Source organism: Mustelus asterias, unplaced genomic scaffold (assembly GCF_964213995.1).
Source record: "Mustelus asterias unplaced genomic scaffold, sMusAst1.hap1.1 HAP1_SCAFFOLD_2146, whole genome shotgun sequence".
In the NCBI taxonomy this organism is placed as follows: Eukaryota; Metazoa; Chordata; class Chondrichthyes; order Carcharhiniformes; family Triakidae; genus Mustelus; species Mustelus asterias.
The window spans coordinates 1-63,683 of record NW_027592091.1 but is presented as its reverse complement, the minus strand read 5'-3'; the positions used below and the strand labels follow the sequence as shown (position 1 = coordinate 63,683).

Here is a 63,683-nt window from a genome sequence, read left to right as displayed (position 1 = left end):
AAGAATGGGGAGAGTGAGGAAAGTGGGAATTGCAGAATGGTGCGTGTGAGCGTGCAGGGCAGGTGGGGAGTTGGTTGGTCAAAAGTGTGTGTACTTGGTTTTGGTTTACTTGCGTAGTTTGCTGTGGTGATGGCATTGGATGTGAGAGTGAATGAAAGGGGCAGCAGAGGGAGTGAGTGTGGAGGCAGGAGAGAGGCATCGGGTTTCTCTGCATTGATGGAACGGCAAAATAGTTTGTTTGCTGCGATTGAAGGTGTGGAGAAAAGGATGCGTCTCGCTGTATTGGTCAGGCGGCACTGCTGTTACTATTCACAGGTGCTATCCCACTGTCGAAGAGCACAGGGGATTTGACCTGCTCCGTTCCCGACCTGGGCCGGTTCACCCCTCCTTAGCACATCTGGTGCTCCCAGAGTCCTCTTGGAACACCATGCGGATACTGATCTTAGTGTGGACACCCGATCGGCACAGAGAACAACAGCCCAGAACTCCCGACCTCAAGCAATCCAGCAGCCTCAGCCTCCCAGCAGCGGGATTACAGGTGCGCGCCACAACACCCGGCAAACGCAATCCTTGATTCAGCCGCCTTCAGTTCAAACAGCAGCAAGAGCTCGAATGCAGACATCACTGCAAATATAATAGGCTGCTTCACTGACTCAACTGACCATAATTTGAGGAAGCTTCAACTTTGTGTGCTCAAGTTAGTCTAATTGACATCTTAAAATTCATTTGTGCGAATTTTTGTTTGTATTCATGGAACCTGTGTGAATATGTTCACTCAGTCCCGCCCTCAGCCCAGGTATCAGTGCCGTTGAAAATAAGGAGCCGTTTTCCCTGTTGGAATGGCACGCAGCAGCTCGGCTGTCTGCCCCTGAAATACGCGCGTTTACTGCGCGCATCACAACAGAGTGGAACAGAGACCTTTCCTTTTCCAGATCTCTGAATGTGACGCAGTGTTTTGCCAAGTGGAAGCTATGATACCAGAAGACCATGAGACATAGAACATAGATAAACTACAGCACAAACAAGCCCTTCGGCCCACAAGTTGCGCCGGTCATGTCCCTACCTACCTCGGCCTATATATAGGCTTACCTATAACCCTCAATCCTATTAAGTCCCATGTACTCATCCAGGAGTCTCTTAAAAGACCCTATCGAGTTTGCCTCCACCACCATTGACGGCAGCCGATTCCACTCACCCACCACCCTCCGAGTGAAAAACTTACCTCTAACATCTCCCCTGTACCTACACTCCAGCACCTTAAACCTGTGTCCTCTTGTAGCAGCCATTTCAGCCCTGGGAAAAAGCCTCTGAGAATCCACCCGATCCATACCTCTCAACATCTTGTACAGCTCTATCACGTCACCTCTCATCCTTCGTCTCTCCAAGGAGAAAAGACCGAGCTCCCTCAACCTATCCTCATAAGGCATGCCACCCAATCCAGGCAACATCCTTGTAAATCTTCTCTGCACTCTTTCAATAATTTCCACATCCTTCCTGTAATGAGGCGACCAGAACGGAGCACAATACTCTACGTGGCGTCTGACGAGGGTCTTATAAAGCTGCATCATTATCTCCCGACTCCTAAACTCAATCCCTCGATTGATGAAGGCCAGCACACCATACGCCTTCTTAACCACCTCCTCTACCTGTGAGGCCGATTTAAGAGTCCTATGCACCTGGACCCCAAGGTCCTTCTGATCCTCTGCACTGCTTACCCTTGATATTATACTCCTTCATCCCATTTGACCTGCCAAAATGTACCACTACACATTTATCCGGGTTCCAAAATGTCCCACTACACATTTATCCGGGTTATCTGTGTTGTTTAAGTTTTTATGTAAACTTTTATCGTGCCTGTATAATATTTCACTCCTTTGTTTAGGTTCCTTCACAATTGAATTTCATAATGGACACCTCACTGTGAAGAGGTCAGTCAGAATTATCAGCAAGGATTAATCAGCACTTTCTAATTGGAGATGTTAATCAGTGGAATCTCTCACACACAGATTTGCAGAAAAGATTAATTAATTTAGGACTGAAGTAAAGTTCGTAATTTTATTGTTAACTTTATGAACAGGTTCTTGTTGAGGATTCTTGAATTAAGGAGAAAGATCACAGAAGGTGCTTTTAAAAAGGAACATTGCAGCTCTGAAAATCAGTGACATCTCCAGAATATTAAACTCCAACCACGGTGGCACAGTGGTTAGCACTGCTACCTCTTATTACCAGCGATCCGGGTTCGATTCTGGGCTTGGGTCATTGTGTGGAGTTTGCATGTTCTCCCCGTGCTTTGTAGATTTCTTCCAGGTGCCCCTGTTCCCTCCCACAGTCTGAAAGATGTGCTAGTTAGGTGCATTAACCCGAACAGGCACCGGAGTTTGGTGATTAGGGGCATTTCTCAGTAAGTTCATTGCAGTGTTAATGAAGCCTTGCTTGTGACTAATAATTTTTTTTAAAAAAAACTTTAAAGTTATAGGGATGATAACATCAGCAGAAACAAACCAGATATTGTCAGACTATCAATCCAGGCTGTGATTAAAAGCAGAATCCAATCCTTGCAGTCTATTATGAATTTGCTGGTGTCTCAGCTTGTGAATGCTTTTCCACACAAGGAGCAGGGTGAAAGGCCTCTCCCCAGAGGAGTGCGTCGGTGAGTCAGGAGGTTGGATGACTGCTTGAAACTCTTTCCACAGGTACTGCAGCTGAATGGATTCTCCTGAGTGTGAGTGCGGTGGTGGGACTGGAGGGTGAATAACCGAGCGAATCCCTTCCCACACACCGAGCAGGTGAATGGTCTCTCCCCGGTGTGAAGTTAGTTGCTGATGTCTCACCAGATCAAATGACTGGGAGAATTTCTTCCCACACATGGAGCAGCTGAACGGTCTCTCCCCGGTGTGAGTGCGTTGGTGAGCAGTCAGGGTGGATGACTGTCCAAAACTCTTTCCACAGGAGGTGCAGCTGAATGGTTTCTCCTCAATGTGAATTTGCTTGTGTGTCCAAAGGCCAGATGACCGAGTGAATCTCTCACTGCACACAGAGCAGGTGAACGGCTTCTTCCCAGTGTGAATCCGCTGGTGTGTAGCGAGGTGCTATATTTAAATGCCCGCAGTGTCCGGAACAAGATAGATGAGCTTGTGGCCCAGATTGTGACTGGCAGGTATGATGTGGTAGGCATCACAGAGACGTGGTTGCAGGGGGTTCAGGACTGGCAGTTAAACATCCAGGGATTCACAACCTATCGAAAAGACAGAGGGGTGGGTAGAGGGGGCGGGGTTGCCTTGTTAATTAGAAATGAAATTAAATCAATAGCACTAAACGACATAGGGTCAGACGATGTGGAGTCTGTGTGGGTAGAGTTGAGGAACCACAAAGGCAAAAAAACCATAATGGGAGTTATGTACAGGCCTCCTGACAGTGGTCAGGACCAGGGGCACAAAATGCACCACGAAATAGAAAGGGCATGTCAGAAAGGCAAGGTCACAGTGATCATGGGGGATTTCAATATGCAGGTGGACTGGGTAAATAATGTTGCCAGTGGACCCAAAGAAAGGGAATTCATTGAATGTTTACAGGATGGCTTTTTGGAACAGCTTGTGATGGAGCCCACGAGGGAACAGGCTATTCTGGACTTAGTGTTATGTAATGAGCCAGACGTGATAAAAGATCTTAAAGTAAGGGAACACTTAGGAAGCAGTGATCATAATATGGTAGAATTCAGTCTGCAATTTGAAAGAAGGAAGGCAGAATCAGATGTGAAGGTTCTACAGTTAAATAAAGGTAATTACAGGCGCATGAGGGAGGAACTGACAAAAATCGACTGGAAGCAGAGCCTAATGGGAAAGACAGTAGAACAGCAATGGCAGGAGTTTCTGGGAGTAATTGAGGACACAGTGCAGAGGTTCATCCCAAACAAAAGAAAGGTTATCAGAGGGGGGATTAGGCAGCCATGGCTGACAAAGGAAGTCAGGGAATGCATCAAGGCAAAAGAGAGAGCCTATAATGTGGCAAAGAGTAGTGGGAAGTCAGAAGATTGGGAAGGCTATAAAAACAAACAGAGGATAACAAAGAGAGAAATAAGGAAGGAGAGGATCAAATATGAAGGTAGGCTAGCCAGTAACATTAGGAATGATAGTAAAAGTTTCTTTAAATACATTAAAAACAAACGGGAGGCAAAAGTAGACATTGGGCCGCTCCAAAATGACGCTGGTAATCTAGTGATGGGAGACAAGGAAATAGCTGAGGAACTTAATAAGTACTTTGCGTCAGTCTTCACAGTAGAAGACATGAGTAATATCCCAACAATTCAGGAAAGTCAGGGGGCAGAGTTGAATATGGTTGCCATCACAAAGGAGAAAGTGCTAGAGAAACTAAAAGGTCTGAAAATTGATAAATCTCCGGGCCCAGATGGGCTACATCCTAGAGTTCTAAAGGAGATAGCTGAAGAAATAGTGGAGGCGTTAGTTATGATCTTTCAAAAGTCACTGGAGTCAGGGAAAGTCCCAGAGGATTGGAAAATCGCTGTTGTAACCCCACTGTTCAAGAAGGGAACAAGAAAAAAGATGGAAAATTATAGGCCAATTAGCCTAACCTCAGTTGTTGGCAAAATTCTAGAATCCATCGTTAAGGATGAGATTTCTAAATTCTTGGAAGTGCAGGGTCGGATTAAGACAAGTCAGCATGGATTTAGTAAGGGGAGGTCGTGCCTGACAAACCTGTTAGAGTTCTTTGAAGAGATAACAAATAGGTTAGACCAAGGAGAGCCAATGGATGTTATCTATCTTGACTTCCAAAAGGCCTTTGACAAGGTGCCTCACGGGAGACTGCTGAGTAAAATAAGGGCCCATGGTATTCGAGGCAAGGTACTAACATGGATTGACGATTGGCTGTCAGACAGAAGGCAGAGAGTTGGGATAAAAGGTTCTTTCTCAGAATGGCAACCGGTGACAAGTGGTGTCCCGCAGGGTTCAGTGTTGGGGCCACAGCTGTTCTCTTTATATATTAACGATCTAGATGACGGGACTGGGAGCATTCTGGCCAAGTTTGCCGATGATACAAAGATAGGTGGAGGGGCAGGTAGTATTGAGGAGGTGGGGAGGCTGCAGAAAGATTTAGACAGTTTAGGAGAGTGGTCCAAGAAGTGGCTGATGAAATTCAACGTGGGCAAGTGCGAGGTCGTACACTTTGGAAAAAAGAATAGAGGCATGGACTATTTTCTAAACGGTGACAAAATTCATAATGCTAAAGTGCAAAGGGACTTGGGAGTCCTAGTCCAGGATTCTCTAAAGGTAAACTTGCAGGTTGAGTCCGTAATTAAGAAAGCAAATGTAATGTTGTCATTTATCTCAAGAGGCTTGGAATACAAAAGCAGGGATGTACTTCTGAGGCTTTATAAAGCACTGGTTAGGCCCCATTTGGAGTACTGTGAGCAATTTTGGGCCCCACACCTCAGGAAGGACATACTGGCACTGGAGCGGGTCCAGCGGAGATTCACACGGATGATCCCAGGAATGGTAGGCCTGACATACGATGAACGTCTGAGGATCGTGGGATTATATTCATTGGAGTTTAGGAGGTTGAGGGGAGATCTGATAGAAACTTACAAGATAATGAACGGCTTAGATAGGATGGACGTAGGGAAGTTGTTTCCATTAACAGGGGAGACTAGGACGCGGGGGCACAGCCTTAGAATAAAAGGGAGTCACTTTAGAACAGAGATGAGGAGAAATTTCTTCAGCCAGAGAGTGGTGGGTCTGTGGAATTCATTGCCACAGAGGGCTGTGGAGGCCGAGACGTTGAGCGTCTTCAAGACAGAAATTGATAAATTCTTGATTTCTCGAGGAATTAAGGGCTATGGGGAGAGAGCGGGTAAATGGAGTTGAAATCAACCATGATTGAATGGTGGAGTGGACTCGATGGGCCGAATGGCCTTACTTCCGCTCCTATGTCTTATGGTCTTATGGTCTTATGTGCTGTTGAACCTCTTCCCACAGTGAGTGCAGCTGAAGGGCCTCTCCTCAATGTGAATTCTCTGGTGTAACATCAGGTAGGTTGTCTTGGTAAATCCCTTCCCACACACACAACAGAGGAATGGTTTCTCCCCAGTGTGAATGTGTCGATGGATTTCCAGCTGGAATGAAGATTTGAATCCTTTACCACAGGCCCCACATTTCCAAGGTTTCTCCATGGTGCCAGTGTCCTTGTGTCTCTCCAGGTTAGAGGATCAGTTGAAGTCTCGTCCACACATAGAACAGGAGGTGCAGCTGAATGGCCTCTCCCCAGTGTGAACTCGCTGATGACTCACTAGACTGGATGACTGAGTGAATCCCTGTCCACAGACTGAACAGGTGAAAGGCCTCTCCCCAGTGTGAATTCGCTGGTGTTCTTCAAGGCTGTGTGAATACCTGAACCTCTTTTCACAGGACGTGCAGCTGAACGGCTTCTCCTCAGAGTGAATTCGCTGGTGTGTCACCAGGTTGGAGGACTTTGTGAATCCCTTCCCACACGGAGCAGGTGAATGGCCTCTCCCCAGTGTGAACCCGCTGATGTTGACTGAGATCGGATGAAGACTTGAAACTTTTTCCACAGTGAGTGCAGCTGAACAACTACTCCTCAGTGTGAATGCACTGGTGTAACATGAGGCCGGTTGGCTGAGTAAATCCCTTTCCACACACACAACAGGTGAATGGCCGCTCGCCAGTGTGAATGCGTCGGTGATTGTCCAACAGGGATGGGTAATTGAATCCTTTCCCACAATCCTCACATTTCCAAGGTTTCTCCATGGTGCCGGTGTCCTTGTGTCTCTCCAGGTTGGATGATTAGTTGAAGCCTTGTCCACACACAGAACACGTGTATGGTTTCTCCTCGCTGTGAATGCTGCAATGTTTTATTAGGCTGTGCAACTGATTGAAGTTTTCTGCAGTCCGTTCACTGGAACACTCTCGGGGGTGTGTGTGTGTGTCGGTGCTTTTCCAGTCACACTGAAGTTTAAAATCTTTCCCTCAGACAGAACAAACGAACAATTCTCATTTAATCCTCAAAGGTGATGATATTCAGGTCCTGGTGAACCAGCTGACTGTCAGATGAAATTTGGCATGAATTTTGGTTTCCCATCTGTAATCCTCTTAATATTCTGTAAAAGGAGTTCACAAAAGTCATCACTGACAGTCCATTTTGAACAGACAATTCCAGTTTCTCCTGAACATTTTTTCCTCTCTCGTTCCCCCAAATCTGTAAATCTCGTCACACACACTCTCCCTCCTCCCCGGGCTGAAATCCAAAGTAAGAGTTTTAACAACACCAGGAAATTTCCACTCCATCTTACGAAGGAGCAGCGCTCCGAAAGCTAATGGCATTTGCCACCAAATAAACCTGTTGGATTTTAACGTGGTGTTGTTAAAACTCTTACTGTGTTTACCCCAGTCCAACGCCGGCATCTCCACATCCTGAAATCCAAACCCATCTCCCCATTTCTTTCCTCCACTCCCAGTTTTCTCCCTCCCTCTCCTCTGTCTGGGTTCAGTTCTCCAGCTCCTGTCTGCAGACTGACAATAAAACCAATGGGTCTTATTGGGGGTGTTGGGGCCTCCAGCGGGTGTTTGTGAATCCTCCCCGCCCACCTCACAATGCCCCGGGGTGATTGACGGCAGGTCCGGACCAATAAAACAGGGAGCGGTTGGTCCTCCAACCAATCGGAGGGGGGGGGGGGGGGGGGGGGGGGGGGTGGCGGCGGGAGGCCCGAGGCTTTCTCAGTGCGCATGCTCCGGGCCGCACAGGATCCCGATGGAGGGAATCTGGGCCTGTTCTGGGGAAAAGCCCGAGCTGATTTCCCCGGTTCACAACCCGCTCCCGAGCTTTGTATTCGGGGCTTGGGGCCTGACATCCACCGGCCGGCTCCATCCCCCCCCTCATTCCCCACCTGCCGGCTCCATCCCCCCCTCATTCCCCACCCGCCGGCTCCATCCCCCCCTCATTCCCCACCCGCCGGCTCCATCCCCCCCTCATTCCCCACCCGCCGGCTCCGTCCCCCCCCGCATTCCCCACCCGCCGGCTCCGTCCCTCCCTCATTCCCCACCCGCCGGCTCCATCCCCCCCTCATTCCCCACCCGCTGGCTCCATCCCCCCCTCATTCCCCACCCGCCGGCTCCATCCCCCCCTCATTCCCCACCCGCCGGCTCCATCCCCTCCCTCATTCCCCACCCGCCGGCTCCATCCCCCCCTCATTCCCCACCCGCCGGCTCCATCCCTCCCTCATCCCCACCCGCCGGCTCCATCCCTCCCTCATTCCCCACCCGCCGGCTCCATCCCCCCCATTCCCCACTCACCGGCTCCATCCCCCCCTCATTCCCCACCCGCCGGCTCCATCCCCCCCTCATTCCCCACCCGCCGGCTCCATCCCCCCCTCATTCCCCACCCGCCGGCTCCATCCCCCCCTCTTCCCCCACCGCCGGCTCCATCCCCCCCTCTTCCCCCACCGCCGGCTCCATCCCACCCTCATTCCCCACCCACCGGATCCATCCAAAGAACAAAGAACAATACAGCACAGGAACAGGCCCTTTGGCCCTCCAAGCCCATGCCGCTCCCTGGTCCAAACTAGACCATTCTTTTGTATCCCTCCATTCCCACCCACCGGCTCCGTCCCTCCCTCATTCCCCACCCGCCGGCTCCATCCCCCCCTCATTCCCCACCCGCCGGTTTCTGATGCAATGAGAATTTCCAGCGCCTCAATCCTGAGCTCCCAGCGGCACTGCGCATGCTCCACATCACAATGCCTGGGCAGTGATTGACGGTAACTCTGGACCAATAGGATGAGGGGGCGGAGCTGGAGGACCGAGCGGGAGCAGCTGGTCCTCCGAACAGTGGTTACCGCTGCTGCCTCATGGCGCCAGGGACCCGGCTTCAATTCTGGCCTCGGGTGTGGAGTTTGCATGTTCTCCCCGAATTTAACGTGGGTTTCCTCCGGTTTCCTCCCACAGCTCAAACATGTACGGATTTCATGGATTGACCATGATGAATATGTGGGGTTGCGGAGATAGGACAGAGGAAACGGCCTGGGTGAATGCTGGTTCGGCGAGTCGGTGCAGACCAGATGGGCTGAAGGGCCTCTTTCTCCACTGTCGGGATTCTATGGTTCAATCGGAGTGAATGAGGGAAATATCTGAGCCCAGATTGGCGGAGACTCTGCATCATTTTGAAAGCTGCTTTCTTTCAAACTCCACGAGAAAAATGGACCTTTTTGTTTGTGGCTTTAAGCAGATGATGGGAAAGGAAGGGATCTGGGAAGTAGCAGACACTTTATGTTGCTTTGGGAGAGTGGGACCTGTGTTGATGTCATGTTTCACACAACACACAGTCAGCTTGTGGTTTCAGCCTGAAGACAAATCTCCTAATTGAATAATTGAAATCAGTCAATGGAATTTTCAGGAAATTGTCTGCTTGGAGAGGAAGATTTATGTTACAGTAAATGAAAAGCAGAACAGACTGACACCTAAACACAGAGATCCACAAACACTCTCTCCCTCTGTCTCACATAGAAGCATCCTTTCCTCACATACAGATACAGGCACATGCACGCAGCTATATTCCTCAATACTCACACACGCTCACGTATACACCAACTCCCACACATAAACACACAGGGGATACTTCATGTCCTTTTGGGCAGACAACACCTGCCAACCTGACTAATTTTGGAGTTAAAGTGTTCATGTAAGGGCCAAAAATTGCAAGGGATTCAAGGAAAAAATGATGCTCCAAAGATGATGTTGTTTTGACCATTCAATTCCACCTCTTTTTTTGAACCTTAAATCTATACTGAACCACGCTTGGTACAGAGACAACAGCAAAACATTAACATTGAGTGATCATTGCCACCTATGCAGTGTATAGACTGAGGTGATCAATCATATATTTGCTGTCAGGCATGGAAATGTTTGTCTGAAAAATGTAATGCCAGTGTGGTGGAAATCTGAGAAGTGATACATATCTCGATATATTTGGATACATGTTTGGATTTTGATCTCTGGAAATTGGGGAGTATTTGTGCAGAATTGTCCCTCATGAAATTAAATGAGTGTGGTAAAGTCCATGATGAGATGGACATGCAGAAGAGCAGAAGAAATGGACTTGAAGTCAAATGATCATTTCTCACAACTACAAGATTTATTGCAGTGATTAGTCAAGGCTCCTCCAATTGCACCTTCCAATCTTGTGAACTCTGAACCTAAAAGATCATGGGCAGCAGGTGTGTATGAACTCCACCGCCTTCATGTTCCCCTCCAAATTGCACACCATCCTGACTTGGAATTATATTGCTATTATATTGCATTGCATCATTGTCACTGCATTGAAATCGTGGATCACCTCCCAAAGAGAAGTGGGGTGTGTACTGACACCATATGGACTGCAGCTGATCAAGAAGTTGGCTCACCACCATTTTGGAGTGTGGCTTTTGCCAGCCACACCCACATATCATTAAGTAAAAATCCATGTGTGCTAATCTTAACACCTTGTGAAGTAAACCTCAAAATTTCAAAATACCCCACTCATTGAGGGAAATATGCAAAGCTAATGTGTAGAAAGTAGCTGCATCTTGCTTGTTTCTGTACAGGATTTAGATTTCACTATTTCCACAGCCTTCAGTAAAATCAATGGCATAAAATCAATTTCCGAAATAATTGAGATTCTAAGGGCAGCACAGTGGTTAGCACTACTGCCTCACAGCGCCAGTGACCCAGCTTTGATTCCTGGCTTGGGGCACTGTCTTTGCAGAATATGCCTGTTCTGCCAGTGTCTGTGTGTGTTTTCCTTCTTGGTGCTCTGGTTTCCTGCCACAGTCCAAAGACGTGCTGGTTGGGTGCATTGGCCATGCTAAATTCTCCCTCAGCGTACCTGAACAGATGCTGGAGTGTGGCGATGAGGGGATTTTCACAGGAACTTCATTGCAGTGTTAATGTAAGCCCAGTTGTGACACTAATAAATAAAATAAATTGTGTTATGAGCCCCATTTGGAGATAGTATGCAATATATAATTTAATTCTGGGATAATTGCAGTCACTAACTTTCCTCTTGTAATTTTGGCAGATCATAGATGCTAAATCCTGTCACACTAATGGCCTAGTTATTGAAGGAAATTCTGAGACAGGCTACAAGGAGACAGAGCATAATGTTGTTGTGACACTGTGATCCAATATTCTCCTAGCATTGATCATAGCTGCTCCAATGTGTTAGAACATTGCACTTTATCTAACAGTCACCGTTCACATTGTACATCTTCATAATTAATTGCACTATTCCTGATATTCATGTGCTACTGAGATACCAGTGAATTCACAGGTGACTGTAGGAGAGGGTTTCTGCTCTTATTTCTACCTTCAGGTGACTTTTGATTTCTGAACAATTCCAATTTCCTTCTCTGAATTGAGATAATGGTCTGTGCAATCAGGTCTCTATATGATATGTATCCTAGTTTTATTATTGGCCCTTCAGCCCCAGCTTGCACGCGATAACAACAAAGAAATCACGACAAACCATTTGTTCTATTCAATGGCGGGGTATTTACCCAGCGTCCCAAGCGACGAGGAATGCCTCCTATCCAGGCAATCACGACCGCGCAGGCGCAGTAGTGACCGTGTTCTGAGCATGCGCAGAGGGAGTGCTGGGGAGTCGAAGTTGTTGTTTCTTGTCTCCGCGGCGGGTAAGGAAGCGGCGTGTCTGAGGGAGCGATGGGCGCAAAGGGAGGGCGGTAAGGTTTCATGAACACTTCGTGAATTCAAACCCCAAACACGAAGATCCTGGGCCAGTCCCGGGTTTGTCCAGAGCCATTCTGCTTCTGCAGAGACAAGCATGGATAAACGGCCGCCATCTTTAATGGGGCGATGCGCAGTAATGCGCATGCGCGGTGCTCCCTGTCAGCAGGAGGAGAGAAGGTTGTGATTTTCATTGAATCCCAACAGCGCAGAAAGAGGCCATTCGGCCCATCGAGTCTGCACCGACCACAATCCCACCCAGGCCCCATCCCCTTAACCCCATGCATTTACCCTAGCTAGTCCCCCTGACATAAAGGGGCAATTTAACATGGCCAATCCACCTAACCTGTGGGAGGAAACAGGAGCACCCGGAGGAAACCCATACAGACAGGAGGAGAATGTACAAACTCCACACTGACAGTGACCCAAGCCGGGAATCGAATCCATGTCCCTGCTGCTGTGAGGCAGCAGTGCCTGCCACCATCCCACCCCCTCATTTCGAGGTTAGTGCTTTGTGCAGATCCAGACTGAGTGGCAGGTTCCTTTCCCTGAAGGGCATTAATGTAGTGGTTGGGATTTTACACAAATCCAGCTGCTTTCATGGTCACATTTTCCTTTGTGCTGTCCCCATAAATTACCAGATTTATTCAGCTCAATTTCACAACCTGCCTTTGTGTTTTTGTGGGTTATCTCTCACTCCCTTGTTTCTGTTTTAAATCAATTTCACAGGTTTTAGGAGGACTTGCAGTCAGGAAATTCAAACCATACATCACATCCGGATTTGGCAGTCGCACAACTTATCACAACGTGAATATCATTGGATTTTGAACATGGAAGAAAAAAGCACCATTCACAGTGGAGAGAAACCGTACGTGTGTTCTGTGTGTGGACGAGGCTTCAACCAATCATCTGACCTGTTGAGACACAAGCGCAGTCACACCAGGAAGAAACCGTGGAAATGTGAGGATTGTGGGAAGGGATTCAGATCCCCATCTCACCTTGAAAAGCATTGCCGCTGTCACACTGGGGAGAAGCCATTCACCTGCTCTGACTGTGGGAAGGGATTCATTCAGTTAACCAACCTGCAAAGACACCAGCGAGTTCACAGTGGGGAGAGGCCAATGACCTCCTCTGAGTGTGCAATGAAACGCCAACAAGTTCACACCGGGGAGAAGCCATTCATCTGCTCCGAGTGTGGGAAGAGATTCTCAAGGTCCTCTAACCTGCTGATGCACCAGCGAGTTCACACTGAAGAGAAACCTTTTAAATGCTCAGACTGTGGGAAGTGCTATAAAAGTTCTGGGGAACTTTTGTCCCATCAACGTGTTCACACCGATGCGAGACCATTCAGGTGCTCTCACTGCGGGAGTGGGTTCAAGACATCCTCTGCCCTAACTAAACACCAACGCACTCACACTGATGAGAGACCTTTCAGATGCTCTCAGTGTGGCATTGCATTCAGGCAAATGAGTAACCTGTCTGAACACCAGCGCACTCACACTGGGGAGAGGCCATTCACTTGCTCTCAGTGTGGGAAGGGATTCGCTCATTCATCTACCCTGCAGAGACACCAGCGAGTTCACACTCACGAGAAACCTTACATCTGCTCCAAATGTGGAAGACGATTCACTCAGTTATCGACCCTGCTGAAACACCAGCAAGTTCACACTACTGAGAGACCATTTAAATGTCCAGACTGTGGGAAGAGCTATAAAAGTTCTGGGGAACTGATGCGCCATCAACGTGTTCACACTGATGAGAGACCGTTCAGGTGTTCTCACTGTGAGACTGGGTTCAAGACATCATCTGCCCTCACTTCACACCAGCGCACCCACACTGAGGAGAGACCGTTTAAATGCCCAGACTGTGGGAAATGCTATAAAAGTTCAGGGGAACTGGTACGTCATCAACGTGTTCACACTGGGGAGAGACCTTTTAAATGCCCAGACTGTAGGAAACGTTTTAAAAGTTCCAGTAATCTGGTGTCCCATCAACGCATTCACACTCGGGAGAGACCGTTCAGGTGCTCTGACTGTGGGACTAGGTTCAGAGAATTATCTCATCTCACTGTGCACCGGCGCACTCACACTGGGGAGAGGCCATTCACCTGCTCTGTGTGTGGGAAGGGATTTGCTTCTTCATCCAATCTGCTGACACACCAGCGAGTTCATAAATGACGACAGTGATTGGATTTTGCCATTATTTACATCCAGAAATGAAGCATGTTGATTGGGCTCTGTTTCTGCTGATGTTCATAAACTCCATCTCAGCTGAGTTAGTATTCCAGATAAATGTTAAATCAATCAGATTTGTGTTGAATCCTTTTAATATCTCGAACATAGGTCAATTCCTACTGAAGGTCTCTCCCTCACCCTTGTCTCCTCCATCCTCACCTCCAGCAACAAGCGAGGAGCTCATGGAGCTTCTTTGTCATTAAGCTTGAGACAATCTGATCAGCTGTTTCTGCTGCTTCCCTCCCTTCTACAAGGCCACCGGGCCAAACTGTCTTTACCGTGGTCAATCCACCCGACCTGCTCATCTTTGGACTGTGGGAAACCGGAGCACCCGAAGGAAACCCACGCAGACATGGGAGAATGGACAAATTCGACAAAGACAGTCCCCTGAGGTCGGAATTGAACCCTGGTCGCTGGTGCTGTGAGGCAGCAGTGCTAACCACTGTGCCACCGTGCTGCCTACCTCATCTACTGACACCTCAATGAGTTCATGTGTCTTCAGGAGCTGCATTCTGCAGTTATTGCTGCTGTTAATCACATTCAAGACAAAATGTGTGGGATATTCCTGAGGTGTGTAAGAAATGTATCCCAACCACTCTCTTCCATGGTTCAGAACTCCTCAACACGGGCGGCACTGTGGCACAGTGGTTGGAATGCTGCCTCACAGCGCCAGGGACCTGGGTTCAATTTCCAGCTTGGGTCACTGTCTGTGTGGAGTTTGCACATTATCCCCGTGTCTACGTGGGTTTCCTCCGGGTGCTCCGGTTTCCTCCCACAGTCCAAAGATGTGAGGGTTAGGTGAATTGGCCATGCTAAATTGCCCCTTAGTGTCGGGGCACTAGCTAAGATAAATTCATGGCGTTATGGGGATAGGGCCTGGGTGGGATTGTGGTCAGTGCAGATTCGATGGACCGAATGGCCTCCTTCTGCATTGTAGTATTCTAAGACATGGAACAAAGATTCCTTTACAACTGTGTTTAGAGTTGGGAAGAACAGCGGTGAATGCTGGCAGTGTGCTGTTAAATCAAAGATTGGTTTAAATCTGGGATCTGTTCCTGAAAAAGCAGGTTTAAATTTGCAGACTGAAAATGACTGGTCAACATTTTGTGAAGATTATTTTTAATTCATTGCTTGTGGCCTATCCCTAACTGCCCTTGAACTGAGCAGCTTGCTTGCTGGACCATTCCAGAGTTAACCACATCGTGTGGACCTGGAGTCACATGAAAGACTTACAGATGCTGCCAGACCTGCTGAGATTTTCCAGCATCCTCTGGCCTTATTCTGGAGTCATATAAATTCCTTCCCTCAAGGGCATCAGTGAACATCGGTGAACCAAATGGGTTTGAACAGCAATGGGTTCATGGTCATCGCTAGACCTTTAATTACAGATTTTTATTGACTTCAGATTTCACCATTTGCTGTGGTGTGATTGGAAGCTGGCTCCCCAGTGCATTACCCTCGGACTCTGGGCTCCCAGCCCAGTGACAATACCACCACACCATCAGATTGAGAGCATTTGTGTGACAGTCCTGAGTCTACAACTTTCAGACCGGTGTTAATATGTTTAAAATAAACCGTTTTAAAATAAATCAATTCAAGTCTACATTACATACTAGTTGAAGGAATTCACAGGAGCCTGGGGGCAATTATACAACAGACATGAGGAGCTGCAGTGTGTTTGCAGGAATGCCCTGTTTTATTGATGTGTGTGTGTTCTGACACCAGGATAACTAAAAATACACAAACCTGGAACATTCCCTGACTCCATTCCCAACAGTTTCTCTGGGATTACTCCTTCTGTTCAGTGAGTTCAGGGGAATGCTCACAGAGGGAATGGAGCAGGGAGCAAGGATCCCTGGGGTGATGTTCAGTGAGTTCAGGGGGATGGAGTCAGAGGGAATGGAGCAAGGAGTGAGGATCCCTGGGGGGATGGAGTCAGGGGGATGGAGCAGGGAGAGAGGGTCCCTGGGATGATGTTCAGGGGGATGGAGCAGGGGGGAAGGATCCCTGGGGTGATGCTCAGTGAGTTCAGGGGGATGGAGTCAGAGGGAATGGAGCAGGGAGGGAGGATCCCTGGGGTGATGCTCAGTGAGTTCAGGGGGATGGAGTCAGAGGGAATGGAGCAGGGAGAGAGGGTCCCTGGGGTGATGCTCAGTGAGTTCAGGGGGATGGAGTCAGAGGGAATGGAGCAGGGAGAGAGGGTCCCTGGGGTGATGCTCAGTGAGTTCAGGGGGATGGAGTCAGAGGGAATGGAGCAGGGAGAGAGGGTCCCTGGGGTGATGCTCTGAGTTCAGGGGGATGGAGTCAGAGGGAATGGAGCAGGGAGAGAGGGTCCCTGGGGTGATGCTCAGTGAGTTCAGGGGGATGGAGTCAGAGGGAATGGAGCAGGGAGGAAGGATCCCTGGGGGGATGCTCAGGGGAATGGAGCAGGGAGAGAGGGTCCATGGGGTGATGCTCAGTGAGTTCAGGGGGATGGAGTCAGAGGGAATGGAGCAGGGAGGGAGGATCCCTGGGGTGATGTTCAGGGGGATGGAGCAGGGGGGAAGGAGCCCTGGGGTGATGCTCTGAGTTCAGGGGGATGGAGTCAGAGGGAATGGAGCAGGGAGACAGGAGCCCTGGGGTGATGCTCTGAGTTCAGGGGGATGGAGCAGGGAGAGAGGATCCCTGGGGTGATGCTCTGAGTTCAGGGGGATGGAGTCAGAGGGAATGGAGCAGGGAGACAGGATCCCTGGGGTGATGCTCTGAGTTCAGGGGGATGGAGTCAGAGGGAATGGAGCAGGGAGGGAGGATCCCTGGGGTGATGCTCTGAGTTCAGGGGGATGGAGTCAGAGGGAATGGAGCAGGGAGGGAGGATCCCTGGGGTGATGTTCAGGGGGATGGAGCAGGGGGGAAGGAGCCCTGGGGTGATGCTCTGAGTTCAGGGGGATGGAGTCAGAGGGAATGGAGCAGGGAGGAAGGATCCCTGGGGTGATGCTCAGTGAGTTCAGGGGGATGGAGTCAGAGGGAATGGAGCAGTGAGGGAGGGTCCCTGGGGTGATGCTCAGTGAGTTCAGGGGGATGGAGTCAGAGGGAATGGAGCAGGGAGGAAGGATCCCTGGGGTGATGCTCAGTGAGTTCAGGGGGATGGAGTCAGAGGGAATGGAGCAGTGAGGAAGGATCCCTGGGGTGATGCTCAGTGACTTCAGGGGGATGGAGTCAGAGGGAATGGAGCAGGGAGAGAGGGTCCCTGGGGTGATGCTCAGTGAGTTCAGGGGGATGGAGCAGGGAGAGAGGGTCCCTGGGATGATGTTCAGGGGGATGGAGCAGGGAGGAAGGATCCCTGGGGTGATGCTCAGTGAGTTCAGGGGGATGGAGTCAGACGGAATGGAGCAGGGAGGAAGGATCCCTGGGGTGATGCTCAATGAGTTCAGGGGGATGGAGTCAGGGGGAATGGAGCAGGGGGGGAGGATCCCTGGGGTGATGTTCAGGGGGATGGAGCAGGGGGGAAGGATCCCTGGGGTGATGCTCTGAGTTCAGGGGGATGGAGTCAGAGGGAATGGAGCAGTGAGAGAGGATCCCTGGGGTGATGCTCAGTGAGTTCAGGGGGATGGAGTCAGAGGGAATGGAGCAGTGAGAGAGGATCCCTGGGGGGATGCTCAGTGAGTTCAGGGGGATGGTGTCAGAGGGAATGGAGCAGGGAGGGAGGATCCCTGGGGTGATGCTCTGAGTTCAGGGGGATGGAGTCAGAGGGAATGGAGCAGGGAGAGAGGATCCCTGGGGTGATGTTCAGGGGGATGGAGCAGGGAGGAAGGATCCCTGGGATGATGTTCAGAGGGAATGGAGCAGGGTGAGAGGATCCCTGGGGGGATGCTCAGTGAGTTCAGGGGGATGGAGTCAGGGGGAATGGAGCAGGGATAGAGGGTCCCTGGGGGGATGCTCTGAGTTCAGGGGAATGGAGTCAGAGGGAATGGAGCCTATTGGGAACAATGAGTAATTGTAAAAGGAGTCAGAGTGTGAATTGGTACAAAGAGTAAAGCTTGAAGCAGAGAGTCAGTGTGTGTTCACCAGAAAGTGGAGCGTGTGCATGTCTAACAGACAGGGGGGAGAGAGGATGAATGAGGGTGAAGACCTTGCCAGCTTTGACAAAGGGTCATCTGGACTCAAAACGTCAGCTCTTTTCTCTCCTCACAGATGCTGCCAGACCTGCTGAGATTTTCTAGCATTTTCTCTTTTGGTTTCAGATTCCAGCATCCGCAATAATTTGCTTTTTATGTATGAAGAGAGCTGAGAGAGGTGTTAAAAGTGTCCATGAAGCGATCAGAATATGTGAATGGCAGAACAGTGGTACAGATGTTTAAGGCAGTTGCCCTGAATGTGGGGGGGGGGGGGGGGGGTGGGGGTGGACAAGGCAGAAACAGTTGCCCTGAATGGGGGGTGGGGTGGACAAGGCAGAAAGCAAGAATGGAGAACTGGAAATATGGAAGTGAGAAAGAAGGATGATAAAATGGATGAATAAGACAAAAAGAAGAATCAGAATTAAATGAAATAAATGGAAATGGAGTGTAGGTGGAGGGGAGAGTTCACGCTGTGAATGTTGAATTCAATGTTGAGTCCAGAAGGCTGTAAAGTGTCCAATTGGAAGATGAGGTGCTGTTCCACCAGTTTGCATTGGGGTTCACTAGAACATTGCAAGGACCAACATGTGGACAGGAGAGTAGGGTGGTGTGTTGAACTGACAGGAAGGTCTGGGTTTTGCTTGTGGATGGTGTTCAGCAAAACAGACAACCAGTCTGCATTTGGTCTCTCCAGTGTGGAGTCGACCACATTGGGAGCAGCGAATGCAATAGACCAGATTGAAGGAGATGTCTGAAACGCTGCTTCACCTGAAATGGTGTTTGGGACCTGGGACAGTGAGCAGGGAGGAGGTAAAAGGGTAGGTGTTGCACCTTCAACCATTGCATGGGAAGGCTCCATGGACAGGGGGTGAGATGGTGGGTGTGATGGAGGAATGGACCAGGGTGTCCCAGAGAGAACGGTCCTTGTGAGTTCTTGCTGAGGAGGGTGGAGGTGGCGGGGGGGGGGGGGGGGGGGGGGGGGTGGTGGGGGGGGGAGGGTGGCGGGGGGGGGGGGGAGAAGGGGTGAGGGGAAGGTGTGATGCGTAGTGGCATCATGCTGGAGTTGGCAGAAATGGCAGAGGATGATCCTTTGAATGCGGAGGCTGGTGGGGTGAAAAGTGAGGACATGGGGAAGCCTATTCTGTTTCTGGGAGGGAGAGGAGGGGGTGACAGCAGTGGCTGGGGAATGGGTCGGTCATGGTCAAGTGCCCTGTCAACCACAGTAGGTGAAAAACCACAATTGGCGAAAGAAAGACATGGGCAACACTATTTTGGAAAATGGCATTATCAGGACAGATGTGGCGGAGGTGAAGGAACTGAGAGAATGAGATGGAGTCCTTTCAGGATATGGGGTGTGAAGAACTGTAGTCAAGGTAGTTGTAGGTGTCGGTGTGCTTGTAATAGATACCAGTGATATTATCACCAGAAATTGACACAGTAAAGAGTCTCAGAACACCAGGTTAAAGTCCAACAGGTTTATTTGGTATCATGAGCTTTCGGGGCACTGCTCCTTCATCAGGTGAGTCACTCAGACCTTAACCTGGTGTTGTGAGACTTCTTACTGTACCTACGCCAGTCCAACGCCGGCATCTCCACATCATGACTACCAGAAATGGAGTCAGAAATGTCAAGGAGGGGGAAGAGAAGTCTCAGAGATGGACAATGTGAAGGTCCATCTCTGACAATTCACGAGCATGAACTCTCCCCTCCACCTTCACCCATTTCACCAATTTCCATTTATTTTAAAAGCAAAATATTGTTGATGCTGTAATCTGAAACAAAAACAGAAAATGCTGGAAAACCTCAGCAGATCTGACAGCATCTGTGGGGAGAGAATAGAGCCAATGTTTCAAGTCGAGATGACCCTTCGTCAGAGCTCTGTCACATCTGAAGTGACATGGGCTCTTAGTCTCGCCATGAAAACCAGCAGCAACAGAGCAAAATTGAACATTGCAGACAGGTCGATTGTAGGCCTGGCGCTGTTGGCAGTTTTTGTAATGTTGTGATTATCCCATTTGCCTAACACACGAAGGTTCAAAACTGGGCAGAAACATGAATGAAACTTTACCATTTAGGGTGAGGGAAATCTGCATGATTTCAGTTATTTGCTGAACATTATCCAAATCTCGATGTTACAGACATATTGGCCAGTATTTTACAGCATCGCTCTGGTGAGGCTCATAAAATCCCACCCGAGGCCAATGGTAAAATTCCAGCTATTATCTTTGCTCTGACCTCGGTACAAATGCTTTCAGGAAAATCAGGAATGCGATATTTTAAAACGCAACAAGGAAATAAATGTTTGCATTTTGACACCGTGCACATATTAGCAATTTGTTCAGTCCACAACAGAATTTGTAGGTGTAGACTAACATAGTTAATTACCACCTGAAACATAGAACATAGAACATTACAGCGCAGAACAGGCCCTTCGGCCCACGATGTTGCACCGACCAGTTAAAAAAAACAAACTGTGACCCTCCAACCTAAACCAATTTCTTTTCGTCCATGAACCTATCTACGGATCTCTTAAACGCCCCCAAACTAGGCGCATTTACTACTGATGCTGGCAGGGCATTCCAATCCCTCACCACCCTCTGGGTAAAGAACCTACCCCTGACATCGGTTCTATAACTACCCCCCCTCAATTTAAAGCCATGCCCCCTCGTGCTGGATTTCTCCATCAGAGGAAAAAGGCTATCACTATCCACCCTATCTAAACCTCTAATCATCTTATATGTTTCAATAAGATCCCCTCTTAGCCGCCGCCTTTCCAGCGAAAACAATCCCAAATCCCTCAGCCTCTCCTCATAGGATCTCCCCTCCATACCAGGCAACATCCTGGTAAACCTCCTCTGCACCCTCTCCAAAGCCTCCACATCCTTCCTGTAATGTGGGGACCAGAACTGCACACAGTACTCCAAGTGCGGCCGCACCAGAGTTGTGTACAGTTGCAACATAACGCTACGACTCCTAAATTCAATCCCCCTACCAATAAACGCCAAGACACCATATGCCTTCTTAACAACCTTATCTACTTGATTCCCAACTTTCAGGGATCTATGCACACATACACCTAGATCCCTCTGCTCCTCCACACTATTCAAAGTCCTCCCGTTAGCCCTATACTCAACACATCTGTTATTCCTACCAAAGTGAATTACCTCACACTTCTCCGCATTAAACTCCATCCGCCACCTCTCGGCCCAACTTTGCAACCTGTCTAAGTCTTCCTGCAAACTACGACACCCTTCCTCACTGTCTACCACACCACCGACTTTGGTGTCATCAGCAAATTTGCTAATCCACCCAACTATACCCTCATCCAGATCATTAATAAATATTACAAACAGCAGTGGCCCCAAAACAGATCCCTGAGGTACACCACTTGTAACCGCACTCCATGATGAATATTTACTATCAACCACCACCCTCTGTTTCCTATCCATGTCTAATAGTATTGCGTGCTCATAAAGACAGACACTAAAGTGATACTGTAACTGAACTAGAGGAAATGACGCACATTGCGCAAAACAATCTTTTTTTAAAAATCGGTCTTCACAATAGAGAAATAGAAAAAAACACTTGGCAGATGAGGAAATTGAGAATCAGTGCGGATCTGCTGGACTCTCCTATAGATAAATTCATAGAAACCCTACAGTGCAGAAGGAGGCCATTCGGCCCATCGAGTCTGCACCGACCACAATCCCACCCAGGCCCTACCCCCACATATTTACCCACTAATCCCTCTAACCTACGCATCCCAGGACTCTAAGGGGCAATTTTTAACCTGGCCAATCAACCTAACCCACACATCTTTGGACTGTGGGAGGAAACCCACACAGACACGAGGAGAATGTGCAAACTCCACACAGACAGTGACCCGAGCCGGGAATCGAACCTGGGACCCTGGAGCTGTGAAGCAGCAGTGCTCACCACTGTGCTACCGTGCCGCCCGTGGGATTTAAGTGCCAGAATGTTTCACACCCAGAATAAAGAAGGATCAAGTATAACTAACTGATCATTTCTAAATCTCTTCCCATTAAAGATATTTGATTTTGTTTAAAGACTGACTCAATCTCAAATAAGCACCATGGGATGTGTGTTACCCAGTGACTCGATCTGTATTGTTGGTCAGTCACATTTGCAATTCAATGTGATATAGTTCAGAGATATGCAATTCAGAATGATGACATCTATGTTAAATAAATGTATTGATATTAAATGTTGAATAATGAAACAAATACCGAGTAATATAGACTGAGAATGATGAATTTGGCACAGTGGTTAGCACTGCTGCTTCATGGTGTCAGGGACCCAGGTTCGATTCCAGCCTTGGGAAGGAAATCTGTGTGGCATCTGCATATTGTCCCCGTCTCTGTGTACGTTTCCTCAAATGTGCAGGTTAGGTGGATTGGCCATGCTGAATTGCCCCTTGGTGTCATGGGATTAGCAGTGCAAATATATAGGGTTATGCGGATAGGATCTGGTTGGGATTGTTGTCGGTGCAGACTCGATGGACTGACTGGCCTCTTTCTGCACTTTAGGGATTCTATAATTGAGCAGAAATAATTGCTCCTTTAGACATTTGCCAGACGGACACTTTTAAATTTTGAAGTTCAATATAAGTTGAGACATCAGGTTGAAAGTAAAAGTTGTCTTCTTGTATTAAGTGGCATGGGCTCTCAGTCTAACTATTGGAACCTGCAGTAACATAGCAGAGTTGAACATTGCCGACAGGCCGATTGGCTGCCCTGTGCTGTCAACAGCTTCTGCAGTGTAGTGGTTATCACGTTTACCTCACATGTGAAAGGTCCCCGTTCCGAAACCAGGCTAAAACTTGAATGGCAATGTTTCCTGTTCAGTTTGAAGGACGTTTGCAGAATTTCTTGCTGAATTCTATGTGAATCTGGTATCTTATAGGGTTATTTATTCGCTGGCTCTCTTGGCTCTATTCTCTCTCCACAGATGCTGTCACACCTGCTGGGATTTTCCAGCATTTCCTGTTTTTGTTTCAGATTCCAGCATCCACAGTTTTTTGCTTTTACTTATTCGCTCTGACTTGGGCCTCAAAATTCATTCAGGACAAAATACTGGATTCTCATGTGAAGAAAAGGATGGCGTATGGGAGGAAACTGGAGCACCCAGAAGAAACCCACATAGAACGTGCAAACTCTGCACAGACAATGATCCAAGGATGGGAATCAAACCCAGGTTCTTGACGCTGTGAGGCAGCAATGCTAACGACTGTGCCACACTGAAGGATCAGCCTGGTGGCAGCTTTACTCATGATATCCAGTTACATTAGAGGCAGAATAGAAAGGAAATAAAATTAAAATACTGCGGATGTTGGAATTGTGAAATTTAAACTGAAAATGCTGGACTGGCAGCATCTGTGGAGAAACCCATTACAATAGATATTTATGATTTTGATTGCTGATTGAGGAGGCAAGGTCCTTTAGGTTTTATTGACGTTTTATACTGTGTTACACGTTTTTTGAGGCGAAAAAAGCGATGTAAATACCTCTGAGGTTAAGTGACGTCCATCTTTGTGCGGGGCAGACGTGCTCCGTTTGACAAGGTGAAGTGTCGGAGCCGATGTGCCCCTAACAAAGATGGCTGCGATGTGGGGGCGGGGCAATGGGCTGAGGAGGTTGGGACCGCACATGCGCATTGCTGCGGTTGTGGTTTGTTGACGGAAGCGCGCGGCTTCTTCTTCGGATCGGAATCAGATTTGAAAGCGGTTAACTGTCGCCGGCGTTGCCATGGCGGCAGGGGCGGGGCTTGTCAACCGCGCGCGCTGGCACAAGTGGACCCTCGAGTTTAACCTGAGCGGCAGCAGCAGCTGCGGAGGCCGCGCGGGGAGCCGGGGGCTCAAGTAAGCGGCAAGCCGGGTCAGCCCGCCTCTCCCGAGGGGACGCCACCGCACACTGACCCGGGGATGTGGAACCAACCCAAAACTTCCCAACCCCGGGTTTTTCACGCGTCTTTTACCCCTCACCGAGCCCCTCAGCACAAAGCAGCCCCTCAAATCCCCCAGAAACCACTCAGACCCCACTTGGCATCTTTTCCCAGGTCATGACCCTGAGATGCCCTTTTGGTTTCAGCCCCTCCACCTGATCAGGTGCCAACTGCGGTGGTGGTTGGAGGAACGATTGCTCGTTTCCAGGGCCGGGTGCTGAACTGGATCTCTCTCAATGTGTTTGTTTTCAAGATACAATTTGGTACATGTGGTGATTTGTCGCTTTGTCCCTCAATGGAGGGCAAGTGGATTGGCACCCTGATTGACACTAATCCACTTCTGCAGCCCTCCATTCCCCTGGCAGTTTGGTACACGCAACGGCAGTGTGTGTCTGAGGTTTGCCCAAGCTTTAGTTCATGCTGGCACTATTGTCACCACGTTGGGGTCCTCAACAGAGAGACTCCCTCTTTAAACAAGGTCTTGAAAGGGTGACCAATTTGTGTTTTCTGTTTCTCACAGGAGCCGTGATCAACAGTGTGGCCAGAGAGACTCCATGTACCCAGTCGCATATTCGGACAAACAGCTACCGGACATCCGCGTCCAAGAAACAGACCGGATCCGAGTTGAGAAGGTAAGTTAGATTTGAATGTGTCTTTAGTGTGTGGCTGACAACGCCCCTGGTTTGTCCACAGTGGTGAAGTGCCTTGGTGAACCACAGCAGCCTGTTTGATAAAGGGACTTATTGAGTTAATTGTTACTTCCAGACCTGTGTATAAGATCAGCATATGGCCTCCCCAAACCGGCCCCCTTTACTGATACCCTGCTCACTTTCTGTTTTCATCACCTTGGGCCCATTGAAACAGCTGCCCATGAATCTGTTCATCATGTACATGGCTGGCAACACCATCTCCATCCTCCCTATCATGATGGTGTGCATGATGGCCTGGAGACCCATACAGGCCTTGATGTCCATGTCTGCAAGTGAGTATTGTATTGAATCTGCAGCTCAGAAACAGCTCTGAACTGGCATCACTTGAATGCAGCTTAGAACAGTGTGCTAAGAGTTGGGTGATTAAGGGACTTAGGGAAGGAAGGGAACGAGGTACCCTTTTGCTTTCTAATATTCTCAGCCTTTGGGAAGTGATCTTCCTCTTCTACAGGAGAAAGAGCGGCGAGCTATTTGCTGAGTATCTGCAAAGTGACTAAAGTTTATTCGATGTCTAAGGATCAAAATCGTATAGCAACTGCTGGTAAGGTTAATAAAATATATAAAATCAAAAGTAAAATACATCATTGGATAAAATAATTAAATACTTTTTTCGCACACATTAAAGATGGGAGGACAGGTGATGTGTCACAGCTGCAGCGTGTGGGAGCTCCTGGGTGTCAGTTTGATCGAGGGCAAACTCATCTGCAGTAAGTGTTTGAAGTTCAAGCAGCTCCGGTTAGAGTTTATGAGCTGGAGGCTGAACTACAGACACTGCGATGCATCAGGGAGGGGGAACATTACCTGGATTCTTTACACCAGGAAGCAGTCACACCTCTTAGGACAGGACCTGCTGATTTGGTCAGTGATCAGGGACAGGAGGATGACTGTGAGTGAGGCAGGTAAGGGGATTCAGGTGGCAGGAGCCTCAGCCTTCACAATTGTCCAACCGGATTGCAGTTTTTTCAGCTTGTTTATGCTGCAGGGTGGATGAGCAAACTGACCTTGGCACCGTGGTACAGGAAGCCATTCAAGTTGGAGGAGAAAAAGGGAATGTAGGGGTAGTATGGGATGGTGTAATCAGAGGGATTCACACTGTTCTCTGCAGCAAAGAGCATGAGTCCAGATCGCTGTGTTGCCTTGTGCCAGGGTTCAGGACATCTGCTCAGGTCTGAAGAGGAACTTACAGTATTGTGTCGGATCTGCAGCTCAAAAACAGCTGCACGGGGGAGGACCCAGTCATTGTGGTCCATGTAGGTACCAATGACACAGGCAGGACAAAGAAGGAGGTTTTACATGGCTAGTATGAGGACCTAGGTACCAAATTAAGAAGCAGGATCTCAAAGTTCATAATCTGGATAATTACCTTAACTACTTACTAATTGTCTTAGGACAAATCAGATCAAAGAGATGAATGAGTGACTCAAAGATTGGTGTGGGAGGTGGGTTCTGGTTCATGGGGCACTGACACCAGTACTGGGGAAAGCATTTTAAAACTAAATAGTAGACAGGGAAACAAATTTGGGGCAAGGAATCAAAGATTTATAGAAATGACTGGATGAAGGGCTGGTTGGCAAATTTGCCGATGACACAAAGATAGGTGGGAAAGTAAGTTGTGACGAGGACATACGGAGGGTTCAAAAAGACAGAAAGGTTAAGTGAGTGGGAAAATATCTGGTAAATGGAGTAGAATGTGGGCAAATGTGAAATTGTCCATTTCGGCAGGAAGAATGAAAAAGAAGCATTTTGTCTAAACGGTGAGAGATTGCAGAGCTCAGAGATTCAGAGGGATCTGGGTGTTCTAGTACATAAATCACAAAAGGCTAATATGCAAGTAAATCAGTAATTAGGAACACTAATAGAATGTTATCATTCATTGTGAAGGGAATTAAATACAGAACTAGGGAGGTTATGCTTCAGTTGTACAGGTCACTAGTGAGACCACGTCTGGAGTAATATGTACAGTATTGGTCACCTTGTTTAAAGAAGGGTGTAAGTGTGCTGGAGACAGTTCAGAGAAGTTTACCAGACCAATACCTGAAATAATGCGGTGATGCTGGCGTTGGACTGGGGTGGGCACAGTAAGAAGTCTCACAACACCAGGTTAAAGACCAACAGGTTTATTTGGAATTTGGAATCCTTCCGCACCTGACGAAGGAGCAGCGCTCCGAAAGCTCGTGATTCCAAATAAACCAATTGGACTTTAACCTGGTGTTGTGAGACTTCTTACAATGCCTGAAATTGATGGGTTGTGTTACGAGGCAAGGTTGGACAGGCTAGGAGTGTATCCGCTGGAGTTCAGAAGAGTAAATGGCGACTTGTTCCTGCAAGGCCTTGACAGGATGGAGGTAGAGAGGATGTTTCCTCTTGTGGGATAATCCAGAACTAGGGGTCACCGTTTTAAAAAATAAAGCGTCACCCATTTAAAGTAGAGATGAGGAGAATTTTTCTCCAAGTGTCGTGAGTCTTTGGAACTCTCTCCCTGAAAAGGTGGTGGAAGAAGAGTGTTTGAATATTTTAAGCAAAGGTGGATAGATTCTTGGTAAGAAAGGAGGTGAAAGGTTATTGGAGGTCAGCAGGATGAAGATTTGAGGTTACGATCAGGTCAGAGAGTAAAGACCAGTTCTGCTCAATCACTCCTCATTGCACAGTCCTGTCATCCCAGGAAGCAGTCTGGTGAACGTTTGTTACTCGTCCTCTGGGGCAATTCTCTGGGTAAGGAGACCCAAACTCTGCAGTGTTCCACATGTGGTTTCACCAAAACTGGATACAATTTCAGAAAGCTTTCCTCACTCGGAAACTGCATCCCTGGGGAATAAAGGCTAACAGACCATCTGCATCTCTCCTTAGGGATGCTGCCAGACCTGCTGAGATTTTCCAGCATTTTCTCTTTTGGTTCCTCATTCAAACAGACGCAGTAATTTGCTTTTATTTGGTTAGAAGTGGGGGATTTACACACAGAATATTCAAATCAAGGAACGGTTTGTCTCTTCTGAATTTATGTCCTGGTTTAACAGTGATGATCTTTTTGGAAACTCTATTTACAGGATACAGCAATTGGAAATTGGAACATGGAAAACGTTTTGGGGCTGCACAGTGGTTAGCACTGCTGCCACAGAGCGCCAAAGACCCGGGTTCGATTCCAGCCGCGGGCGATTGTCTGTGTGGAGTTTGCACGTTCTCCGTGTCTGCATGGATTTCTTCCCGTGGTCCAAAGATGTGCAGGTTAGGTGGATTAGTCAGTACCTGCTCAAAAGATAATCCCAGAAACTACAGGTCAGTCAGTTCAATGCTAGTGATGGGGAAGATTCCTGAAACAATAATTCAGGACATATTTAGTAGTCACCTGAGTAAATGTGGATGAAGAAGGACAGTGTTCAGAGGAAATGGTGTTTATGGAACCTGCTGAAATATTTTGATGAGGTCACAGATACCGTTGTTGAGGATAATGCTGTTAATGTGGTGAACATGGACTTCCAAAAAGCATCAGATAAATTGCCGCACAGCAGACATCGGAGCACAGATATGACTCGTGGAATAAAAGGGACAGCAGCAGCATTGACACAAAATTGTCTGGGGGACAGGAAACACACAAAATACTGGTTAATGGATGTTTGGGAGTTCCTCAGGAGCGGGTGTTAACACCCAGCTCTTCCTAATGTATACAAATGACCCAGACCTTGGTGTTCAGGGACAGTTTAGAAATTTGTGGACAGAATCTGTGTCGACCCAGACTGGTTGGCAGGTTTCCTTCCCGAAGGACATTAGTGAACCAGTTGGGTTTTTATGAGAATCCACCAGTTTTAATGGTCACTTTTCCCTGGAGCCGGCCCCGCAAATGACCAGATTCATTCAGCTCAATTTCACAAACTGCCTTTCTGTTTTTGTGGGTTCTCCCTCACCCCATCTTTTTCTGTTTTGAAACAGTTACACAGCATTTTAGAAGAGGAGGATTTGCAGTCGGGAAACTGAAACGAAACATCACATCACAATCTGGTGGAGTTTTCCAATGTATCATAACCTGAATATCATTTGATTTTGAACATGGAAGGAACAAGCACCGTTCACAGCGGGGAGAAACCGTACACGTGCTCTCTGTGTATGGACGAGGCTTCAGCCAATCATCTGACCTGTTAAAACACAAATGCAGTCAATCCAGGAAGAAACCATGGAAATGCAGGGATTGTGGGAAGGGATTCAAATCCCCGTCTGGCCTGGAATGCCATTGGCTCAGTCACACTGGGGAGAGACCGTTCACCTGCTTCGAATGTGGGAAGGGATTCACTCGTCAATCCTACCTTCTGATACATCAGCGACTTCACACTGGGGAAAGGCCGTTCACCTGTTCTGTGTGTGGGAAGGGATTCATTCAGTCATCCACCCTGTTGAATCACCAGCGAGTTCACACTGAGGAGAGACCATTTAAATGCTCAGACTGTGGGAAGTGTTACAAATGTTCTGGGGAACTGATGCGCCATCAACGTGTTCACAGCAATGAGAGGCCATTCACCTGTTCCTTGTGTGGGAAAGGATTTACTCAGCAATACAAACTGCAGACACACCAGCGAGTTCACACTGATGAGAGACCTTTTACATGTACAGACTGTGGAAAACACTTTAAAAGTTCCCAGGACTTGATGCAGCATCAACCTGTTCACACTGATGAGAGACCATTCAGATGCTCTCACTGTGGGTCTGCATTCAAGCGATCGTCTCACCTGACTGTGCACCAGCAAATTCACACTGGGGAGAGGCTGTTCACCTGCCCTGACTGTGGAAAGGGATTTACTCAGTCATCCGTCCTTCTGACACACCAGTGTGTTCAAACTGGGGGGAGACCATTCATCTGCTCTGAGTGTGGGAAGGGATTCCCTTCCTCATCCAAACTTCTGATGCACCAGCACGTTCACACTGGGGAGAGACCGTTCACCTGCTCTGTGTGTGGGAAGGGTTTCACTCAGTCATCGAACCTACTGACACACCAGCGAGTTCACACTGGGGAGAGGCCATTCACATGTGCTGAATGTGGGAAGGGATTTGCTTATTTTTCTGTACTGATGAGACACCAACAAGCTGACAAGCAACGACAATGATTGGATTTTGCTGTCAGTGACATCCAGGATGATGTTCGTTGGGGTCTGTTGGATGATGTCAATAAATTCCAGCCAGTTGTTTGGGCTAATATTGTGGATAAAGGTCAAATAAATTAGTTTTATATTACTATTTTTATATTGAACACACTGTGTTGCATCTATTTAATGTCTCTAACTCCATTTGGATCCTTTTGAAGGGCTCTCCCTCTCCCCTGTCTTCGCCATCCTCACCTCCAACAACAAGTGTGAGGAGCGCATGGAGCTTCTTTGTCACTAAGATTGAGGGGAGGTGATGGCCTAGTGGTATTAACACTAGACGGTTAACCCAGAAACTCAGCTAATGTTCTGGGTACCAGGTTTGAATCCCACCAGGGCAGATGGTGAAATCTGAATTCAATAAAACATATCTGGAATTAAGAATTTACTGATGACCGTGAAACAATTGTCGTAAAAACCCATCTGGTTTAATGATGTCCTTTCGGGAAGGAAATCTGTCGTCCTTGCCTGGTCTGGCCTACATGGGACTCCAGAGCCACAGCAGTGTGGTTGTCTCTAAAATGGCCGAGCAAGCCACTCATAAGGCAGCTCACCACCACCTTCTCAAGGGCAACTTGCAATAAATGCTGGCCATGCAACAACATCCATGTCTCACAAATGAAATTTAAAAAGCTGCCTCTGTTGCTTCCCTTCCTCCCACGAGCCCACCCTTGACCCCGGTGTCTTTGTTCCCCTCCTGCCCATCTCTCATTACAACTTCCAAAATCCCTGTCGTCTCCCAAATCTCTGCCCATATGTCCTGAAATTCCCTGTGTGAATCCCTCCGATTACATTTGTCTTTCCACAGTATTAAACCAGCTCTTACCAAAGTCTCAAATTACTGTGTGAATATGACTGAGGTAAGTTATCTGTCACTGTCCTTCTCAGCCAGTCTGCAGTTATTGACACCATTGACCAAACCATCTTCCTCCAGTGCCTCTCCATTGTTGTCCAGCTGGGTGGGACTGCACACTTCGGATTAATTTCTTTTCTGATTATAGTCAGAGAATCACCGGCAGTCATTGTGATTATTACAGACAGAGAACAAGTGAATAGAGGGAGCAAAGTAAATGGGGAAAGAGACAGTGAGAGTGAATGGGATGGAAGTTCGTAAACTGAGACAAAGAGAATCAGATTGAGACAGAAAATGGGGTCAACATTGTTCCAAAGAGAAGAGATTAATGCTTTTCAAACCTTCCTGATCATTATAACTTATCAATTTCTGTAAAATATTTTGAGTGAATGGAACAAGGCCTGGATATGAGATTCTGAAACTCCCTCCCTAACTGTCCAGATTAAAGGTGTTTGTTAAGGTCTGTCTCTCCAAACAAGGTTTTGACCATGCATCCTAATATTGTGCTCTGTGACCCAGTAATTCTAGTTGCTGATCTATCAGTTATGAACTTGCTGCCGTCTGGAACAAAACTGTTTTCACCACAAAGGCTCCACTGTGATGTAATCGTCTCTATGACATCATCGCAGCAGGACTGGATGACATCATCAGAGTCCATTGTTTCTGAATGATCCACATCAATAACAACAGGAAATACTCATCAAGCTGAGCACATTATCTAGGCTGACACTGCAGTCTGACACTGAGGGACTGCTGCACTCTGACATAAACTGTCCTTCACATGGAGCTTGTGGAGGCTCTGGCCACAATCTTCCAATCCTTCTCATAGAGTTGTGGTGCCAAAAGGCTGAGAGATTGGAAATGTTACATCCCTGTTCAAAAAATTACAGAACAATCATCTTAACATCAGCGGTGGAGAAAAATGAAACCAATAATCTGGGGCACAATCAACTGGTACTTGGAAAAGTGTGGATTCTTATTGTCAGCATTTTCTGTTTTAATGCTGAAAACTTCCCTGGATCTCAAGGCTGGGAAAGACATTCTGGAAGGTCATCCCCCCCCCCATTCCTCTCTCTATCCCTCCTCCCATCCCTCCCTACAACAAGAACCATTCACTGTGCACCGCAGTTTCACCCTCATTCCCCCAGTTTGTATTCCAGCCTTTACCACACCCACTCTGCTCCCAGATACTTCACACCATTAGATATTACAATTCAAACTTTATAATCTCTACAATTTAATATTTGTTCAGACAGCAGACAAATCATCAATTCCACTCCCACCCTGAGCTATGGGGATATCTTTATACATTATCTCATTTCACAATAAAACTCACACACTGAATTTCAGATTTGCTTCTGTTGTTTTAATTTGCCCAGCAGATTATTTGGAGTGAGACTGACATCAACCCTTCATGGTCTCAGTCTGTCTCTGTGTTTGTGAGAGTGTCTGAGATAGTGTGTGTGTCTGAGCGTGTGTATGTATGAGTGTGTATCTGTGTGTGCTGTGTGTGTGTTTGTGTGAGATTATAGAAAGATAGAAACTAGAAGCAGGAGGAAGCCATTCGGCCCTTCGAGCCTGCTCCGCCATTCATTTTGATCATGGCTGATCATCGAATTCAATATTCTGATCCCCCTTCTTCCCACACCTTTAGCCCCAAGAGCTATATCTAATTTATTCTTGGAATCCTCTGTATGTGTCTGCATTTTTCTGAGTATTTGTGTGTCTATGAGTTTGTCTGTATTTGTTTCCGAGATTGATATCAGTTATGGGAATAGATTCGTCTGCATTAAAATATATTAAAATAAGAATAGTAGGAATAAGAAAAATACAGCAGCACAATCCTCCAACAAGATCCTTCAGTAATCTGAGAATTCAGTGATTTCCCAGGCAGAGGCCATTTACCTCACATCGCCACAAGAGGGAGCTCCCTCGCTGTGTTTGTGTGTTCACGGCAGCAGGAACGGGTTCCGTTACACAGTGATATGTAACAGAGCAGGAATCCAGGGGAACTGGATTAATTGTTGGATTACACAGTGATATGTTACAGAGCAGGAATCCAGGGGAACTGGATTAATTGTTGGATTACACAGTGATATGTTACAGAGCAGGAATCCAGGGGAACTGGATTAATTGTTAGATTACACAGTGATATGTTACAGAGCAGGAATCCAGGGGAACTGGATTAATTGTTAGATTACACAGTGATATGTTACAGAGCAGTAATCCAGGGGAACTGGATTAATTGTTGGATTACACAGTGATATGTTACAGAGCAGGAATCCAGGGGAACTGGATTAATTGTTAGATTACACAGTGATATGTTACAGAGCTGTAATCCAGGGGAACTGGATTAATTGTTGGATTACACAGTGATATGTTACAGAGCAGGAATCCAGGGGAACTGGATTAATTGTTAGATTACACAGTGATATGTTACAGAGCAGGAATCCAGGGGAACTGGATTAATTGTTAGATTACATAGTGATATGTTACAGAGCAGGAATCCAGGGGAACTGGATTAATTGTTAGATTACACAGTGATATGTTACAGAGCAGAAATCCAGGGGAACTGGATTAATTGTTAGATTACACAGTGAAATGTAACAGAGCAGAAATCCAGGGGAACTGGATTAATTGTTGGATTACACAGTGATATGTAACAGAGCAGTAATCCAGGGGAACTGGATTAATTGTTGGATTACACAGTGATATGCTACAGAGCAGGAATCCAGGGGAACTGGATTAATTGTTAGATTACACAGTGATATGTTACAGAGCAGAAATCCAGGGGAACTGGATTAATTGATGGATTACACAGTGAAATGTAACAGAGCAGAAATCCAGGGGAACTGGATTAATTGTTGGATTACACAGTGATATGTAACAGAGCAGTAATCCAGGGGAACTGGATTAATTGATGGATTACACAGTGATATGTTACAGAGCAGGAATCCAGGGGAACTGGATTAATTGTTAGATTACACAGTGAAATGTAACAGAGCAGAAATCCAGGGGAACTGGATTAATTGTTGGATTACACAGTGATATGTAACAGAGCAGTAATCCAGGGGAACTGGATTAATTGTTGGATTACACAGTGATATTTTACAGAGCAGAAATCCAGGGGAACTGGATTAATTGTTAGATTACACAGTGATATGTTACAGAGCAGTAATCCAGGGGAACTGGATTAATTGTTGGATTACACAGTGACGTATTAAAGAGCAGTAATCCAGGAGAACTGGATTAATTGTTAGATTACACAGTGATATTTTACAGAGCAGAAATCCAGGGGAACTGGATTAATTGTTAGATTACACAGTGATATGTTACAGAGCAGTAATCCAGGGGAACTGGATTAATTGTTGGATTACACAGTGACGTATTAAAGAGCAGTAATCCAGGAGAACTGGATTAATTGTTAGATTACACAGTGATATGTTACAGAGCAGAAATCCAGGGGAACTGGATTAATTGTTGGATTACACAGTGATATTTTACAGAGCAGAAATCCAGGGGAACTGGATTAATTGTTGGATTACACAGTGATATGTTACAGAGCAGTAATCCAGGGGAACTGGATTAATTGTTGGATTACACAGTGATATGTTACAGAGCAGTAATCCAGGGGAACTGGATTAATTGTTGGATTACACAGTGATATGTTACAGAGCAGAAATCCAGGGGAACTGGATTAATTGTTGGATTACACAGTGATATGTTACAGAGCAGGAATCCAGGGGAACTGGATTAATTGTTAGATTACACAGTGATATGCTACAGAGCAGGAATCCAGGGGAACTGGATTAATTGTTAGATTACACAGTGATATGTTACAGAGCAGTAATCCAGGAGAACTGGATTAATTGTTAGATTACACAGTGATATGTTACAGAGCAGTAATCCAGGGGAACTGGATTAATTGTTAGATTACACAGTGATATGTTACAGAGCAGTAATCCAGGAGAACTGGATTAATTGTTGGATGACACAGTGATATGTTACAGAGCAGTAATCCAGGGGAACTGGATTAATTGTTGGATTACACAGTGATATGTTACAGAGCAGGAATCCAGGGGAACTGGATTAATTGTTAGATTACACAGTGATATGTTACAGAGCAGAAATCCAGGGGAACTGGATTAATTGTTAGATTACACAGTGAAATGTAACAGAGCAGAAATCCAGGGGAACTGGATTAATTGTTAGATTACACAGTGATATGTTACAGAGCAGGAATCCAGGGGAACTGGATTAATTGTTAGATTACACAGTGATATGTTACAGAGCAGGAATCCAGGGGAACTGGATTAATTGTTAGATTACACAGTGATATGTTACAGAGCAGGAATCCAGGGGAACTGGATTAATTGTTAGATTACACAGTGATATGTTACAGAGCAGTAATCCAGGGGAACTGGATTAATTGTTAGATTACACAGTGATATGTTACAGAGCAGGAATCCAGGAGAACTGGATTAATTGTTAGATTACACAGTGATATGTTACAGAGCAGTAATCCAGGGGAACTGGATTAATTGTTGGATTACACAGTGATATGTTACAGAGCAGAAATCCAGGGGAACTGGATTAATTGTTAGATTACACAGTGAAATGTAACAGAGCAGAAATCCAGGGGTACTGGATTAATTGTTGGATTACACAGTGATATGTAACAGAGCAGTAATCCAGGGGAACTGGATTAATTGTTGGATTACACAGTGATATGCTACAGAGCAGGAATCCAGGGGAACTGGATTAATTGTCAGATTACACAGTGATATGTTACAGAGCAGGAATCCAGGGGAACTGGATTAATTGATGGATTACACAGTGAAATGTAACAGAGCAGAAATCCAGGGGAACTGGATTAATTGTTGGATTACACAGTGATATGTAACAGAGCAGTAATCCAGGGGAACTGGATTAATTGTTGGATTACACGGTGATATTTTACAGAGCAGAAATCCAGGGGAACTGGATTAATTGTTAGATTACACAGTGATATGTTACAGAGCAGTAATCCAGGGGAACTGGATTAATTGTTGGATTACACAGTGACGTATTAAAGAGCAGTAATCCAGGAGAACTGGATTAATTGTTAGATTACACAGTGATATTTTACAGAGCAGAAATCCAGGGGAACTGGATTAATTGTTAGATTACACAGTGATATGTTACAGAGCAGTAATCCAGGGGAACTGGATTAATTGTTGGATTACACAGTGACGTATTAAAGAGCAGTAATCCAGGAGAACTGGATTAATTGTTAGATTACACAGTGATATGTTACAGAGCAGAAATCCAGGGGAACTGGATTAATTGTTGGATTACACAGTGATATTTTACAGAGCAGAAATCCAGGGGAACTGGATTAATTGTTGGATTACACAGTGATATGTTACAGAGCAGTAATCCAGGGGAACTGGATTAATTGTTGGATTGCACAGTGATATGTTACAGAGCAGTAATCCAGGGGAACTGGATTAATTGTTGGATTACACAGTGATATGTTACAGAGCAGTAATCCAGGGGAACTGGATTAATTGTTGGATTACACAGTGATATGTTACAGAGCAGTAATCCAGGGGAACTGGATTAATTGTTAGATTACACAGTGATATGTTACAGAGCAGTAATCCAGGGGAACTGGATTAATTGTTGGATTACACAGTGATATGTTACAGAGCAGTAATCCAGGGGAACTGGATTAATTGTTGGATTACACAGTGATATGTTACAGAGCAGTAATCCAGGAGAACTGGATTAATTGTTAGATTACACAGTGATATATTACAGAGCAGAAATCCAGGAGAACTGGATTAATTGTTGGATTACACAGTGATATGTAACAGAGCAGAAATCCAGGGGAACTGGATTAATTGTTAGATTACACAGTGATATGTTACAGAGCAGAAATCCAGGGGAACTGGGTTAATTGTTGGATTACACAGTGATATGTTACAGAGCAGTAATCCAGGGGAACTGGATTAATTGTTGGATTACACAGTGATATGTTACAGAGCAGTAATCCAGGGGAACTGGATTAATTGTTGGATTACACAGTGATATGTTACAGAGCAGAAATCCAGGGGAACTGGATTAATTGTTAGATTACACAGTGATATGTTACAGCGCAGAAATCCAGGAGAATTGGATTAATTGTTGGATTACACAGTGATATATTACAGAGCAGAAATCCAGGAGAACTGGATTAATTGTTGGATTACACAGTGATATGTAACAGAGCAGAAATCCAGGAGAACTGGATTAATTGTTGGATTACACAGTGATATGTTACAGAGCAGTAATCCAGGGGAACTGGATTAATTGTTAGATTACACAGTGATATGTTACAGAGCAGGAATCCAGGGGAACTGGATTAATTGTTAGATTACACAGTGATATGTAACAGAGCAGAAATCCAGGAGAACTGGATTAATTGTTGGATTACACAGTGATATGTTACAGAGCAGTAATCCAGGGGAACTGGATTAATTGTTAGATTACACAGTGATATATTACAGAGCAGAAATCCAGGAGAACTGGATTAATTGTTGAATTACACAGTGATATGTTACAGAGCAGTAATCCAGGGGAACTGGATTAATTGTTGGATTACACAGTGATATGTTACAGAGCAGTAATCCAGGGGAACTGGATTAATTGTTGGATTACACAGTGATATGTTACAGAGCAGTAATCCAGGGGAACTGGATTAATTGTTAGATTACACAGTGATATGTTACAGAGCAGTAATCCAGGGGAACTGGATTAATTGTTGGATTACACAGTGATATGTTACAGAGCAGGAATCCAGGGGAACTGGATTAATTGTTAGATTACACAGTGATATGTTACAGAGCAGGAATCCAGGAGAACTGGATTAATTGTTAGATTACACAGTGATATGTTACAGAGCAGGAATCCAGGGGAACTGGATTAATTGTTAGATTACACAGTGATATGTTACAGAGCAGGAATCCAGGAGAACTGGATTAATTGTTAGATTACACAGTGATATGTTACAGAGCAGGAATCCAGGGGAACTGGATTAATTGTTGGATTACACAGTGATATGTTACAGAGCAGTAATCCAGGAGAACTGGATTCATTGTTGGATTACACAGTGATATGTTACAGAGCAGCAATCCAGGGGAACTGGATTAATTGTTGGATTACACAGTGATATATTACAGAGCAGAAATCCAGGAGAACTGGATTAATTGTTGGATTACACAGTGATATGTAACAGAGCAGAAATCCAGGGGAACTGGATTAATTGTTAGATTACACAGTGATATGTTACAGAGCAGTAATCCAGGGGAACTGGAGTAATTGTTAGATTACACAGTGATATGTTACAGAGCAGTAATCCAGGGGAACTGGATTAATTGTTGGATTACACAGTGATATGTTACAGAGCAGTAATCCAGGGGAACTGGATTAATTGTTGGATTACACAGTGATATGTTACAGAGCAGTAATCCAGGGGAACTGGAGTAATTGTTAGATTACACAGTGATATGTTACAGAGCAGGAATCCAGGGGAACTGGAGTAATTGTTAGATTACACAGTGATATGTAACAGAGCCGAAATCCAGGGGAACTGGATTAATTGTTGGATTACACAGTGATATGTTACAGAGCAGTAATCCAGGAGAACTGGATTAATTGTGTGTGTGTCCCTGGGCACAGTTCCCAGAGAGTTTAAAATCTTCTTACAGCTAGCCAATTCCTGATCCAAACCGCTAAATCACCCTCAATCCCATGCCTCCGTATCTTCTGCAATAGCTTAACCGTGAGGTTAGAGTGTTAAAATCTGAAATAAAACAGTCAACGCCACAAAGAGTCAACAGGCCCGGCAGTTTGTGTGGAGGCAGAAACAGAGTGAAACACACAGTTAAACATCCATATGAATCAAGAGCAGCAGTAGACCTTTGGGCTGCTCTGCTCCAGATAAGATCCCAGCTGATCTGACTGTGACCAAAACTCCACTTTCCTCTCAAGAATTCAATGAATCAGCCTTAAAAATATTCAATGACTCTCTCTCCACTGCTCTCTGGGGAAGAGAATTCCACAGACCAAAGACCCTCTGAGAGAAAAAAAAATCTCATTCTCTCTCTTTCAGACGTCTTAAATCCGCTCGTTCTCCGGAGCCACACAGGGAAAACCAGACCCGTGAAGAAGGGAGAGAGGGAGGTGGAGAAGAACAAAATGAAAAATCTGCAAACTGATAACATGATTCACAGCCCAAGACCAAAACGAGTGTTAATGGGACAAGTAAAGACACAAAAGATGATCTGGATGAGGTGTAAATAGTCCGAATGCAAAGTAAAGAAAACAAGAGGGAAATGAGGTGAAAAAAGCAACAACGAAACACAGAACACAATGGGGGCAGAGATTGTGGTGTAAAATTGTTGAGCTCAGTTTTGTTCTGAAGGCTGTAAAGTGTCTCTTTTAGTTGCGGGAAATAATATATTTCCCAGTTCCGATGACAGGTCACATTCAGTCTGTTTCTCTCTCCACAGAGGCTGCCTGACTTGTTGAGTATTTCCAGCGTTTCCTGCTTTATGTCACAGAGAATGTCAAAGAATTGTTACACCCGGAACAGATGTCTCTTCCTCGGGACACTCCAGCTCGGGTCAGGGTGGGGGGATAATGTTCACTGTTTTATATTTGTGTCTGGTGTGAATAATATCTTAAATTAAATGGAGAAGTTTTTTAAACTGAAGAGAGTAACTGAAACTGACTTTAAACAACATTAACAAGCCCGGGCTGCTGGAGAAACATTTTGGGATTTGTGAGCAGTCAGTTCCGGCTGGTTTGAAGTGAAATCCTGTCGGTGCTGCGGCAAATCTGAACTCAAACCAGATAAACTGGAACCGCTGGGTTAGAGATTCCGGGTGTTGGGATGTGGAGGCTGGGGGAGGGGGAGATGGCGGGAAAACTCTGAGCCTGAGTTTAGACAGGGTGAGCGGGGTAAAGGGGAGGAATGACACAGTTAATGTGGGAGTCAGGGACAATAGCAGAAGGTGGGAAGCTCTGGAAAGGAGCAATGGGGGTAAAGGCCTTCACAGAATGCGTGTTTAAACGAAGATAAAAGCAAAATACTGCGGGTGCTGGAATCTGAAACAGAAAATGCTGGAAATCTCAGCGGATCTGACTGCATCTGTGGAGAGAGAATAGAGTTAATGCTTCCAGTCTGGATGATCATAGGTGCTGCCAGAATTGCTGAGGTTTTCCAGCACTTTCTGTTTTTGATTAACTGAAGGTTCAGCAGGGAAACAAGCAGCGATTTCACACACACTAAACCCAGGGAGAGGGGGTGACCCAGGATAAGGGACAGGCGCAGCTCAGTGAGGCTCTGCAAAGTCCAGCAATCTGTCCACATTGAGAGCTTAGAGCGCCAAGGGGGAGGGGAAGGACAAACTATTTGGGACACAGCAGGAGGTCACCCCTCCCCCCATTCTGTGGTTCCACAGACCCTCCCACACCTGGGCAAGGTTGGCTCGAGGTGCAGGAAGCTGCAAGCTGAGAGGCTGAGCTGTGAACTGGGCCGGGTTGGGGGTTTGAGTGACAGTCCTGGGGTTATATCAGGACAGAAACTGCCACAGATTCCCCCTTTTTCCTGGGACGTTTCAGTGGAGCTGTTTTGGTGAGTGTTTGTAATCTCTGTCTCACTGTCTCGGTAATGGGGGTGGGTTGTAGATTGCTGTGAGTGTTAGACTAAATAACCTCTCCTCATGCTGCTAGTTCCAGTCTGCAGACTCCATTTCTCAGTCCAGTTTGCTGCTCTGTCTCTGTCTCTCTGTACTTTGCTGCAGTGCTCCACATTCTGAGCAACATCCAGCCCATTGTTATCACCCGAAATTTGCGGCAAACTCCCTTCACTGTGGCACAGCGGTTAGCACTGCTGCCTCACTGAGTCTGGGTTCGACTCCAGCCGTGGGTGTGTGACTGTGTGGAGTTTGCACAGTAAGTAGTCTCACAATATCAGGTTAAAGTCCAATAAGTTATTTGGAATCAATGCAAATTACTGCGGATGCTGGAATCTGAAACCAAAAGAGAAAATGCTGGAAAATCTCAGCAGGTCTGGCAGCATCTGTAAGGAGAGAAAAGAACTGACATTTTGAGTCCAGGTGACCGTTTGTCAAAGCTGCTCCTTCATCAGCTCTCCAAAAGCTCGTGGTTCCAAATAACCTGGTGTTGTGAGACTTCTTACTGTGCCCACCCCAGTCCAACATCGCCACCTCAGGTGTGGAGTTTGCACAATCTCCCCCTGTCTGTGTGCATTTCCTCTGGGTGCTCTGGTTTCCTCTCACTGCCCAAAGATGTGCAGGTTCGGTGAATTGACCATGTTAAATTTGTCCCTTAGCGTCCCAAGATGTGTAGGGTCTAATTTGATTTATTATTGTTGCATGTTCTGGGATACAGTGAAAATTATTTCTTGCGTGTTATACAGAAAAAACCCCCCATAACTTGATAAAGTACATGGGGGAAAGGAATAGAGTCGGGTACAGAATATATTGTTGTGGTTGCAGGCAGGGTGAAGAAAAAGGTCAGGATGGGGATTAGCAGGGTAAGTGCGTGGGGTTACTGGGATAGGGGGTGAGCCTGGGAAAGATGCTCTCAGAGTCAGTACAGACTCGATGGGTAAAATGGCCTCTTTCTGCACTGTAAGGATTCTATGATTAGTGAATTACGGTGAGCAACTTTTGAATAGAGGGGTTTCTGGGGCGCAGAGCATTGTGGGAAATATGACCGCCATTAGTCAGTGCGTGACTCTAGATGTTTCATTATAGACTGAGGGCAAGTCAGCAATCTGAGCCCTCAATAATGTTTGTAACTCTCACAGGCCGCCTAGTCTGCTGAATATCTCGACGATCCTCATTTACTGGCCTCCTGCGTGTTTTTAAAAAAATTGTTGCTTTGGTCTGGACTCTATTCATCACCTGTCTCTATGGGTTTTCTCTGAATCCCTCTTTTTCTGTTTTAAATCAGTTTCACAGGGACGAGAAGGGGACGATTTGCAGTCAGGAAACTGAAAGTAAATATCATATCAGGAACTGCCAGAGTCATCTAATTTATCATAACTGAATATCAGTGGATTTGGAACATGGAAGGAAAAAGCACTATTCACAGTGGAGAGAAACTGTACACGGGTTCTGTGTGTGGACGAGGCTTCAGCCGATCCTCTGGCCTGTCAAAACGTAAGTGCAGCCACTCCTTGGAAAAACTGTGGAAATGTGTGGACTGTGGGAAGGAATTTAATTACCCATCCCAGCTGGAAACTCATCAGCGCAGTCACACTGGGGAGAGACCGTTTACCTGCTCTGAGTGTGGGAAGGGTTTCACTCAGTCATCCCACCTACTTACTCATCAGCGAGTTCACACTGATGAGAGACCTTTTAAATGCTCAGACTGTGGGAAGTGCTTCAAAAGTTCTTGGGAACTGATGTCCCATCAACGTGTTCACACTGATGAGAGACCATTCAGGTGCTCCCACTGTGGGATTGGGTTCCAGCATTCACATAACCTTACTGTACACCAGCGAATTCACACTGGGGAGAGACCATTCACCTGCTCCGAGTGTGGAAAGGGATTCACTCGGTCATCCCAACTATTGACACACCAGCGAGTTCACACTGGGGAGAGACCTTTTAAATGCTCTGACTGTGGGAAGTGCTATAAAAGTTCTGATGAACTGATGTCCCATCAACGTGTTCACACTGATGAGAGACCGTTCAGGTGCTCTCACTGCGGGGCTGGGTTCAAGCGATCATATGACCTCATTCCACACCAGCGCATCCACACTGGGGGAAGGCCATTCACCTGCTCCGAGTGTGGGAAGGGATTCACTCGGTCATCCCGCCTGCTGCAACACCAGCGAGTTCACACTGGGGAAAGGCCATTCAGCTGCTCCTACTGTGGGAAGGGATTCACTTGGTCATCCCACCTATTGACACACCAGCGTATTCACACCGGGGAGAGACCTTTTAAATGCTCAGACTGCGAGAAGTGCTATAAAAGTTCTGGTGAACTGACTTCCCATCAATGTGTTCACACTGATGAGAGACCGTTCAGGTGCTCTCACTGTGGGACTGGGTTCAGGCGATCATATGATCTCATTCTACACCAGCGCACCCACACTGGGGAAAGGCCATTCACCTGCTCCGAGTGTGGAAAGGGATTCATTCAGTCCTCCACCCTGCTGAGACACAAGCGAGCTCACACTGGGGAGAGGCCATTCACCTGCTCTGAGAGTGGGAAGAGATTCACTCAGTCATCCTACCTGCTTAGACACCAAAGAATTCACGAGTAACCACAGTGATTGGAATCTGCTGTTAATCCTATCCAGGACTGTAATATGTTCATTGCGTTTGTTTTTGTTGATGTTAATGAACTCCAGCCAGTTATACGGTTTAATATTCTGAATAAAAGTCAAATAAATTATCTTTGTGTTCAGTACTGTGAATCTTTTTAATATCATCAGCACAACTGAATTCCTTTTGAGTTGCTCTCCCTTTGTCCCTCTCCCAGCTTCACTTCCCCGCAAGTGCTCATTGGGAATAAAACTCACAATCTTTTTTGTCACTAAGTTTGAGACAATCCAATCAGCTGCCTCTCCTGCTTCCCTCCTTCCGCTAACCCACTGGGCCAAACCACCTCTAACGCTCCCCTTTATCTGAGCTCTGAACTCTCATCTCTCTGCAGTTTCTCTCCTGCCTCCCCTCATGTCCTCTTAGAACTCATCTTGCCCATGAGACCCATCTCTTGATCCCTCAATCCTATTCCCACTGTCCTTCTGACAGCACAACTTCTCCATATCTCCCTCTCCTTCAAATCCGATATCATCACCCACTTCTCATTAAAATATCTTTGACCCATGCCCTCGTAAACTACCATCCCATCTCCCTTTCCTCTCTAAAGTCCTTGAATGTTTTACCTTCCATATATTGTAACTTGTTTTCCCTTTATCATTGTGTATAGTAAAGTTTATTTTGTTTGTGCAGAATCTGTGGAATCTTTTGCCTTTATTCACTTGTTAAGTGTCTTGAATCTCCACCGTTGTCAATTTTATACAAACTCACCCAAATCTAAAAACTATTTTGTGGGAATTGGGGGAATAGAACAGAAGATGGGTTTCTGCTGCTAAGTTACAATCCCAGCTGATGTTACTTCTGGGCAGGAAGGTCCCAGAATAAAATCCTGGCTCAATTGACCATAACTTTTACCTTTTTGTTTTAGAAATGTTTAATGATGGATTCCAGCAATTTCCCAACTACGGATGTTAAGCTAACCGGGCTGTAGTTACCCGCCTTTTGTCTACCTCCTTTTTTAAACAGTGGCATCACATTAGCTGTTTTCCAATCAGCCGGCACTTCCCCAGAGACCCCAGTGAATTTTGATAAATTACAACCAACGCATCTGCTATTACTTCTGCCATTTCTATCAGGACCCTGGGATGCATTCCATCCGGGCCCGGGGACTTGTCTACCTTTAGTCCCATTAGCCAACCAAGCACTACCTCTTTAATAATAGTAATCGTTTTAAGGACCTCACCCCCTATAGTCCCACAACCGTCAATTTTCGGAAAGCTATTTGTGTCCTCTACCGTGAAGACCGACACAAAAAACTTGTTTAAGGCCTTGGCCATTTCCTCATTCCCCATTATTAAATCCCCCTTCTCGGCTTCTAAGGGTCCAACATTTACTTTAGCTACTCTTTTCCTTTTTATACATTTGTAAAAACTTTTGCTATCAGTTTTTTGATTTTGTGCTAGTTTAGTTTCATAATCTATCTTTCCTTTCTTTCTCGCTTTCTTAGTCGTTCTTTGTTGTTTTTTAAAGCTTTCCCAACCTTCTAATCCCCCACTAGTTTTGGCCACTCTGTACGCATCGGTTTTTAATTTAATACTCTCCTTTATTTCCTTAGTTATCCACGGCTGGTTATCCCTTTTCTTACATTCCTTCTTTAACATAGAAACATAGAAAACTGCAGCACAAAACAGGCCCTTCGGCCCCACAAGTTGTGCCGAACATATCCCGACCTTTTAGGCCTACCTATAACCCTCCATCCTATTAAGTCCCATGTACTCATCCAGGAGTCTCTTAAAAGACCCTACTGACTTTGCCTCCACCACCACTGACGGCAGCCAATTCCATTCGCCCACCACCCTCCATGTGATAAACTTCCCCCGAACATCTCCCCTGCACCTACACCCCAGCACCTTAAACCTGTGTCCTCTCGTAGCAGCCATTTCCACCCTGGGAAAAAGCCTCTGAGAGTCCACCCGATCTATGCCTCTCAACATCTTATATACCTCTATTAGGTCTCCCCTCATCCTACGTCTCTCCAAGGAGAAAAGACCGAGCTCCCTCAGCCTATCCTCATAAGGCATGCCACTCAATCCAGGCAACATCCCTGTAAATCGCCTCTGCACCCTTTCAATCTTTTCCACATCCTTCCTGTAATGAGGCGACCAGAACTGAGCACAGTACTCCAAGTGGGGTCTGACGAGGGTCTTATATGGCTGCATCATTATCCCCGGACTCCGAAACTCAATCCCTCGATTGATAAAGGTCAGCACACCATACGCCTTCTTAACCACCTCCTCTACTTGTGGGGCCGATTTTAGAGCCCTATGAACCCGGACCCCAAGGTCCTTCTGATCCTCTACAGTACTAAGAGTCTTTCCCTTTATATTGTACTCCTTCATCCCATTTGACCTGCCAAAATGGACCACTACGCATTTATCTGGGTTGAAGTCCATCTGCCACTTCTCCGCCCAGACTTGCATCCTATCTATGTCCCTCTGTAACTTCTGACATCCCTCCAGACTATCCACAACCCCACCAACCTTCGTGTCGTCGGCAAACTTACCAACCCATCCCTCCAATTCCTCATCCAGGTCATTTATGAAAATGACAAACAGCAAGGGTCCGAGAACAGATCCCTGGGGCACACCACTGGTGACCAACCTCCATTTAGAAAAAGACCCATCTATACCTCCATCTTGCCTCCTTTGGGCAAGCCAGTTCTGGATCCACAGGGCAGCAGCCCCTTGGATCCCATGCCCTCTCACTTTTTCGAGAAGCCTTGCATGGGGGACCTTATCAAACGCCTTGCTAAAATCCATATAAACCACATCTACCGCTTTCCCTTCGTCAATGTGTTTAGTCACATTTTCGAAGAACTCCACCAGGCTCGTAAGGCACGATCTGCCTGTGACAAAGCCATGCTGAGTATTCTTGAGCATACTAAACCTCTCTAAATGCTCATAAATCTTGTCCCTCAGGATCTTCTCCATCAGCTTACCAACCACTGAGGTTAGACTCACCGGTTGGTAATTTCCTGGGCTATCCCTATTCCCCTTCTTGAAAATAGGAACCACATCCGCAATCCTCCAATCCTCCGGCACCTCTCCCGTCTCCATCGACGACGCAAAGATCATTGCCAGAGGCTCTGCAATCTCTTCCCTCACCTCCCACAGTAACCTGGGGTACATCTCATGCGGACCCGGCGACTGATCTATCTTGATGCCATTCAAAGATTCCAGCACAACCTCTTTATTAAAGTCCACATACTCAATCTTTTCAGTCCACCGCAAGCCCACAGTACATCCATCCATGTCCTTCTCCTCTGTGAAAACCGAGGCAAAATACTCATTAAGCACCTCTGCCATTTCTACTGGTTCCGTACTGATTTTCCCGCCTTCACCTTTTATAGGCCCTATTCCTTCACGTCTCATCCTTTTACTCTTCACATATTTATAGAACGCCTTAGGGTTTTCCTTAATTCTACTTGCCAAGGCTTTCTCGTGACCCCTACTGGCTCTCCAAACTTCCTTCTTTAGTCCCTTCCTACAAGCCGTATACTCTTCTAAATCCCTATCTTCGCCAAGCTCTCTGAGCCTTTTGTACGCTTCCTTTCTTCTCGACTTGGTCCCGCACAGCTTTCGTGCACCATGGTTCCTTTAACCTACCAACTCCTCCCTGTCTGCTCGGAACATTGTCCTGTAGAACCCTAGACAGACATTCCTTGAAAAACTGCCACCTCTCTTCAGTAGATTTCCCCGAGAATCCCTCCTTCCAATTTACTCCTCTAATTTGCTGCCTTATGTCTTCATATTTCCCCTTTATCACAGGAATATATTTTTGCTGACTACTGAGAAAAATCTCCTTAAATATCCGCCACTGTTGCTCAGCTGTCCGACCAACTAGTCTGCGCTCCCAGTCTACATTAGCCAATTCTGCCCTCATCCTATTGTACTCCCCTCTGTTCAAGCAGAGGACACTGGTTTGGGACCCTATTTTCTCTCCCTCCATTTGTATTAGAAATTCAACCATATTGTGATCACTCATTCCAAGAGGATTCCTCACAAGAAGATCATTAATTTTACCTGTCTCATTACACAGGACCAAATCCAAGATAGCTTGCTCCCTCGTAGGTTCTGTAACATACTGTCCGAGGAGACTATCCCGACAGCATTCTAAGAACTCTTCCTCAAGTCCACCGTGTCCGACTTGAGTCAACCAATCAATATGCAGGTTAAAATCCCCCATGATTATTGCTGTTCCGTTTTTGCACGCATCCATTATTTGCTTTTTTGTAGCCCGACCCACCTCAAAGTTATTATTTGGGGGCCTATAGACCACACCCACCGGTGACTTTCTCCCCTTACTATTCCTTATCTCCACCCACAACGATTCCACATTCTGCTCCTGAGAGCCTATATCGTCTCTCACTACCGCCCTGATGTTATCTTTAATTAACAGAGCTATCCCACCTCCTTTTCCTTCCTGTCTATCCTTCTGAAATGTCTGATACCCCTGGATATTCAGTTCCCAGTCCTGGTCACCCTGCAACCACGTTTCTGTAATGGCCACTAGATCATACCCATTTGTACTGATTTGTGCCATCAACACATTCACTTTGTTTCAAATGCTACGTGCATTCAGATAAAGTGTCTTTATGCTGGCCTTTATATGGACCTGATTTGTTAGTGCATTCTTTTGATTGCACGCTCTGTCCCTACCTGTCGCAAACTGGTTATCCTTCCCCAGACCATCTCCTTGCAGTGCGTTAACCACCTCCCTTCTTGTGTTTGTCACCTTTTTCACTCTGCCTGAGCCCTTGACTCCTTTAACTCGGTGAATGTCCTCATCATTAACCCTCACTCGTACCCTCTCCTTTACCTTTGATTTTGTAATTCCCCATACCCCTGAACCCTCCCTCCCTCACACCCCCCCCCCCTCCCCACCTCACTATTCAGTTTAAAGCCCTATTTACAGCCCTGGTTATACGATTCGCCAGGACTCTGGTCCCAGCATGATTCAGACGAAGACCATCCCATCTGAACAGGTCCCATCTTCCCCAATACTGGTGCCAATGTCCCATGAATTCAAACCCATTCCTCCCACACCAATCTTTGAGCCACACATTTACCTCCTTAATCTTATTGACCCTACGCCAATTTGCTTGTGGCTCAGGTAGTAATCCAGAGATTACCACCTTGTTGGTTCTGCTTTTTAATTTGGCTCCTAGCTTTTCATACTCCCTCTGCAGAACCTTTGTTCCTGTTCTGCCTATGTCGTTGGCACCTACGTGGACCACTACAACTGGATTCTTACTCTCCCAATCCAAGTTCCTCTGCAGCCCAGATGAGATATCCTGGACCCGAGCACCAGGCAGGCAACACAACCTTTGGTATTCTCAATCTTGGTCACAAAGAACAGTGTCAATGCCCCGAACTACACTATCCCCAATTACCACTACATTTCTTTTTTCTTCCTCCACCTGAACGGCTCCCTGTACCACGGTGCCGTGGGCAGTTTGCTCATCCTCCTTGCAGCCCCCGTTCCCGTCCACACTGGGAGCAAGAATCTCAAACTTGTTGCACAGATTCAGGGACTGAGGCTCTTGCAACTCTACCTTCTGGATCCCACTTCCTGCCTTGCTCGCAGCCACACCCTCTTGTCCCTGACCCCCGGCTGAATTAGTTAGTCTAAGGGGTGTGACTGCCTCCTGAAACACAGCGTCCAGGTAACTCTTCCCCTCCCTGATATGTCGCAGTGTCTGAAGCTCAGACTCCAGCTCATCAACCCTGAGCCGGAGTACCTCAAGCAACCAACACTTACTGCAGACATGCTCACTGGGAACCACAGTGGGGTCCACCAGCTCCCACATAATGCAGAAACAACACATTATTTCCCAAGAGGAAGTAAAGTTTTGCCCCCTCTCTTCGGGAATGAGAAATTCCTCCTGAATACACTCAACAAATTTCGCTCCATCCAACCGTCTAATACGATGGCTGTCCCAGTCAACCTCTAATGCCCAAAGCGAAAATCATGCCCCTAGACCAACGAGCCTACGCAACCGGCGCTTTCACCGAAATATAACTGGTTTGCTTGTATCCAAAGCAGCTCAGAAATCCTTGGTAAAAGCCTGAAATTGTTGAACAAACGCAGCACGTTAGTATTTTGCTAACTCGACTGTTTGGAACTGGGCGCTGTCGTGTATAAAATACAGATGTTACCCGCTACACTACACAAAGAATGTCGAGTGCCAAACTGAATGAACGTGAATATTTTCTTATGAGTCCACCTCCTCCAAAGCCAACCTTTTTCCAGATATGGGTCACTGAGATTCTGTCACTCAGCCACTGTCCTCAGCAGTAAAGACAGAAGGAGAAGCGGTGACTTTCCAATATTAAATTATACAATTATATAAATCGCGGCATATATTAAATTTATAATGTTAAATTTTACTCTCTGAAAAGAGGAAAATTCTAAACATATCAACTGAGTCGCCTTTGTACCTTCTTGTTTGTAAGCAAAATAAACCAAATTAGTCTGTTGATCCCTGGCACTATTCTGATTTATAACCATAAGCCTTTAAGACGATAAGATATAGGAGTAGCATTAGACCATTCGACCCATCAAGTCTGCTCCGCCATTCAATTGTGGCTGCTAAGTTTCTCATCCCCATTCTCCCGCCTTTTCCCGGAAACTTTGATCCCCTTACAAATCAAAAACATATCTACTCAATGACCTGACCTCCACATCCTTCTGTGGCAATGAATTCCATCGATTCACCACCCACTGGCTGAAGAAATTCCTCCTCATCTCTACTTTAAAGGATCGTCCCTTTACTCTGAGGCTGTGCCCTTGGATCCTCGTCTCTCTGACTTACACGGATATATCTCCCCCAGCACCGCACTTTTCCCAAAGTCTTGGTATGCTCTGGACTTCGGTGTACCCGGGATTTGAACAGAGAATTCCAGGAATGATGCCCGCAGGTTTAGCATCATTCTACGATGTAAGTAGGAAACGTAACAAGGACTTTCTACAGAGCACCAATTCGGATTCCTGGGCAGCATTTGTGCCTTGGTATGTGTTGGAGTAAACCCTGAATCGACTCAACAGCCAAATGCGAACTTGCATTAAACAACATTTGTCAGCAGAGGGCGCCAATCTCGAGCCCGGTTTTGGAGTGGGGAGGGGTGCTGGGGGGGGGGGGGGGGGGAGGGGCGGTGCTACAATCTCACGTGACATTATCACTGGAGCCTGTATGGATGGTAGGCTGCTGAGGTCACAATAGACTCCACTTCCCCTCCCCACAATCACACCCACACAGACAAACTGACTCACACTCACTCACACACTGCAATCAACGGAGCAGAGTCTGGGTTCCCGCTCCCTTCCTCACTCTCTGACTCCTCCATTCTCATTCACTGAAATAAATCCACTCGGACATGTTTCTGATCATTCTGGCGGCGCTCTTGCACAGTAAGTACCGGATAACGTTCATCAAACCACGGAAACATATTTATACACAAAGATGCCAATTTAATTAACCATCAAAAATATCCATGTGAGGTGTAGATGGGAGGTTCCACAAACTATAAATTTACATGAACTCTTGATATTTAATTCCTCTACCTTTACAGGTGGACTGTGCGCAGATCCAGTAACTCAGTCACCGGTGACAATAACAGCATCAGAAGGGGATTCGGTGCAGTTGGATTGTAACTATACAGACAAGGATATGAGCTACATGCAATGGTATCAGCAGAAACCGGCACAGCCACCGAGATGGGTTATTACCAATGCATTAGTAGTGGAGGAAAATGAAGTTTCAGGACGATATCTGGCGGCTACTGACAAGTCCACACAGAGCGGCTCCCTCAATATAAGCGCCCTCAGTTCGGAGGACGGAGCGGTCTATTACTGTGCAGTGAGGCACAGCGTTAGATTACAGCTGAAACCCCGTACAAAAACCTCAGCGCGTATTTACAACTCCATGAAGATGTTTTGATCACGTGTTCACGAAGGCGGCGATTCTATTTACCAGACAATTTGACCTTGTTCAAATCATCATAGAAGCACTTTGGTAAATCTCGAGACTAAACCCCATGCCGCGACTTATATAGTAAGCAGATACCAGGAGTATCGAGCTATCAGCTGAAGGATGCGCTCAGAAGTGGGGGTAATATAGCAGAAAATTACCGGCTGTTCATCCAGAATTGTTAACTCAGATGAGCCCACGGACACCGACTCCTCGGCATTCGTCCGATAACTCAATGCAGAATGGATCAAAGTCTGCTGAAGTTCATAACAAATGAAATGCACAATAACCTCCACACAGACTCACTTAGCAACACGACTATTATTATAAATCCGGGACTCACAGAGACTCACCTCGCAGCACGAAGATAGTCTATTCCCACAGCTGACATTGGTGTATTGTGTGGTGGTGAACTGCCTTCTTATGGTCCCTGATGTGCAGGTACACACACTGTGCTGTTAGTGAGGGAGTTCCAGTGATTTGGCACAGTGACCGTGAAGGAACAACGATATATTTCCATGTAGGGATGTAGAATAACTTGGAAGGGAACCTCGAGGTTGTGGTGTTCCCATGTGCCCCGCTGCCCTTCTTCTCCTAGATGGCAGTGTTCGTGTGTTTGGATTGTGCTGCCTAAAAAAACCTTGGTGAGTTGCTGCAGTGTATCCTGCAGATGGTGCACACGGCTGTCACTGTTCGTCTGTGGTGGCAGGAATGAATGTTCATGCAATGGGTAGCAATCAAGCGGGCTGATTTGTCCTGCATTCTGTCGAGCCTCTTGAGTGTGGTTGCAGCTACACTCATCCAAGCAAGTAGAGGGTATTCCATCTCACTCCTGACTTGTACCTTGTAGATGGTGGACAGGCTTTGGGGAGTCAGGAGGTGAGTTACTCGCCGCAGGATTCCTAACCTTTGATCAGCTCTGGTAGCCACTGTATTTATATTCCTGGGTCCAGTTTTCTGTCAACTCCCAGGATGTTGATGGGGTGGGGGTTTAATGTCTATTAAGTCCCATCTTATGTGTACCCATATACAGATGGGTACACATAAGATGGTTGCCTGGCACGCAAACAGTCACCCGGGAAAGAGACATTAAAGTCAAATCGGTTCTATAGTGTCGTCCCTCTATTCTGGGGTTGTGTGCCGTGTAAACCCTTTCAGTATTCCTGATGGCAGGTGATGGGAACGGAACAGATGCCTGGTCAACAATACTGCAGAGGTCAATGGCAATCCGCTGGAATAATTTGAAATAAACAGTCACAGAATGATAAGGACATTCATGGTCACCAATGCCCTCTTAGGGCATGGTAACTGGAAGATCAGGAGGTGGATGGCACAAGAGGCCTAGAGAGTGGACTCTATAATTCATTGCATTCCAATGTCTCTGGGCAGACTGGGCAGCAATGTTTGCACAACGTTTCTCATCAATAAACAAATCTGCTTAAAAATAACGGCGTCCACAGTTCCTTATCTGTTAACCAACAAAACCACAATCCTACACTAGAAGTTAATGCATATACTTTACATTGTGATTATATTAATCCGTCAAGCCTGCTTCGACAGCACCTTGCGAACCCGGAATCTCTTCCATCTAGAAGGATAAGAGGAACAGCTGCATGAGAACACCCCTTCAAGCCGCACACCATCCTCATTTTGAACCATATCATAGAATCATCGAAACACTACAGTGCAGAAAGAGAACAGTTGGCCCATCGAGTCTGCACCGACCACAATCGCACCAAAGCCCAACCCCATTTCCCTGCTAATTTTACCCGCTAATCCCTCTAACCTACGCATCTCAGGACACTAAGGGGCAAAGTTAGCATAGCCAATCAACCTAACCCGCACATCTTTGGACTGTGGGAGGAAACCGGAGCACCCGGAGGAAACCCACGCAGACACGAGGAGAATGTGCAAACTCCACACAGACAGTGACCCAAGCTGGGAATCGAACCCAGGTCCCTGGAGCTGTGAAGCAGCAGTGCTAACCACTGTGCTCTACGTAACGCCGCTCCCTTGCGTCAAAATCCTGGAATTGGTTTTCGGTTTAAGATTACGGGCAGAGGACAACAAATCAGAAAAGTATGAAAGGAGAATTGAAGGAAAGTGAGACATTACGAGTGCGAAATACAAAGCCAAAAGCTGTGAGAAAGACAGAAAGGAAGAGATTCAGAAATGACCCTGAATGCATTGTTCTTTCAAGTTACTCATATTTCACTCACGTCTATTTATATAGTTGCATTGTTTGAAAACACGTCCCTCAGTAAAAGCCCGCTGGAGACGGCCCATCGACAACCTTGCACTTGCGGACAGCGTCACTTAACCTGAGTCACCGCCAGAGGGCGCAGTCGTCACATATTTCTCCCAACTTGACATGATGGCGGCAAAACCTCTGGCACCATTCGCATATCGCTGCTATTGGCAGTAACCACGCAGTCCCATTTTTCTGCTCTCACCTCATGTATCCTGTATTAGTAAATGGGCGACACGGTGGCACAATGGCTGGCACTCCTGCCTCATAGCAAAGGGGGCCCAGGTTCAATTCCGGCCTTGGGTAACTGTCTGTTTGGGGTTTTCACCTTCCCCCGTCTCTGCGTGCGTTTCCTCCCACAGTCCAAAAATGTGCAGGTTAGGTGGAATAGTCATGTCCCTTAGTGTTAGGGGGATTAGGAGATTAACACGTGGGGTTACGGGGATAGGGCCTTGGTGTGACTGTTGTCGGTGCAAGCTTAATGGGCTGAATGGCCTCCTTCGGCACTGTAGGGATTCTATGAAGAGATTTCTGTTGATTTACTTGTTTGGCACTGGTTGTATCAGAAATGCGGGTGGATCTATGAGCGTTGTGGGGGCGTGAATCTGTGTTTCCACTCCAGGAGAATATTTCCTGAGCTGCAACGTTACTGATTCGGGAGAAGGACCTCTGCTCGTCAATATATCACTTTTTCACTTAGCGTTTCCTTCCCAATTAAAAGTAAAGAATATGCTGTTCTCCTGACTGCTGTAATTTAGGTATTACTATTAATCAAATGATGACTACTCTTTTTAAAGAAAAATATTGATTGGGTGTCGGTCACAAGTCCAAGATTTTGTCGATCACTAATTGTCCTCGAAACGGGCTGGGCTATTTGAGAGTTAGTTATGTGACTACAGTTGTTCTGTAGTCACACACAGATCAGGCTAGGCTAGGAAGGCAGATTTCCTTCCACAAAGTGCATTAGTGAACCAGGTGGATTTGCAGTGATAGCGTTCGGAACGATCATTGCGAGTAGCTTTCAATATCAATTAATCACATTTAAATTTAACCAGCTGCTGGGGTAGAATTTTGACTACTTTTCTCGTAAATCGAATTTAAATGTAACCAGTTGATATGATGGGATTGAACTACTTTTCCCAGAGCATCATTCTGGGTCCGTGAATTACTTTTCCAGTGACCCCATGTTGACAATGATTAAGTTAAAAAAGCGGAAGTTCTTGAAGTTGACACTTCCCAGTATATTATATGAGATGGGGCCACAACTACCAAGTGCATCTTGTTGTCCCTGAGTGGACCTTTGAAGAAAAGGCAATGTCATAATTAGCTGCACTATAACCATTTGATATCCTAATCCTGCTGATTTCAGGCACGGTCAAGTTTCAGTACAACATCCACAGTACACTTTTTACATTATCTCAGGAACAATAAACAGGCAACTAGAGCTCACTGATCGACTTCCCTGTTCCTTTAGTAAAACAACGAAGATTGCAAAGTATCTCACAGCCCATCCACTGATATCTGAACATTCGAACACAAAAATTAGGCTGCCTGCAAATCTGCTCTACCATTCAGTCAGATTACAGTTCATCTGATCTTCTGTTTAAATCCACTTTGCTGCCTTGATCTTCTTGAACCGTGGCATAAATTTTAGTTAAAATGTTGGTTTCACTCAGCTTTAAAATTATTCTGTGGCCCTCAGCCTCCACCGTTCTCTGGACTCTCACTGGAGTCTCAGGCACTAATGCTCGGATGCGAAAGCTTAGAGAATGTGCACAGAACATTGATTGGAAATCCACCAAATCAATCAACACTCCTTGCTCCTCCGTTCCAATAACAAAATGAAGTTTTTTTTTCTTGACATCCCGTTTCCAAAGCGGAACAATTCGCCCAACAGGGACACCGAATGGAGGACAAGTTGGAGAGCTTCCATTCACTAACAGTCATCTGAGCAATTATCAATCTCACGGAGCCACTGGCGAGACACGGAACTGACGCGTGAGCATTCTGAGACTCGTCATCAGATTATTAAGGGTGGGGATTAGAATGGGTGTCTTCAAATATCCGATTCCTCCTTTACAGAGCGGACAGAGACAATGCGGGTACTCGGCATCTGGATTGTGTGGGGGGCATTTCTAACAGGTATATCTGGACATCACGTTTGTTTTCTCATTTCCAAAACTTGGGTTGAATCTTACTGTTGAGTACACGTCACTCTATTCTTTATCTATTTGAACATATTTTCCAGGTCTGAGCCATGGAGATTCTGTCACTCAGTCGCTGTCCTCAGATGTTAAGACAGAAGGAGACGCGGTGACATTAAACTGCAACTATGATACTGCAGAAACCTACTATTATTTATACTGGTACCGACAGCATCCAGACTCCCAGCCCGAGTACATACTGTGGAAGTACTCTAGGGGTAATGAAGATAAAGCAGATTTTGCTAAAATCCGTTTCTCGACTGACCTCCAAACCCCGAAGAAATCCATCAGTTTGACTATCTCGGATCTGCAGTTGTCTGACGCGGCCGTGTATTACTGCGCTTTCAGCCTCACAGTGATGGAAAGCAGCCTGACTCCTGTACAAAAACTGTCTCAGCAGGATAAGTCAGAGCTCCTCGCTGCTGTATAGAACTTCTGGCAGATGCAGCCACAATGAGCAGCGGCGCTGTCAGCCGCTCAAACACAAACCGACAGGAAACCATATTCACCTCGGATCAACTGTCACCGAACTGTTTCCAGGAGAGGCCGAGAAAACAAACTGCAGAACCGTTTTAGGCCGACAAGTCCATCACATAATGAATGTGTCAATTAAATCGTCCCTTCTGCTGCTAATCAACTCTGTATTCCTCTAAAATCAGACCTGGGTGATAAAATCCCAAACATCCGTCAAACCTGGCCGTGAAGCGCCACACACACAGCAGACGGACAGTTCTCCATGTTTGTGTGACGTCCTCTGATCCCGAAGTCCCTATTTGTCCTTTCCTTATTTTTCCATGCCTGCTTACCATATTGAACACCACTCGCTCCATCTCCCTTTTCAGTTTCTGGGCCTTTGAGGGTGAGCTGTTCATAGCGTTTATTTGATCAATATTGCTACATTCCAGACAGCTTGCACACCCTGAACACATTTCATAATGTTGTGACTTTGATTTCTCAAACAAATCCGAGCAGCCAATTTCCACATCTCCCTGACTGTCTTCACCTGATACCAGGGTAGCATTAAACTTCTTATCATATCTGGCTTGTTCAACTGTTTGTCGCTGCTCCTTGATTCTGTAAATCAGATGAATATTTGAATACTGTTTGGGAAACATTGTGAAATTCAATTGAATGATCAAAGTCAATGAGTTCTGAAATCTGTTCATTTTTCATAAATTGTTTCTTACGCAACAGCACAGTCTGATCAAAAAAACCAGAGAACTGGTCTTGGGCCAAAGGCTCCAGAAATCTATAAGGGGAGATGAGGAAGAGTTGTTTAATGTTACAGAGAGGCACGGAAACAGCTTCAAAACACTAAGTGAACGAAATAGATCAAATAGATTTATAAAGGCGAGTTTAATTATGAACGCGAGTTAAAACCAACTAATACAATTCCGAACGTGTCCTTCACCTCTTCTTATGGGGGATTATATTTTGTTCTTTTCGGAAGATTCCTGTGACTCTCACTGAGTTTAATTCTTGTCCCTATTTATTGGTGTGACAGCGCCATCCTCTGGCCACCAACTGGAACTCCAATTCTGGGGAGTTTCGTCTACTGGATCCGCTCCATGTATCTATGTGTGCTCCATCGCACGGAAATACACGGCACTATTCGACAGAAGATATAAAGGAACTGTTTTGTTTCCCTTCAGCAAATCTGCAGAGAACCTCGGTTTGGGGACCTTTGTTCACCCCCTAAGCTATATTTCTTCAGCAAATATCTCGGGGCTTCCCCGGAAAACTGCATGTACCAGAGGAGAGCTGGGGTAGTGTAGATTATCAAGTAACGGCAGTCCAGTCCACACTGTCCTTCCCGAATTGTCAATTCGAAATGAGCCTGGAACACTGAAGTTTTGCCACTCATTCATGTCACACAAATACAGATTGGTTCAAAAGTCAGGGTTTAAAAATAACCACTGGATGACATGGTTACCATTTAATAATGGACCCGCCGGGCAGCAAGATCATTATAATCAGTAAGGAGCATGGAGAACACATGGTTTCCGGGTATACATCTCGATACGAAGTAACAAAATGCTCTAATTCTGCCGGTGATTCCAATCCAGTGTAAAGGGTAGCCCCTGTTATAATCTGGTTTTATTTTTTGAGGAACTGAGGGGCATTTCCCAGAGACAGGATTGGCTACTCTGCCGGAACTGATGGATATTCCCCGCCAATAAATGAGAGCTGTAAAGAATCGCATTTTCTGGTTCCTTCTGTGTCTTATACGACTTTCCTCATAACTCTGTCTCATTGCTTCCGTCTCTCTGTTATACCAACCTCTCATTTTTTGTAAACCTCCTTATCGCTATCAAATGACTGGAAATTAATTCAAATAATTCAAGCGGTGACAACAGAGTTTGACAAACTCGACAAACAAAGCTACCCGAAACCACCAGCAGGTGGCGTGACTTACCGTCGTTGCGGAGTTTTCACATTCATACCTGAAAATCAATGTGTCCTTTCTATTTGTCTCATTTAATGAATCCGTCATTACCAGAGACCATGTGAATGGCGGTGTAAATAAGAAGCAGATAGCTGAAGTTAGCGACATACATTTAAGATCACGTGTGTTCTCTGCTCTTGGATTGTTTGGAAATGGATAATGTTCACCAGATTTAAGCAGTGATCCTTCCTTGTTGATCAGCCCCACTACTCGCCATCAGCAATTGCTGAAGCGATTCATTCCGCTGCTGTCTGCACCCGGGCAAAGACGGTGAAAGTAAAAGTAGCGGAGCAGATCATGGCTGCATTTCGCGTTTTATCAACAGTCATCCAATGGAGCAGCACCACCTTATCCTCACTGCTCACATCCGCACAGCGAAGTGTGTAAACCACCAAGGGAATCCTGTAAATCCATAACATCTGCAGATCGTGCGATGGGCCATTCACCCCATCGTGCGTTCTTGGCTGTCATTAAGTGGTACAGTGGTGTCACAGTGGTTAGCACTGCTGCCTCATAATTCCAGGAATCCGGGTTCAGTTCCAGGCTACGTGGAGTTTGCAGATGCTCCCAGTGTCTGTGTGGGGTGCCCCTTTCCTCCGACAGTTCAATGATGTGCAGGTTAGATGCGTTTAGCATGCCAACTTGTCAAATATTTGTGGGTTAGAATAAATCGCCACGAGAAATCTGTGGGGTTACGGTGATGGAGCAGGAGAGGACCAGGAAAATATACTCTGTCGGAGAGTCACTGCAGACTCGAAGAGCCTGATGGCCTCCTTTTACACTGTATGGATTCGAAGACAATTATTGATCTTTTTATCAACTGCATTCCCTAAACTCCATATTCCTTATGCAAACGTAATTGGAGCAGCGCTGGTAAGCTTACTTCCAGCAATGTAGCTCAAACAGACATGAGAGTTTATTTATTGAATTTTCAGTCATCTACCTGAATCACTCAAACATTCTGGTTCACTGTGTACCATTCAGGATACCTGTCACTGAATCAAGTGGTTAGCTGATTTCCGTCAAACACTTACTCATCTCGAACCTCTTAATGAGGAAGTATGATCTGTATTGCTGAACGTTCCCCTCCAGTTATTTCTCGGATCTGATCTGCTTTCTTCCCGACTACAAGATACAATAGCAAATCTTCCCTTGTTGGTGTTTCTTCCAACATTTCGGATTATATAAGCATCTGAAACCAATCGTAGAAGCTATTCGGTTACCTCCTTTACCGACTTCTTGCATAGAATTAATACGAGACAATATAAATCTCCATTACTATTGTTGCATAATTTGTCTGCATATTTCTTCCACTATCTTCCTTCCCGGTGCAGAGACATGGTGAGGGACACAATAAGTTCAGAGATAGGGTTGTCGAGGTGAAGAGCTATAGAGTGACACGAAGATGTACAGATTCCGAAAGATACTGAGTAAGAAACTCCTGATATTGAGTTTGATGTAACGGTTAAAATGCACTCAGTGTAAACGTTTCCATCGCATCTTCTGATTCTGATTCGCACGCTGTCTCTCAAAGGCAATAAAGGAAGACTTCCATTTATATACCGCCGTTCATGACATCAGGACTTCACAAAGAACTTTACACCCAAAGAAGTCTTCGAATTTTCATCACTGTCTTAATATAGGAGTCTTGGCAGTTAATAGGTGCGCTTCAAACTCCACAAAGAACAAAGTGATAATCAGGTCATCGATTTTAGTGATTTTGATTGGAGGGCTGATGGAAAGTGACATCTGTCAGAAAACCTGTCATTCTGTCATCTAAGTTGCCATTTCCGCTCATCGGTCGCACAGATATACATTCAAGTTCACATTTCAGGTTTTGGCTCATTTAGTTCCACTGTTGAGGTGGAGGGTGGGTGATGCACTTTTATAGGAAAGTTCAGTAGATCCGCAATGAGTCTCGATTCCCTCATATGCCTGAGTGTTTCCCCCCCCTATTTCTTTGTTGTGAAGAACGATTTTAAAAAAAGAATCTTCTGGCAAATATGCGCCATTTCCCATAGATCACTTACAATATCACTTGTGTCAGTCTTCTATTAGAAAAGTTTCAGATGGTGATTCACGATGTTAGTCTGCACCTATAATCCCATTAAATTCTGTTGTACAATGAGTCTGTCAAAAAACTATCAGCATTAATTATTTTACGGTTAATATTTGCCGAGGTCAGAGCAAAGATAATATGGTTCTAACATCGAGATTCGGATAATTTTGAGCAACGAACTGCAATCATACGGATTTTGCCCACTCGACATGAAAAAGTTTAAGGAATGTTTCGAACCGCGGCCCTTTCGCATGTGAGGCGAACGTGATAACCACTACAATACAGAAACAGCTGGCAACAGCTTAAAACAAATGGGCCTGTCTGCAATGTTCAACTGCGCTGTGTTGCTGCAGATTCCAATGGTTCGACTGAGTGCCAATGTCACTTAAATCGGCAGACAACCGTTACTTTCAACCTGATTGCTCAACTTAACTTTAACGTCAAAGTTTAAAAGCGTTCGTCCATCATTTTTCTAAGGGAGCAAAGATTTCGGCTCATTCATTAATTTTCATCTTTCTTCGAATAATCTCAACCAATTGTACTCAGTAATAAAAGCAAATTACTGAGGATGCTGGAATCTGAAACCAAAAGAGGAAATGCTGGAAAACCTCACAAGCATCTGTAAGAAGAGAAAGGAGCTGACGTTTCGTGTCCAGATGACACTTCATCAACGCTCATTGTACAATTGTACTCAGTATTTGTTTCAATATTTAGTATCAACGCATTATTTAACACACGTCTTCATGATGAATTGAATATCTCTGAAATTGAATATCACTCAATTGCAAACATAACTGACCACCAAATGAATCGAGTCACCGGGTAATACAGATCGCAATTTTGAGAATGACCATAGTCAGCTTTTAAACAAAGTCAATTACATTTAAATGGAAGGGATTGAAGAATTATCTCTTAGTTACACTTGAGCCTTTTTTTGTCATGGGCGCGAAACATTCAGACGCATGAATTCCGGCCATCTATGGGAAAGTCCAGTAGATCCGCACTGAGTCTCGATTTCCTCATCTGTCTCAGTGGCTTTTCCAATTTTTTGCTATGAAGAACGATATAAAAACTCTTCTGGGAAATGTGCGCCATTTCCTCTGGTTTACTTACAGTATCACTTGTGTCTGTCTTTTTGAGCACACACTACTATTTGTCATGTTCCAGATGGTGATTATGTCATTCTGCACTGATAGACCCATTAAATTCGGTTGTAGACTGAACGACATGCGAATATGTACACGTTGTCAAAGTCGAAAGGTTTCTTTCCTGTCAGTGCGTCAAGAGATATCAGCATTTCTTATTTTACAGAAAGCATTTGAGGCTCAGGTTAGAGCAAAAATAATTTGGCTGTCACATCAAAGTTCGGATAATGTTGAGCAACGAACTGAAATCATGCAGATTTCTTCACCCGACATGAGAAAACTTAATGAACGTTTCCCCCCGGGGACCTTTTGCGTGTGAGGCGAACGTGATAACCACTATAGAAACAGCTGGCAGCAAACTCCAGCAAATCTATCTATCTGCAATGTTAACTGCGCTGTGTTTCTGCAGGTTCCAATGGTTTGACTGAGAGCCCATGTCACTTGTTTCAGGAAGAAAACCGTTACTTTCAATCTGATTGCTCGCATTATCTTGAACTTCAAAATTTAAAAGCGTTCGTTTGGCAAATATCTACGGGACCAATGATTTCTGCTCATTCATTAATGCATCCATTCTCATCGTCCATTGAAAATTCTCAACCGATTGTGCTCATTAATAAAAGCAAATTACTGAGGATGCTGGAATCAGAAAACAAAAGAGAAAATGCTGGAAAATCTCACGTGGTCTGGCAGCATCTGTGAGGAGAGAAAGGAGCTGACGTTTCAGATCCAGATGGCACTTTATCAAAGCTCATTGTACAATTGTACTCAGTATTTGTTTCAATATTTAATATCAATGCATTATTTAACACATATGTCTTCATTATGAATTGAATATCTCTGAAATTGAATATCACTGAATTGCAAACATAACTGACCAACAGAAGGAATCGAGTCACCGGATAATAGAGATCGCAATTTTGAGATTGACTATAGTCAGCGTTTAAACAAAGTCAACAACATTTAAATGGAAGAGGTTGAAAACATATCTGTTAGTTACACTTGGCCTTTTTTATTTTGGGCCTGAAACATTCAGGTGTATAAATTCCGGCCATCTACAGGAAAGTCCAGTATTTCCGCGCTGAGTCTCGATTTCCTCATCTGGCTGAGTGTTTTTTTCCTATTTCTTTTTTATGACGAACGATTTTAAAAAAAATATTCTGGGAAATATGCGCCATTTCCTCTCGTCCACTTGCAGTATCACTTGTGTCTGTCTTTTTGAGCACACACTACTATGAGACATGCTTCAGGTGGTGATTAACTATGTTAGTCTGCACCTATAAACCCATTCAATTCTGCTGCAGACTGAACGAGATGCGAATATGCGCACGGTGTCAAAATCGAAACGTTTCTTTCCTTTCAGTGCGTCAAAAAAAATCAGCATTTCTTATTTTACAGAAAACATCGCTCTCACCGGCTCCTGTGAGATCGAGTCTGCAGCAATGACACCTGCAGAAATTTAGAAACATCAAGCGTTAAGATGTCATTATCATTTGATTGTAAATAATAGCATTAGGGAACGGATCACATTGTAATTTGCAACAAAGCGAAATTAAATTAATGTCGAAGTTGCTTGCAAGAGGAAGATTGTGTAAATTGCTGACTGAGCAAGTAAGAGAGCTGAAACAGTGAGAACTTAATACAAACGAGACCCTACATGTTTGCAGCAAGTTTATTGCGGAATTAAACAGAATGGGTGAACCTGTAATTGTTTCTGTGAAGATATTCATATATATCCGGTCTCTCCAGCGATTGGTTCATTCCTGAAAGAATCAACTGGTGACGTCTCATCAGCTCCACGGCCTCCTGTTCTCCAATTCATCCGTCACCTGATGAAGGCGCAGCGCTCCGAAAGCTCGTGCTACCAATTTTAACCTGGTGTTGTGAGACTACTCATTGTGCCTACCCCAGTCCAACGCAGGCAACTCCACATCATGGCCAATTCATCCAATCAGCTCACAGACCCTTTGATCTCCAATTCATTACGTCAGAGCAGCTTCAGCGAATCAGTCAAGTTGATTTTTAGAGAGACGAGAATTCGCTACAATATTGGCCCCTTACACAGCGTGGGAGGTGATGGCCGTGAGGGGAAACAGTTAATGTTGTTGTAACAATGTCGGAAGTTCCAATTCGATAGTTTCAATATTTTGCATATCTCTTTTCATATTATATCAAATTGAAAACATACACAACTAAGAACCAATGTCCCAAAATACCTTTTTTTGATTTTGGGATGCCTCGCATTTAACATCAGCAGGGTTCTTATCAAACATCACAGCAGCGGGTGGGGGCGGTGGAGGGGGAAGGGGTATGGTTCCATAGATTGATCTTCCAGATTCAATATCATTGAGGAGATTCTGAACAGGCGTTGGAGTGTGGAGACTCGGGGATTTTCACAGTAACTTAATTTCAGTGTGAATGTAAGCCTACTTGTGACTAATAAATAAACTTTATACTTGCCTCAGAATGTTCCTGGAAACATCTCTTTTCTCAGGAAATCCATCTCC

The 63,683-nt window shown here is 45.8% G+C and overlaps 1 protein-coding gene across 1 annotated transcript; it reads left to right on the top strand.

Moving 5' to 3' along the window:
- Window positions 1–11,649: 11,649 nt before the first annotated feature.
- Window positions 11,650–43,050, top strand: LOC144489398 (uncharacterized). The gene is made up of 5 exons (XM_078207231.1): window positions 11,650–11,692; window positions 12,474–13,377; window positions 13,630–13,909; window positions 29,642–29,791; window positions 42,013–43,050. Exons 2-5 carry the CDS (start codon window positions 12,575–12,577, stop codon window positions 43,048–43,050), a joined length of 2,271 nt encoding a protein of 756 aa, XP_078063357.1. The 5' UTR covers window positions 11,650–11,692; window positions 12,474–12,574.
- Window positions 43,051–63,683: the final 20,633 nt, after the last annotated feature.

Bases quoted from the DNA above. Each gene is read 5' to 3' on its own strand.
- LOC144489398 (XM_078207231.1), top strand. From the start codon at position 12,575: ATGGAAGAAAAAAGCACCATTCACAGTGGAGAGAAACCGTACGTGTGT. The intron at 13,378-13,629 runs GTTATCGACCCT...ATGCTATAAAAG, and splicing joins TGTGGAAGACGATTCACTCA to TTCAGGGGAACTGGTACGTC. The intron at 13,910-29,641 runs GTTCATAAATGA...CTGATGCACCAG, and splicing joins ATCTGCTGACACACCAGCGA to CACGTTCACACTGGGGAGAG.